The sequence below is a fragment of the Cibotium barometz genome, chromosome 8, assembly GCF_041138505.1.
Source record: "Cibotium barometz isolate CiBa-2024 chromosome 8, ASM4113850v1, whole genome shotgun sequence".
Classification (NCBI taxonomy): domain Eukaryota; kingdom Viridiplantae; phylum Streptophyta; class Polypodiopsida; order Cyatheales; family Cibotiaceae; genus Cibotium; species Cibotium barometz.
The window spans coordinates 6,858,777-6,930,865 of NC_141053.1; the positions used below are offsets into that span (position 1 = coordinate 6,858,777).

General features: G+C 42.8%; 1 protein-coding gene across 1 annotated transcript; it reads left to right on the forward strand.

Moving 5' to 3' along the window:
• The first annotated feature begins 10,398 nt into the window (after positions 1–10,398).
• Positions 10,399–45,977, forward strand: LOC147635860 (tyrosine--tRNA ligase 1, cytoplasmic-like). The gene is made up of 10 exons (XM_086801217.1): positions 10,399–10,585; positions 10,665–10,812; positions 11,360–11,643; positions 44,286–44,382; positions 44,472–44,577; positions 44,667–44,746; positions 44,884–45,029; positions 45,336–45,441; positions 45,522–45,581; positions 45,699–45,977. The coding sequence occupies exons 1-10, from the start codon at positions 10,482–10,484 to the stop codon at positions 45,717–45,719; spliced, it is 1,152 nt and encodes a 383-aa protein (XP_086657343.1). The 5' UTR covers positions 10,399–10,481; the 3' UTR covers positions 45,720–45,977.
• Positions 45,978–72,089: the final 26,112 nt, after the last annotated feature.

Below are 72,089 nucleotides of genomic sequence, written 5' to 3' on the forward strand. Positions count from 1 at the left end.
ATTCTGGGGATCCTTATAGTCTGGTAAACCCAACAGAATCCTGGGAAAAAGATACCTTATATAGAACTCATCATCAGAAAACACATCACTTAGATCATATCATTCAAATCCTTATCACAATAATGGTCCATTAGAGGGAAATTTCCATCTGAACAGTCCTTCATGGGAATTTTCAATTATACAGATTTTTAATTTGACATCCCTTAACTTGATCCCTTGGGTTAAGTGTTAACAGTAGCAATCTGTCAGCACAATCCACTAATCTCATAGTGATTTTCTGAAGTCATTATCGTCATTCCAGTTATGAACATCATCACAGGGACTCGTTCCATTCACCCTCATTGTGGTTTTGTTTAGTTTATCACTTTTCAACCAAAACTCAAGAATCATCATTTTTCAATCAGAATCCAAATCAACTCATCAGTTCTCAACCAGTGGGCCAATATCTACTAATAATACAAGCCTTATGCATTGGTAATTGTTGCATCAATTAGGCACATGGCCATACATAATGTGAATTGCTCCTAGGCTAGAGGTGGGGATTTCCAATGTACAAAAAGTGTGATGAAGCCCAGTCCTGCTTGGGTCCTCGGAAGCTATGAGGAACAATCTTCGTCAATGGTAGCATCTTTAGCTTTTATCTTCATGAGCAATGACCTCTATATTTGAAATTGTTGCACCATCTTTGAATGTTGAAGTGGCTTGTCATTGTTGTGGGTGAACTAAAAGTACAAAAAGTGTGATGAAGCCTAGTCCTGCTCGGGTCCTCAAAAGCTGTGAGAGGAATAGTCTTCTCATCAATGGTAGCATCTTTAGCTTTTATCTTCGCGAGCGATAACCTCTATATTTGAAAGTGTTGCACCACCTTTGAATGTTGAAGTAGCTTGTCATTGTTCTGGGTGAACTCAAAGTTGAAGCCAGATAGGATGAACTCAAAGGAGAACATCTCTTCAATGATTCACATCCTCTACGTTCCAGGAATTGGACATGTACAAATAGCCCATAAATCGAACAAAGAGTGGGCCTGATGTTGAGCTAAAAGGCAAGGCCTTGCACATGAGTTTCATTGTATTTGTGCCACTACACATGTGGGCCTTCTCCTATATTTGAAATCCTAGAGGCATATACAAATGGTGTCTAATAACTTGATGGATGCTTGGATGGTGATGTCGGGAACTCTTGATAAGAAGTGATAAATTTCATAATCAACTCGCACATCCAATTTTCACTTGGGATCATGCCGATGAATAATCATTGGTAATGCTCACCAAATATCCCTAGTCATTTATGTATGTAAGGTTCATATAGTCTAAGGTCAAAATTCTATGTAACATTGAGCATTTAAATCTTTATTGGTGTATGACTTCATTAATGATGTATTTTTTATACTTGTATTCAGCCTATATAAGAGGCATTCTCTAATGAAATACACTTAATAATACTCATTTTATTAAGCTCCTCAATCACTTCTCTAATCGTTATATCTGTGCTAATCATATCTCTAATCAAGCTTATGTGTCTCCTTATCCACCATGATTATGTTGCTCTTTCTCATGCTTTAGCCCTCAAATTCCTTTTAGGGGACATGGTATCCAATTCCCAATCATTTAATCAATTATTAACACTAATCTTATCTTTACTATTTTCTTCCTCTCATCAAATCAGCTCAAATCTATAGTTAATAGAGCAATCTACTTAGGGCAAAGGCTTTGCACACCTTCTACTCACTCTAAGCAACAAGACAAAGCTAACTCAAAAACACATGTAGTTTCATAAATTTCAGGTGATAAATTCTATGATAATCTCGTAATGTTGTGCAACAATTCTGAACGACTAGTAAAATTAGTGATAAAGTATTTTAATTCATGCTTTTAGCTACCATGGTTCAAATCTGAGAACATTTCATCAAGTAAAACAATCGATTTCATCAAATTTGCACTTTCTCCTAAACTGTGGCATGTGAACACTTTCATTATTCTGCCACCACCACGATTGTCCAATCACTGGCTTGAAGCCACCTTCTTTGATTGACCCTCCTCGAATCGTCACCTTGTTTGATCCTCCCTCCTCCAATTGTCTGATTGCATCCTTTGATCATCCGCGATTTTTGCTGGCTCCAATTATCGGTGCCAACTTTGATCAGCACCTTCGATCGGTGCTTATACCTGTCGATCCGATTGCACACTTAAAAAATGAGTACCCCCCACACCCCCCCCATCTATGACCCTAGTAGAGGTGTTGCTCCTTTACACATGATGGTGGCTGGGCTGTGGGATTGAGCATACGATTGCAATTTCCCTAGTAAGCCTATGACATCAAGAGGGGATAATAGCCATATCATTGCACCTCTCAACATAATGAGCGACTTACCTAGAAGCACCACACCTGCTATCCTCGAGAGACAACAAATATCTTTGGCTATGATAAGTGCCTAAACAAAAGCACCACACCTGCTATCCTCGAGAGACAACAGATGTCTTTGGCTTTGATAAGTGCCCAAACAAAAGCTATAAAAAGACCACAATCCCAAGTATAAGGCATCATCACAAGCTTCTACAAAATGATCCAAGGAACTGAAGAAAAAAGTAAGGAAGCTCAAGAAGAAAATAAAATCCTCTATAAATGAACGAGAGTGCATCAAGGAAGATGGCAGAGTAATCATTGAGTCTAGATTTAACTCATTTTCTTCCTCAAAAGGTGAATCACTTAAAGATGAGATCCTAGTGGTGGGTCGGCCCAATTGAGACGCAATCAAGCCTTTGCCAAAGAAACTTAATACCCCAAACCCCTTATCAGAGATTGAGAAACAAAAGGCTGCTCAGAAGCTCGTGCAAAAGACCCAACAAGAGCTAGAAAGACCCATTGTACCTATGGACCTACCCAATAAGCCGCTTACTAATGAAGCCTTACACATAGAGACTCTTAATAATGTAAAGAAAAGTGATGTCTAGTCTCAAAATGAGCTTAATCTCCATCTACGTAGGTCATTAAAGAAGTCCTCGAGTGTCCTTTTGAACCCATGTTGGAATTCAAAGCATAGGGAGTACGATTCACAACTGCAAATTTATCCCACAAGGCTAACCCTTTGTCTTTCAATGTTGGCTCAAAACCAAGTTTAAAAAAGTCCCTGAGCCTCCTTTTGTGAGAATTCAAAGCATAAGGAGTAAGATTCACAATGGCAGATTTATCCCACAAGGCCAACCCTTTGTCTTTCAATGTTGGCTTGGAAACCAAGTTTAAAGCCATGACCACTATAAGAGTGCTTGTGTTTAGGACACAAAGGGCCAGAAGGATTCTATAGGGATACAAGTAATCTTTTCAGCTCCCAGACTGGCTAGACTCTAAATATGACCTAGATTTTGAGGACAAGTCTTATTCAAGCTCTCATAAGAGGAAGAGGCAGCTAAGATTCTGAGGACAAGTCTGATTCAAGCTCTCAGAAGAGGAAGAGGCAGCTAAGATTCTGAGGACAAGTCTGATTCAAGCTCTCAGAAGAGGAAGAGGCAGTTAAGATGAACCTCGAAACGTTCCATAAGGGTGTACTTGTCAACAAACTCTAAATATGACCTAGATTTTGAGGACGAGTCTTATTCAAGCTCTCATAAGAGGAAGAGGCAGCTAAGATTCTGAGGACAAGTCTGATTCAAGCTCTCAGAAGAGGAAGAGGGAGTTAAGATGAACCTCGGAACGTTCCATAAGGGTGTACTTGTCAACAAACTCTAAATATGACCTAGATTTTGAGGACAAGTCTCATTCAAGCTCTCATAAGAGGAAGAGGCAGCTAAGATTCTGAGGACAAGTCTGATTCAAGCTCTCAGAAGAGGAAGAGGCAGTTAAGATGAACCTCGGAACGTTTCATAAGGGTGTACTTGTCAACAAACTTAGCAAGTACTTTAAGGGAGAGGAGCTCAATGCGACTCTATAAGAAATCATGCATGACCATCCTTGATAGTGGCACTAGAGGACCATCCTTGATAGTGGCACTAGAGTGAGCATCACAACTAGAGAGTCGCAAATTAGAGATTAATGGGAACGATGTGGCTGCCTAAAGCTATGTGATACAAATTTTAAGATTAAATTAGCGAATGACACTGCCCTTGGGGGTGGTATAGATCAACAAGCTCTTGTCATGTAGGTTAACTTTTAATCATGTATATGTGGTTGTTGATTTCAAGGAGTCGACAACAGATGGCATAATCCTAGGTTAACCGTTCATGAGGTAAATTAAAATGGTCCATGACTAGGGAAACAACCACGTGTACCTTTGGAAGAAGGATACAATTATGTGAGTCAATTTAAAAACTTTGAGTCATCACCATGTGTCAACACATCCTATTGATGATGATGAAGAGTTTGACACTATGAAGTGTAGCACTAAGCCTAATCCTCACAGTGTCTGCTTAGTAGAAGGCATGAAATCTGAGACTTCTTTCATCAAATTGACATTTGATGACAAGAATCTGCTTGTAGAAGCCTTGATGAAAATTGTTACACTTGCTTCATCATAGATATCATACCCAAGATGAGTGGAAGTCGCTTCTATGAGATGAAGACAAAAACTCGATTGCACCGATATGTGTTTGGAAGCTTAGACTGAGAACACGTTAAAAACAGAGAAAGAGACTCTATCTTGACTCATTTTTTAGCTTAATGAAATTCCCCTTGCAAGAGCAAGTAGAATCTTAGCTGAGTTGGAACCTGGGTACAACTGAATGAAGTCCCAACTCCAGCTCTTAAACCCGGTCCGAGTGAAATAAACTCCTATAGTCGAGGATGCCCGAGATTGGTTATGTTAACTAGGTGCATGCCAATCTCGGGATGACTTTTGTTGTGGCGAGTGGGAACCCTCTAGGGAGGGGGGAGACAAGCCTAACCCAATTTTACTAGCTAATATTAAGGCACCACTTCTTCTATGGATAACCCTAAGTCTGACAAAATAAGTATTCTACACAAAGATGACACAACAAAGAGTTACCTGAAAGGAAAAGTAAAGAAAAAGCCAGATACAAGGCTCTTACGAAGGAAGACAACAATAATGATGATCCTCGCCAGGTGCCTAACAATTTTAGAAACTATTGGACAGGCAAATGAGTCATTAAGCTTGAAAAGGTAAAACGATCTTATCGAGAGGAGTGATCCAGACCAAATTTTTGACAAACCTATAGAGACTAAGGAGATAGATCTTGCTAAACCAAGAGAGGACCGTAAACTGGTGAGAACATTGCAGTATACATCTCTAAGGATGAGGATCATGAATTGATAGCACTCCTCAAGGAATATAAATATGTGTTCTCTTGGACCTACGAAAACATGACATGCGTAAGTCCTTTCGTGGTGGTAATGCACACCATCCCATTGTAGCACGAGCCCGATTAATCTGATAAAGGCTAAGAGAAATGAATCCCAAGTATGCCAAACTTGTGAGGAAAGAGATTGAGATTGAAAAGCTCTTAAGGGCTGGATTATTCATTCACAAAATCAAACACGTAGAATGGGTTTCATCCATCATAGTGGTCCCCAAGAAGAACAAGAAGTTGTGGGTTTACATTGATCTCAAAATGATCAATGCATGACTCTAAACAACCACTACCCTCTTAGGGGTCGACCCACTACCCATTGTAGTGGTCCCCAAGGAGAATGGGAAGTTGTGGGTCTGCATCGATCTCAAAAAGGTCAATGTGTGACTTTGAACGACCACTACCCTCTACCATTCAGTGAACATGTCGAAAGAGTTGCTGGAAACGAAGCCTATAATTTCTTAGAAGATTCTCGTTACAATCAGATCTTGATAGATCCCAAGGACTAACACAAGACTGCCTTCGCTATGTAGTGGGGTACTTTTTCTTATAAGTTCATGCCATTTTAGCTTGTCAAATGCACCACCCACCTTCTAGAGGCTTATAAGGTCATGGCATTTGGCTTGTCAAATGCACAACTTTTAAGGACTTACTACGCAAGTTCCTTGAAGTTTACATGGATGATCTAGGTGTAAATTCCTCAAGGAAAGAGCACATAGATTGATTATGGCAAGTCAAATATCTCTAAGCCCTGAGAAGTGTATCTTTATGGTTTTCTATGAAGTAATTCTAGAGCATATAGTCTCAGCTAATGGCATCTCTATTGACAAAAGCAAGATCAAGGTCATCCTTGAACTACTAAGACCTATAAATTTCAAGGGAGTCCAAAGATTCATGGGGCATTTATGGCTATTACTGACGGTTCGTGTTCATGTATACCTTGATCTAGCCCGGCCCTTATATGATCTTTTGATTGTCTTTATGGAGAATGAGGAATGTGAACAATCATTTCAAAAATTGTAACAAGCCTTAGCCTCTACACCTATCCTTAGACCCCCAAATTGGGAATTGACTTTCCATGTGCACATAGATGCCTCAACATTTACTTTTGGATGTGTCTTGACCCAACTAGGGGAAGACAACATTTCAAAAAATGTTGTGTTCCCCTAGTTGTAGAATGAGGAATCTGAAAAGTCATTTAAAAATTTGTAATAAGCCTTAGCCTCTACACCTATCCTTAGACCCCCAAATTGGGAATTGACTTTCCATGCGCACATAGATGCCTCAAAATTTGCTATTGGATGTGTCTTGACCCAAGTAGGGGGACACAACATTGAGTTTCAAATCTGCTATGCTAGCCGATAGCTAAACGATGCTAAGAAGAATTATACAACCATGGAACAAGAGGGACTAGCCATAGTTTATGTTGTAAAGAAATATAGTCATTATCTCCTGGCCAACAAGTTCGTGTTCTTTGTTGATCATCAAGCTTTGTTGTACTTGTCTCAAAACCTTATGCGCAATGGGTCAAATCACGAGACGGTTGTTGAGCATTATGGAGTTTGACTTCACTGTTTTATAGTTCAAAAAGGATCTCAGCACATTTTAGCTAATCTTTTGTCAAGAATTCCAAATGGGGAATCATCTACAAGTATGGATGACGATTTATTAGATGCCTATTTATTCTAATTAAGTGTACTTCCCAACTAGAGCACAAAAGCTTTTAGATGACAAAGTTACTATTGATAGAGCTCCAAAGTTGTTGAGAGTGTCAGCTCTTTATCAGATCATTTATGGAGAATTATCTCAGTTTGGAAAAGAAAGGATCTTACGATTGTGCATCCATGAAGACTATTACCTCAAAGCTTTAGAAGAAGCCCATGCAGGGGTAGTAGGTGGCCATTTTGCTATAGATATCACCACCTATAGAATATTGCAATGGGAATATGGTGGCCTCCACCTTATTTGGAGATGATGCTAAATTTGTCAATGATGTGATGCTTGTCAAAGATTTGCACTAACCTAGAATAGAGATTGAATGGCCCTGACTCTAGTTATTTCTCTTCAACCTTTCATGAAATGGGGCACGATTTTTTTTGTCCGGTTAGTCCAGTTGCATGGTGGTACAGTCAATACATCATTGTTAGTTGGACTATTACATGAAGTGGGCCGAAGCCAAGGCTATGGTCAAGTTTGATGCTTACACGATGGCCAAATTTCTCATTTGTCGATTTGGCTACCCTCTTGAGATTGTGAGTGATAGAGGCATGCACTTTATCAATAAAATGATTGAGTTTTGGCTTCAAGAATTCATGATTAGTTGCATAAAGTCTTCTCCTTATTATCCCCAAAAGCAAATGGACAAGCTGAAAGCACTAATAAAGTGATGTGCACTATCCTCACTAAGATGGTACATGCCACTCAAATGGACTGGGAGTTTAAGCTTTCAACAACTAAAATACCAAGACGCAGCTAAAGCTTCGAGGTACCAGGACCTATCGTATTATGGAATTTTCCAAGAGTGGAGGAATACATATCAAGACCTTGGATGTCTACAAATGTCTACATTTGTAAACGGGAGTGAACTACATAAGTATTATGGACCTCTAATGGAAGGGCAACTCTAAATATTCCACGACACCCAAGCAAAGCATGAGGCCGATAAGGAACATATCCACTTAGATATCCCAGTGGGGAAAGCGTGTGAAGAAACTTAAGAAGCTTAAAATGGCATTGATTTTATAACATGGCCAAGGTAATTCAGGCAAATGAAGATGATTTGGAGATTGAACTAGCCAGACTCTGGCTTTAATTCCACTCCAAAAATGAATTTAAGAAAAAATTAAGATTTATTGATAGTGGCACATGTTATGATCTAATATCATATGAGACACTCGGACCTCATTAGGTAGGCTTGCGCAAGTGCTTGGTTTTGACAAGACGACAACTTCTTGTATGGGTACTTGTAAACTAACCTTCAATTTCAAGACTTCCTATTTCTTTGTTCTCCCTGAACTATGAAATCCTCTTGAGAAGAAGTTGGATAAACTGTAGCAATTGCCACATTCATTGGGAGGCTTGCATGGCTGCATTGGGCAGCAGGGATCCCAAGTCATCATGTCTCTCATAGAACACAAGCATATCAACCTTCTTAATGAAGATTCACTATTGACAGTGCATCTTTCACCATAGTGTTGACCCTCTCCATCCCCAGAGTCCAATAAAAAGAACACACATCCTAAACATTTCACCAAAGACCATGACGATCGAAGACTTGTAGACAACCTTAGGCTTTCACCTCCCAAAGGTGGGTACCTAAAGAAAGCCATACATTGCGATTGGAAGGCTCTAAAAAAGCTCTCCACATGAAACAGTCTTGAGATATGAACCTCAATAGCCACCAAGCTAGCTAAGAGTGGCCTAAGTTTGGTGACCAAAGCTTCACACTTCTTCATGCTCTACATTTAAGAAATTATCGACAACAACCAAAGGCCCATACTTAAGGTAAGAAATGGACATACCTGTAAGACTCTCATACCTAAAACTTTGTTGACAGCTCAAGGGTATTACAATGGTATAAACACCTTAGATGAATTAAGAAAATAGATGTTGAGGGAATATAACAGGTCAACCCAAGCCCATTCCTACCACTTATGTTCCTACCAGCTCCCATGATCAAGCAATCCTCACCAATGGTTGGTAAAGTACAATCTAAACGAAAATTGGTACTTTGCTCTTCAAGCCTTGTCAACATTGGCACCTTATCTACCTCACTTGCTTACTAATCACAATGCTACTCATTAAATATTATCAATAATTATTTGATTATTGTTGGCAAAATGACGACAAGAATGGGCCTAGAGAAGGATACAAGAATCCTTGTGGACCAAGATACATGCCCAATGGATATCAATCCTTGACCCAAACCGAGTTCTTGGGAAGACTGAAGTTTACATTACAATACTACTTGCTAGAATGTTTCATAGTCTGCATAAGGTTTTGGGTTTGTGAGCAATTTGCTTGCCTCTAGCTCCAAGGTTTAGCAAAATGCATGGGGGAGGATTTTTGTTGAGGAGCTTTTGTTACGATTCTTAGTAGAGGGATGAATATTTCCACTTTTAAGTCACAGATACAATGGGGAGATCAAGAATATCTCCTATACTTCACGAAGGAGTTCATCTGCTCTATAGAACATTTGAACTACCCTATATGGCTCTTCCACTGATGGTTCCCAAACCCATTCCTATTGAGCAGTTCACCACTCTACCTCAGCATCATAAGAAACATGTGCTAAACAAAACCATTCAGGGAATTTTGATGGAGGGCATTCTGGATGCGGATCTCAGGAGCACCTGTAAAGCAATTACCATGATCTTGTAATAAGTGAAGAGTGTTTTACATTAGTCGTTCCAGGTTCTGACACATCGGATCAGGTGTCGAGATGGGGGCTTGTATTTTGCTGAAGGATTTACAAGATTATTGCAAGAAACACATGTTTACTATTTTCAATCCATATGAGTAAGTTGCTTTTGAATGTTGTGGCTACTATCATTGATGATGCACAAGACAATGGGTTACCTGTGTAAGGAGCACTTCATGAATGGCCCACCACCCCCAACAACCTCTTCATCCTCTCCTTCCTCTAGTGCACTTGCTAGTACTACTACATAATCGACCACCACTATCGCATTATGTTTTAGCACTAGCACGCCAATCTCTGACAACAATAACCTCTACACTTCCAATATGGTCGTCTCTACAAATTCCACATTGATTGGATCCTTAAGTTCACCCATGGTGTTAGGGGTCTCTACTTCATTGACAACTCCTATCATGACTATAGACACACCAAGTTCTAAGATTCCATCCTCTTTATTCACAGAGCAAAAACACCTTCAATTTCACAACCACGCCTCTTGAAATAGTCATATAGATGCCAACTCTGAGGTTCACGTGAGTATAGAGTGGAATTTTTCGCATGAGTTTTAAAAAATATATATGGATGCATATATATATATATATATATATGTATATATATATATATATATATTGGGAGAGATGAATTTATAAAATATAAACAAGCTTACACAAAGTAATTAAAAAAGGGCATGAACTAAGTTCCATGAAGCTCGCAGAACAAATTATCTCAAGAGCCAAAACCCTCATTTTTTAAGGTGCGCAGTTATGGCGGAGACGCCCGAGCAGAAACAACAGGACTTCGTTGAAGAGCAGGGAAAAGTAGAGGAGGATCAGAAGCCCGACATCGAGAACGACGCGCCTTCTCGCGAGTAAGCTTATCTCTTCTTGTATGCTGAAAAAATCATCCTTTTTTCGGGGCCTATTGCTTACCCTACCTCCAAACGCAAGGTTAACTCTGGATGAGAGATTCGATCTAGTCCGGAGCGTAGGGGAGGAATGCATACAAGACGATGAGCTTCGGAACCTTCTCGCTTTCAAGAAAGATCCAGTCTGCTACGATGGATTCGAGCCTTCTGGAAGGATGCACATTGCTCAGGTATCCGTACACAAGCTTTCTTTTATCCATGGTTTCTGCTGCTCTATGATGATGCATGTAGGCTGTGTTTTGCCAAGTAGAGTTTCTTGAATAAGGTTTAGATTTTAATATGCTGTAGATAGCAGTGACGAGAAAGGCTCGTACATGGCATAGTGTTTATGCCTGGTTACACAAACAGCCGTTTTGTGTATGAAACTGCTATAGGTGGCATGATCTGTATGCCTGGCTACACAATCATCCTCACTCTGTACGTCTAGACAGCTGTGATGGGAAGGTTTTGTGTTTGGGACTGGGCAGAGGTGCCATGATCTGAGTGTATAGGGTGAGGCCACCCAACAAAGATTGCTCATCCATCTCTCCACTTGACATCGCAATGTTGTGTAACCATTACATATGTAGGCAGATCCACCAAGCGAATCGGGCCTTTCAGATGTCATATACATAATGAAGCTTTTATTATTGAAAGGTTCAAAAAGTGATTATCAAGCATTCACATTTCTGTATATGATGCAAAGTTTGTGAGGTAGTGCATCTCTGATATGTGCAGGGGGTCATGAAAGCATTGAACGTCAACAAGCTCACTGGGGCAGGGTGTATTGTGAAGATATGGGTGGCTGACTGGTTTGCTCAGCTCAACAACAAAATGGATGGAAATTTGGAGAAAATCCAAAACGTAGGGCGCTACATGATTGAAGTCTGGAAGGCTGTAGGCATGCGCCATGATCGAGTGGAGTTCTTATGGTCTTCTAAAGAGATTAATTCCCAGGCTCATGTGTACTGGCCGCTTGTCATGGACATAGCTCGCAGGAACAACCTTAAAAGAATAATAAGGTGGGTTATCTTCAGTGTGTGGCTTTTCATTGGAATTTTGAAGCTTTTAAATTTATTGAGTTGATTGTCTAGCCATGCCATGACTGTTTCACCTATCATTTACCTCTTTGCTTGTCTCGACGGTCCATGGGCTGTCCACCTTGTCTGGTTGCCCAACAGCTACTGTTTGGATGAGATTTCAATTGCTGTCTTGGCTTTGTTTAGAGCTGGATCTTCTCTTTCTCAATGTGCTAGGGGTTGTGTGTGATGTCTGGGATTGTTTCGTCTTGTTGCACAAAAGATGGTGGAGAAAAAGGGGGGAGGGGCCACGTAGTGGTAGGCCTACTTTTGTTTGTTTGTGTAATTTGCACTTGCAAACTGCAGCCTAAGTTGGATGCATTGCTTACCTATGGCTGTTCCACCATCGGATGGGCCTTGCTTGCTTGGAAATTGCCGAATCTTGATATGGGACTTGATTGAGCTGTGCCCCTCTCAAGAATGGCAGATTTCATGTATAAAAGTTAAACTTGTGCATAAAAACTAAAGAGTGGACAATTTGAAGCTTATGGCTATCATAGTTTTTAAGCCCAGGAATGACAGATTTCATGTATAAAAGTTAAAGTTGTGTATAAAAACTAAAGAGTGAACAATTTGAAGCCTATGGCTATCATAATTCATTAAATCATAATAATAATACATTCACATACTCCCAGACCCATGGGGGTCTGGTGGCAGCAATGCCATTCAACATTAACTTTAATATTGATTTATGGATGACCATTGAACATTAACCATTCAGGTAAAAAAAAATGCGTCCTGCTATATTGAGAGGAGCTGAGAGTCTCTTGCATAGTTTCGACCAGCCATCTAGGGACTGATCTGGCCCCATATAGAGTTGTGCGCTTTTCTCACCTCTTCTACATCATCATGCATAGCAGGCTGTTCATTTTGTTGATCTTCACTATCCACATGATGTCTATATGGCTGCAACACATGTTCCACTGCGGGTTGTAGTGTTGTACCATCAATTGCAAGTGGAAGTAGCCCTTCAAACATGTCTTGTTGACCCCCGTACAAGTGTCTACCAAATTTAGCCATAGGCCGATTTACATTTTCAGTAAATACCACATCTCTACTCTCAAAAATTCTCTGGCTGGGTGGATTATAAAGAGAGTAGTCTTTGCTACCACTACTCTACCCTAGAAAAATACATTTTGTTGCCTTGTCATTAAGCTTGCTTCTCATCTGTTGAGGCACATGGGCATATGCAAGACAACCAATACCCTGAAGTGATCAACTTTAGGCTTTTATCATACCACGTCTCATATGGAGTGATAGTTTTTAATGCTTTTGTAGGGCATCTGTTCAAAACATGCTTAGCACACATGATTGCCTCCGTCTAGAATTTATGAGGCAAACCTATGTCCTTGACCATACATCCGGCCATCTCTATCAAGGGCTTGTTTCTTTCTTTTTGCAACACTGTTGTGTTGTGGTGTGTATGGCATGAGAGAGAAAAGTCCTGTATAGAGAGAAAATTAACAGTTGAAAGCAGAATTGAGGAGAAATTATGTTACGTTGAAGGTTGAATGTCCCAATTTGTGTTGTAATTGTAGAAAGTCCTAAATTTTGAGATTTGCAGGTACAAATGCAAGTAGATATTGATGGTACAAACAGTACGGATTGCAAGTACGACAGAGTATGGGCATCGCGCGAGGATATACAAACAGTTTCGTGACTACACGAGGATGTACGATTGGGTATGGGCTCGTGCAAGCGTACGGATAGGTACAAGGCAACATGAGGACGTTGAGTTGGGTACGAGGCAACGCGGTTGCACAGACGGCAAAAAAATTTGGGCCCATGTGTGGGGTGCTAACGCGTGAGGCGGAATCAACCTAGAATTGTGATACCACTGTTGTGATTTGACAAAACCTAATGTTCAATAGAGATGCACAGAAAAACAACAAGAACACAAATTTGTCAGTAATAGAGAGCTTGGAAGTGTGGATATACTAGGATGAAGTGATAAGATGTACACAACCACAAGTACCCTAAGTACAAACCCGAAATGTAAAAGTATAGGTGTGTAGACAACACACCAAATGTCCAAGGGGAAAAAAACCTCTATAATGTGTAATGTCAATTATGTTTTTGACGATAATCTTGGTCCATCATAGACTACAAAGTGAGTAACTCTCTGTGAACAATAATAACCTAAGTCTCACTTATATAGTGGCTATTGTGCTATAAATAACTATCCGGTCATAAATAGCAAGTATACTAGGTATCATTAACCAAGAGTCTTAGCCCCTGTATCAGCTTGCTTCCTCTAATCCAGGGCTCCCCTAAACCTACTAGATTAGACCACTTATCGTAAAGATTAGTACTAGGTACGTACGGTTCTCCTTGTGCTATGCTACACTTGTGCCTTCCATCCATAGGTCCATGTCAAAGTCTTACCACAGTTGCTCTCTAAGCTTGACACCTCCCACTCTCAAAGATACCTACAGTAGCTTTCCCTCGAGGCCATGATTCCTAGCCTTTGAGCTACCTCTATTTCAACATCATGGTATTATCACTCGCAACAATCGACAGATTTTTTGGTGTCAGGTTTCCTACCTCACAAAAAGAGGGTGATATTTCGAGGCCATAAACTGTCCCAGAGCCTCTTCCAAAAATCTGAGAGAAAACACGGTGAGAGGCCTTGAGACTGCCAATGTCGTGCTGCTACCGGGGTATCCTCGACCTTGGGCATCTAGATCTTACGGCCTAGCCATGCGGTGTATGCGAAGAAAGGGGTACCCAAAGTCTCCTCCCTGTCTCCAAGATCGCGCCAAGTCCACTCCCTCGGGTCCCACTGGAGGCGCGTGAGGGGCCAACTCTCCCAGACCCATAAATGCCAACGTCTCTCCCAGGCCACCTTGGCCGAAGGGGGTTCAATGTGCCACTCTGCATGAAATCCAATCACCCTCACCCTCTGCAAGGTGCATCCATTGAAGTCATCTGTGGGGGGCTCTGATCTCTCTAATCTGTCATGAGGCCCAACCGAAAAAGTGAGCAAAGGGAAACTCTCATCCACGCCATGAATTGCCAAGAGAATATCATGCCTGGTAAACACACCGAGCCACTGTCGCTAGGGGGGGGGGGGTTGGGGGGGGTGTCAGGGATTGACATAGTTGTTCGCGTCGTATGGTCGTACGATACGATATCGTACATGAATTTACCATACCGTGTGTAATTTTAGAATACGATACGGAAAAGTACGGTTAAAAAAAACACTTATAAATTTATGGATTATCAATTTGAAAGGATAGAGAGCTCAAACGTTGTTACAAAGCTTGAGAGTAATGGGAGCTTGAGATTGAGAGGCTAGGGCTATGAGAGCTTGAGCTTGAGAGCTTGAAACTTGTGATGGAGAGAAGGTTGGAGAAGAGCTTTTTAAAGAGAGGACAAAGAGTCCAAGGCACCCACCTAATGCCAAGGGCCAAGGCCCAATTGTTGGAAGACAGTCTATGAAGACACAGAGAGGGAGAGGTAGTTGAGGTGAAGCCTTTGCTTCTGGTCGCTCTAAATAAGGAAGGTGCCTTGAACCCTCCAAATACGGAGCAGTGATCACAAGGATAGAGAGAACAAATCCTTTGCATCCACAACAAAAGTCAACATCCACAGATCCTTGGCCGTTGAGCCTAAAAGGACACCAAAAGCAAGCAAGCCCCATAATAGTCAAAAGCAGCCATAAACAATCATTTAAAAAAAAAGGGTCAAAACAACAACAGTCAAAAACGGGGGAGGGGGGGCGGGAGCGGGGTGGAAAAACGGTATGTATTGTACACATTGTCGTATGATGTAGGAGAGCAACTATGGTGATAGGGATCAAGCACTCTTGAGAAATAGCAAAGTCGATCTCGAAGTTGAGTCAGTCTTTGCCTCGGATCCCAACTAGGCCTCTCTTGAGCCTCTGGGGGAAGTTGTGTGAATGCCAACCAATCTCCAAGGGATCTAGCCGGTCCTGTGCTCATCACTCCCCAGGAAACATGAGGACGGCCCCCAACATGTGGCCACTAGGTAAATGGATTAGGGGGTTCTAGATCAAGGGCTGCCGAAGACGCTCCTCAAGAGGCTACCAGATATGACTGCTGGAGGACCGGCCGAAGGTGATCCCAAGCTTGTAGTAGGCTGGTAGCAAATATGTCCTCAAAAGCAGGGCTAAAGCTGCGGGTACGCATCTGTACGAAGACCCATTTGGTGCTCTGTGGCCAAAGGCTCCTTAGGCTCGTAGTACGAGCTCAAATCTTGGCCAAGAGGAAGTTCTTCCAAGGCTGACCGCCTAGAAGAAGTCCTCTAACAATCAACTTCCCCATTAGGGCACGACTCTGGATGGCGGGGTCGATGATGCCTAGGCCTCTTGTGTGCCGTGCTAGATGCTCACTCTCTAGGCCACCTTGGCCCGAGCAGGCTTCCCATTGTTGCCGGTCCACAAAAAGTTGCAGGTCAACCGTTGTACCTGTCCAATGCACGCCCGAGAGAAGGAAGGCCCATGGTGGCAAGGACCTGGTTCACCACCACCGCTTGGCCGGCTAAGGAAAGCCTCAGAGAACTTCAATACAAAAGCCTTCCGAATGCTCAAAAGAAGAAGGGCTAGCTTACTAGTTTCTGCTTTGGGGAGATATCGATGCCCACTTGCCCTTGTAAAGCCTCAACTGGACGCCAAGTCGGGGCGGTGGAGAGCCTATCCAAAAACCCCACGACTTGTGCCAATTGATGTGTGCTACTGATGCGCGACATAAGATCTCTATTGCCTCTACAAATCTCTGAAGATTTCCCACATCTACGGATAAGTATGCTAAGTATGCTGTTGTGTCATCTGCAAACCCTGAGTCTAGCAGCTCCTCGTGAGTATGGATGGGGAGTTGCAATCCCTGAAGCCCAGTCTCGTAAGCTAAGAGAAAACTGCTCATGGCCTTGGTGACAAATAGAAAGAGGTAGGGTGCAAGTGGGCAGCCCTGCTAGACCGAGCAAGAGGGGGGAAATCTGTCACCTCTGGCTCCTTGAATGAGAGCCTGATTGTGAGAGGCCGAGTAGTGTCCAGAAACACCATGGATCAACTCCTTTAGCAAACCCATCCGGTACATCGTGCCCTCCAATAAGCCCCAGTCAACTCTATCATAGGCTTCCTCGAAATCGAGGAGCACAATGAGATTCTATTGCCGCATCCTAGTCGAAGCTTGCTCTGATTGTGAGCAAACCCGTCTGAGTGTCATGAATCAAGTTTGGGAGGAAGGGCTAAAGTCTCCGGTTGATGGCCTTGGCTAAAATCTTGTAGGAGGTCCCAAGGAGATTTGACAGTAGAGGGTCTTCATTGTCGAATCTCCAATCTATCACCACCCTCCTTAGGAATCAAGTGAATCAGACCCTTTGAGAGCTTGTGAAACCGGCCTCTGGTAGAAACCAAAGTGCGGTAGACTAGCAGTCACCCTTCCAATTGTAGTCCAAATAAATAACAAATTAACAGGAGCTAGAATGCTCCAGAACTGAAAGGAAAACGATACCTATTGGCCCCAAAGCTTGGTGCCCCTTTCGGTATTTCTTTATTCAAATTCAATGGAATGTATAACTGAGTACAACAAAGCCAGTCAAGGAAAGTAAACCTGCATGTCCAATCTGGCAGCCCTCAAGACCTCTTAGCATAGAGGATTCACATACAGATCTGTGTCCCACAAAAGCGACACACTGAGTTTCCCTCTAATCAACCAAGACAAATCAACAGGGCAGCCTTGAGCATACATCTGGCTGTTCCATGTTCATGGCTTCAAACTCAGCCTAAATACCAATCCACTGTCCAGTCTCTGTTTCCACCCTTCAAACTGCTATACCCTTCCTCTCACAAAGGGCCAGATGAAACAACTCTGCAGCAGATATAAGCCAGTGGAAAGAAAGAAAGAAAGATATGTTCAGAGCTTACCAGTTTTTATACACAGTTTTGCACCAGAGGGATTGACGGTACCAGTCTGTACTTGCAGCTGCCTGCATCAGCAACTCTGCATCACACGTGTGCACTTGTCTGTACGGATCTGTACTTGCAGCACATGTGTGTACTTGTTTGTACTTTTCCCCCTTGCAGCCACCTCAAAACAGTACTTGCAACTGTTCTCTTTATGCACCGACTGTACTCTGAGGATGCGTTGCCTGCAGCTGTACAGGACTAGACTGTACCTGCTGGACAGAGCTGTCAGTACTCGCATGTACGTGTCCGTACAGGTCAGCTTCTGCAGCCGCTGCTTGTTTGATACACCGCCGCATGTACCAGCTATACGGGTCTGCACTGTACCCGCCTGTACCAGATGGACAGAGTTGTCCTTGTCAGCCTGCACCTGTCCGTACACGTCTGCGTTGTCCTTGTCAGCCTGCACCTGTCCGTACACGTCTACGCCTGCAGCTACTGCCTGTACCAGCCGCCAGTAAACCTGCATAGTAGTCGCCTGAACCTGCAACACCCGTACCCTGGTCGCCAGCACCGCCTGTACCAGCTGCCAGTAAACCTGCAGCCGCTTGTTTTGTACGGCCTGCAGCCGCCTGTTCTGTACGACCTGCAGTTCTGTACGGCTACTCTCCACGCAGCTGTGTTTCCCTTCTCCTCCACGCAGCCAGCTTACACGACTTCTCTCCAAAAGCAAGAGAGAGAGAGAAGAGAGAGGCGTGTACCTCCAAAAGTGGAGTTGCCCCCTTCCATAAATATCTTAGGCTCCTTTTTTTTTAATGTTCATTAAAGTTCCTAAGGGCCACTTATGCCTAGGGGCCACCCAAGATTAAAACATTATAAGTAATAAATCCCTTGGTCCCCCTTCACACTTGGGGATGTCCACACACAACTATTTGTCCGGGCACCCAAATATGAATCATTAAATATTTATCTTGCTCACCAACCACCATGCTGACACTCATGCTGTTCCACTTTCACAGGGTCATGACAGCTTGTCTAGCATGGTGCTTGTGATCATAATCTCATTGAAGACTGCGCGAAGGCCATCTTTCATGAGATCACAATGGCGAAGAAAAAAGGAAATTGGAAGCCCATCCACTATCGGGCATTTGCCCATAGGAAAAGCTGTCAAGGCCTCCGCCAGCTCCATTGTTGTGAAGGGAGTCAATAAGAAGGTCCGAAGAGCGAGGAGAACCACCTCTCTTGTGTGCCGCCAGACCCTCTCTCGCGCATCCACCACCTGTGAGGATAATGGGGCACATGTGAGGAGGGATTTGAAAAAATCCGTGGCAATGACTCTCACATGACCTTGCTGAATGCTCCTCTCTTGCTCACGGAATCCCGCCAGTTTGCTCTGTGCGGCCTCTTGCAGTAAACTACTGATCTCGCCAAGGCCGGTATCCAAGATGCTTGTGGCAGAACTTGAGTGAAAATCGAGTGTAACCACTCCCTATGGGAGGCCTACAAATTGGAAGATAAAATACACATTATTAGATCACTTAACCAATACAAACAATGGAACAATACTGGTGTCAAATCCCCATGGATCCCCTCGTGATCGATCTTGGTTCGAGACTCGAATCCTGCAAACAAACGAATAAACAAACAAGGGGGTGCAGGCTTGACTCACCTCCCAACCATGACAGCCGTGGGCGAGTCCACAGTCTTGGCTGTCCCCACCGAGCCACGAGCTGAGCTACCGACCAATCTCCTCCTCGCGACGTCCCATACCGCCACGAAGTTGTCCTCGCGGGCCTCGAGACTGCTGTCGGCCTCGGTTGCGTAAAGCAGGTGCACGCCTGCACTAGATCGAGGCTCCAAGACCATAGAGCTCTCACAAACTCGCGAGACTCTCTATATCCCAATAACTAACCTTGGCCACCCTTTTATAGGCTCTTGGCCGGTCATCGCGGGCGTCCACACTTGGGCGCCCGCCCGTTCATACTTGGGTGCCCGCCCGTTAGTATATCCCTAACTCAGCTCGTCAATCAGCCTGCCTAGTTCCAAGCTTCCCCAAGCCTCGAAACTAGTCTTGCATGCGTGTAGCACATGGTAGATACACACTGTGCACATGACATACTCCCCTTCCTCTAAGAGCTCACTCCTGAGCTCACTAAAAAGCCAGGGTAATCTCTCTGAAGAGTAGTCAATGTCTCCCATGTAGCGTCCTCCTCAACACGATCCTTCCACTTGATCTTGTATTCCGTGATAAGCGTATTACGCAATCTTCGTTCACGAAATCCAAGAATCTTTTCAGGTTCGTGCGGAACAAATGTCATGTCCTCGATATCTATAATTTCTTGAGGAGTAACTAACTGATTTGCTTCACCCAGTACTTCCTTAAGTCTACTGACATGAAATACAGGATGAACTTTCACATGAGAAGGCAAATCCAATTCATATGCAACTGAACCAATTCGTCGTGTAACACGAAATGGTCCACAGTATCTAGGGGATGATTTCGGAGATCGACCTGTCCGTAAAGTCTCGGAATCTTTCAGAACTCGCAAATGCACCATCGTTCCTTCAGAGAACTCTCTCGGTGAACGATGTCTATTAGAATAAAACCTGTCTCGGTCTTGAGCACTTCTAATAGATTCCTTTGCAACTTGTAACATTTCTTGCATATCTTGTAAAAAATTACGTGCTGCATCATGCTGAAGTCCTGAGAATCCTACTGTAACAGGTGATCTAGGTTTGAAAACCATACATAAGCATGAAAGGACTAAACCCTGTACTCGTATGCTTAGTACTGTTATATGCAAATTCTAACATAGGAAGATAATCCTCCCATGAACTCTGTCTTTTGGATACATATGCTCGAAGCATATCCTCCAAAATCTGATTCACTCTTTCAGTCTGGCCATCAGATTGAGGATACTCAGAGGAACTCAAATTCAAAGTTGTTTCCAACTTCTCAAAAACAAGTTTCCAAAAATCACTGGTAAACTTAGAGTCCCTATCACTGACTATGTCCTGCGGTAACCCGTACAGTCTAAACAATTGCTCGATAAACTGCTGAGCTAATTGCGTAGCTGTAATAGTCTTCCGGGTCGGTAAAAATCTAGCCATTTTTGTCAAGCGATCTACCACAACCCAAATAGAATCGTGGCCTTGATGTGTTCTTGGCAATCCGGTAATAAAATCCATGGAAATACTTTCCCATTTATTACCTGGGATTTGCAAAGGATGCAATAACCCAGCTTGTCTAAAGCGTTCAGCTTTATTTGCGTGACAAATCTGACACTTGAGAACATAATCTTCTACATATCCTTTCATCTTCGGCCAATAAAAAGTGTGTTTCACTAATGATAGTGTCCTGTGTACCCCAGGGTGTCGAGCAGAAGGGGCGTCGTGACACTCCTTAAGAATCTTGGACCTAATGTCCGGGATATGTGGTACACAAATTTTGTCATTACGGAATAGCAAACCATTCCGAATCATCCACTGGCCTCCTGCAAAGCCCTCTCAATGACTAAAATAAGTCAGTAGAAATCTCGGTGAACGACAAAGTATTCACCTCTCTAATCCGACTAAGCGCATCTACAATACTATTCATGGACCCTTTCCGATAACGGATCTCAAAATCAAAATCTTGCATTAACTCCACCCAACGAGCTTTCCTGCCTCTCAAATCATCCGCATCACACACATACTTGATTGACTGATGATCAGTCAATACCACAAACTTGGAGCCATATAAATAATGTCTCCAAACCTTGAGAGCATAAATCACAGCATAAAGCTCCTTCTCAAGGGTTGGCCAACGAGATTGAGTGTCGTCTAGCTTTTTACTTTCAAAAGCAACCGGTCTACCATCTTGAAATAAAGCAGTCCCGATAGCATAGTCACTGGCATCAGTTTCAAGAACATAAGGCCGACTAGGATCAGGTAATGCTAGGATAGGTGCTTCCTTGACTTTATCTTTCAAAAGTCTGAAGGCCATATCCAAATCGTTATTCCAAGTGATAGGCTGATTTGACTTACGTCCACGACCTTTCAATAAAGTCGGTCTCATCGGTAGTGTGAGCTGAGAGTACTCCCGTACAGATTTCCGAAGAAAAATAACAAAAACGAGAAAAGAACGAAGTTATTTCACTGTTCGTGGTATAGGCCAGTCCAGAACCTTCTGAACTCGGTCATAGTCAATGCTCAATCCATCTCTAGTGATCTTGTGTCCCAAGTAAATGATGTCGGTCATAAAGAACTCACATTTACTTAACTTAGCATATAGTCGATTCTGTCTTAAAATAGATAAGACAATCGTGAGGTGTCTGACATGATCCTCAAGAGTACGGCTATATATCAAAATATCATCCAGGAACACCACCACAAATTTTCCCAAATGTTCACGAAAAAGATCGTTCATCATTTGCTGGAAAGTGGCTGGAGCATTGGTTAACCCAAAAGGTAATACGAGAAACTCGTAATGGCCATACCTAGTCCGAAAGGCAGTTCTTTCGACATGCCTTTCATGAATACGTATCTGGTGATAGCCAGTACGTAAATCTATCTTCGTGAAATATTTCGCTCTTGCTAACCGGTCAATCAGGTCATCTGATCTAGGGAGAGGACAACGGTTCTTAATGGTCAGCTTGTTCAATCTCTTGTAATCTATACACATTCTCCAAGTGTTGTCCTTCTTTCTCCTAAGCAACACAGGTGTACCCCAAGGTGATTTACTTGGACGGATCTGGCCCATCCTCAAATAATGTTCGAGTTGTTTAGCCAACTCATCTTCCTCAGCTTGGCTCATCCTGTAAGGTGGAATACTGACAGGATGAACACCAGGGATCAAGTCAATACGATGATCTACTGCCCGTTCAGGTGGTAAATCCGATGGCAGTTCCTTAGGAAATACATCTTGAAACGAATCAAGTATCTTCTGTAACTCTTTGCTTTCAAACACACTTAATTCATTTACATCCATGGAAGGGATGAGAAAAGAAGAAAGTGGAATCAATACACAATGGAAAGCGGTATACAAAGAAGAATCCATTATATTTCCAAAATCAAGTGTATTTACAAGAGGTCCTTGAGAGGGATGAATACAATCACCTAAAATACTATACTTAGTGTCCTTATGCTGAAAAGAGAAAATATGACTAGACCAATCTATCTGGACTTCAAGAGTCTTAAACCACTCAATCCCTAATAACAAGTCTACATTCTCTAGATGCATTACATAGCATTCCAGAGTATCTTTGTAGTCGTGAATCTGGATTGGAAGCGTCTCCACCTTGCAATCCCAAACTTGCCTTCCCGCAGGTAGGCATACCTCATAGGTATGGTCGCTGAGTGTCGTATCAAGACTCAATTTTTGCACAAGTTTGTAGTTAACAAAGTTATGCGAACTGCCAGGGTCTAAAAGAATGTGAATTTTATGGCCATTTACTTCTCCATAAACTCGGAGAAGATCATGCAAGCCAAAGACTTTAGAATTGAACAGAGAATCAGAACAAGTACTAGGGCGAGAAAGTACAGTAATTGACGTACCTGTCAAAGACAACTGGTTAGCTGCCTTTGGCTTGGGTCCTGCGTTTGTCTTGGTACCCTTTTGCTTTGGGCACTCGTTACGCATGTGTGCTTTTTCTTCGTAGATAAAACAACGTCCTTCCTTCTTGAGCTTTAAAGTCCTAAGGAGTCGTTTCTTCTTCACTGGTGTCGAACTGGAACTCTTCGAAGGTTGGTCCGAAGACTTTCTTTCTGTCATGTTAGCCATAGGTGCGAAGAACTTTCTTTTATGCTTGTTCCCCTGCTCGGTAACGGGTTTCGACTTGGAAAAGACCATTGTATCATCATAGATACGAGCTGAATGAATGGCCTCGTCCAATGTTTTACATTTGTTATTTTTAACCTGTAATCGGTACGAGTGTGGTAAACCAGCTACGAAAAACCCCAAAAGAGTAGTGGGATCCATCTTTGTAGCTTTCATCTGCAAGTCACGAAACTCTGGAGGTAGACCTCATAAGTGAGGTACTGCGAGGTCATGGTCAAAGCTGAAAACCGGGCAACAACATCATAATCATCCTCTTTCTTGAGGAATTCTTTCTTGAAAACGTCTTCGAATTGTGCCCAAGTCGTTGGCTTAGGGTTGAGTTCCTTCCACCAAAGCAAAGCTTTGCCGGACAAGAAACCTGCTGCTAATTGGATCTTCTTTCCATCATAATATGGATGAAACTGAAAGTGAACTTTCCACTTGTGTAGCCACGTGTCCATGATCTCCTTGGTGCGCTGCTTTTGCTCGCCCCCGAACGGTTCCGGAGTAATGTTGGGACCTAAAGCTGAAGCCAAGGTATCCATACCCGAGAAAGTAGAGAGGGTAGTGGTCAATAGAGCGATGGAGTTCTGCAAAGCTTGCATCTGGGCTGTGATTTGTGCCTGACGTTCCGTCGAAGAAGCTTCGAGAGCTACTTTGAACTCTTGGAAATCTGATTTTGACACAAAATCGTCAAAAAGATCGGCATCGGTACCTTCCGTAGCGGGCAAGTCTTCGCGTTCCACAAGGGGCTCCAACTCCGATTCTTGGGTTGACGTCGTGAAGAAGGTACGTGGAGAAAATTCGATCTTTGCACAACAAGAGTGCGAATGAACTTGAGAGCTTGAGAGCTTGAAACTTGAGAGATGTGTGGCAAGAAGCCCACTTGAGGAGGTTTATAAAGGTTTCCCAAAAGCTAAAAATCTCTAAAAGCTAGGCTTAGCTTTTGCTTTGCTTTTGTGTTTTTTTTTTCTTGAATAAATATATATATATATTCTATAATCTTAAAAAAAATAAACACGTTCAAACCTTGGAGGAGGGGTCTTTTAAAACTAAAAAAAAAATTTTAAACTCAAAAAAGCGAAAGCCCATAAAAAAAACGTGCTTTCCTTGCTTTTTTTTTTCCTCCTGGATTAGGCGGCGGCCTGCTACGTTGCTAACGTCGAGTGCTGCCGGTGCTTGCTCGCCAACCGACGGCTGCCGACATCCTGCGCCTCCTCGCCATCCTGCGCTTGTACGTATAGGCGTGGCCATCAGTCCACGTGGGCCTGGGCGCTGCCCGGATTGGCTACGCAGCTTGGCTTGGGCACCTCGCTTGGCAGGCCTGGCCGCTTGGTCATGCAGGCCTGGCCGCCTGATTCCCTGCCTGCGTACAAGTCCGCCTGCGCACAAGCGCTTGGACACGTGCACCAGTGCATACTAAACAGCCTGCAAGCGACTGCATAATAATACCCGCCCTGGCTGCACATACCAGTGTTAAACAACACAGCCGTCGACCTTCTCTCTATCTCTCTCTCTCGTTCACGTTCAACCAAAAGCAACGAACATGCTTTCTTTGTGTTTTTTGTTTCTCTCACAGCTGAAACTGTTTCTCTCACAGCTGAAACTGTTTATACAGTTCAAAGCCATCTTCCTCTTTGTTGCAAAGAAAACGACCCTTCTAAGACTACCATCTCCCATCAACATGGGTCTCTTTGATGAAGAAAAAACACATGCTATTCTGAAAACAGCAGTATGCACAGAAAAAACAGCAAGCTTTTTAACACAGACCTTTCTTCGACCTCTTCTTCTCTACCTACTGACTTGCTCGTTCACGAGGTATGCTCTGATACCACTGTCAAATCCCCACGGATCCCCTCGTGATCGATCTTGGTTCGAGACTCGAATCCTGCAAACAAACGAATAAACAAACAAGGGGGTGCAGGCCTGACTCACCTCCCAACCATGACAGCCGTGGGCGAGCCCACAGTCTTGGCTGTCCCCAATGAGCCACGAGCTGAGCTAACTAGGTTGACGTACCGACCAATCTCCTCCTCGCGACGTCCCATACTGCCACGAAGTTGCCCTTGCGGGCCTCGAGACTGCTGTCGGCCTCGGCTGCGTAAAGCAGGTGCACGTCTGCACTAGATCCAGGCTCCAAGACCATAGAGCTCCCACAAACTCGCGAGACTCTCTATATCCCAATAACTAACCTTGGCCACCCTTTTATAGGCTCTTGGCCGGTCATCGGGTGTCAACACTTGGGCGCCCGCCCGTCCATACTTGGGTGCCCGCCCGTTAGTATATCCCTAACTCAGCTTGTCAATCAGCCTACCTAGTTCCAAGCTTCCCCAAGCCTCGAAACTAGTCTTGCATGCGTGTAGCACACGGTAGATACACACTGTGCACATGACAACTGGCAACATTAAAATTGGAAAGGTACTATTGCAGCCAGCTACAGGTACTGTAGGCAGATACAGGGCAGCAGTCGGCAGGTGCTGTAGGCGGATACAAGGCAGCAGGTACTGTAGGCGGGTACAAGGGCTGCATCAAGCGGGTACATATACAGCAGCCAATCGAGGGGTACAGAGCTGGAGGCGGGTACAGGGCAGCAATCGATGGGTGTGTGAAAAACCTTTCCCACCTCTCCATACAGTAGTCGCCTTCTTTTCCATCAACCACCTCCACATACTATCCACATGTGGAGAGGATTCTTCCCATGCAATCCTTAATCTTAAATATGATTAGGCCTTAATTAAAGGTTAATTCTTGGGCACCCACATTGAAAGGTGTCCGGCCATTATTTAAATATGTGTGAACACCCAACCTTATAAATATTAAGGTTTAGACTACTTTATAGATTTTACATTTGAGAAAGGCCAAAAAGGCAATACTTACCACTTGTTCACACGCCACACCAACTCGTCAACAAACAACACACCTATGGTACACTGGGGGTGTCCCTGTCCAGTGTACTCGCACGTCATAGCAAGCAAACACACGAAAACAAGTCATGCGAAAACAAGTTTATGCATGCAAACATGAATGTATGTGCACATGTAATAGACGAAATCTCCCTTTCATGAAACTTGTACAATGGCGCTGAAGAGGAGTTGTTGGAAATTATTTCATCCCCAGATGGACTTTCCCATGCATATTCATGCTTGTATCTGGCTCCATATGAAGCCTTGCATTAGCATAAGCATTTTTTCTACCATTTTTTGGTATTTTTTAGGCATTTTTTAGCATTTCTTTGCTACAGCTAGTCGACTAGCTCCTCTCCCACATATATATAGGTGGCTTGGCTTAGCATCATTATCATCTCATTTTTCATCGTCTGCAGTGATAAGCAGCATCTACGGGACCTCCCTCATGCTGGTCCACATGATGTAGTAACCTTTTCTGGTGATATGCAGCAGTGATCTTCTTTTCTCCTTTATGCTTGCTGTCCATATACAGTGTTGTACAATTCTTGCAGCATTTCTGAGTGGGTATCTCAGCAGAGTACCCATTCTTTCATACACCCATCCATTTGCCTAACCGAGCATATATGAGATCCTTATTAGAAGGGCACCTTGCTATACCTCTATGCGTGTGTTTTCTGGCTACTTCATAAGGGTCAAATCCTTCGAATTGATTTAGGGTTGTTTCGGGCACCTATAGTGCCTGTTTGTGTGTGTGGGCGGTCCTGTGACCAATCCATTGATGTTTACGGGATAGAAAACGACTCCGTTGCTCCTTGGTTTTGTGCTTAGGAGTGACCTCCGGTGCTTGTTCTTCATTTTCAGCATTCCTAGCACCATGAGGCTGCAATCCAGGCACGAGTATGGCACACCAGTGACGCATGTGGACCTAGAACATAAGTTTCGAGACTTGCTTCACTACAGTGAGAGGTGGGGAGTTGGGAGCGCTCTACATCGACTTAAATCATCAGTGAAAATATTATTTGGTACTTGTTTTCATTTCTTTGTTCATGGCAAATTTGGCTTGAGAGCCATATTCTTGATATTGAGGGGGGGTCGGCCTGGCTCTCGACCCAATGTGTGGTCATTGTGCAAAGTTTCATTTTCAGCATTTTCTTTGTCTTGTGCTGTCCAAACTTTGGTAGCTTTAAAACAAGATTTGTCACTAGTGCACCTTTTAATTTATGAAAGGACCTTTGGCACATAGGAATCCATCAAAACGAAGCATCCTTCTTGAGAAGCGTGGTTAAGGGAGAAGCGGTCTTGGCATATCGTGAGATGAAGATTTGATATGATCCGGTTTAGCCTAAGAATTGTTGGAGAATGTACAAGCGGAAGCATAAATAGAACAAGTGAGAGAGAGAGAGAGAGAGAGAGAGAGAGAGAGCAAAGGAGATGGAGAGAGTGGACAAGATCACCTTTTATAATGCAATCAGCTTAACAATGGTAATAGCCAGCAAAAGTGATGAACAATGGTAATAGCTAGCAGAAGTGTTGAACAATGTGCAAGGGATTGGATGGTAAAGTGAGCAATGAGGAGCTGCCTTATATATTAGAGATGTGAACTAGCCGACGGCCTCAGGGAATAGGCTGACTTGCTCACGACTCACTACACAAGGGAAAAATACATAAATGCTGTATTTTTTCTATCATTTTTTGGTATTTTAAAGGCATTTTATAGCATTTTTTTTTCTACAGCTATGCTGTCGGCCTGTTACAGCTGGCCGATCAGCATACTGAGGTAGTATAAAAGGGCTGGCTCCCGTTTCCCTCAGATTCTCTCTCTTTTCAGCTTCTGCAGTGATAGGCAGCATCTACGGGACCTCCCTCATGCTGCTCCACATGATGTACTACCTTTTTTGGTGACATTCAGCAGTGATCTTCTTTTCTCCTTTATGCTTGCTGTCCATATACAGTGTTGTACAGTTCTAGCAGCATTTCTTTGTGGGTATCACAGCATAGTATCCATTCTTTCATGGTATCAGAGCGGGTAATATCTACAGGGACCTGCGTTTTCTATTCCCATGCTGCTGTTGACTGTTTTCAGCATATATGAGTTGTTCACTTGCTGCGTTTTCTTCATGAGTAACTTGCGTTTTTCTTTTCCTGTGGAGCTGCATTTTCACTCGGGACTGCCTCAAGTGCTGCAATCTCTTTCTACAAAGCTGCTTTACAGCCTTTACCACTGGAGAGTCATTCTATTCTCTTCTCTTTCTGGTTCCTTCTCACCCACCCTCTCTTCTAGTCTTTCTCAAGGAGGCTTGGACTCTTGGAGGTGATGGCTTCTGGAGATCACCATTCTCTCCTCTTGGGGATTCTCTTCTCTTCCCCTCTCATCCCTTTGGATGAGTATCTTCCTTCCTTTGTGCTGTTCCATGTTGACGCGATTATTGCAGATTTTCTCTCCTCTCTTTTAGAGGAGGATAATGGTTCTTCTACAGAGCAGGTGGATGATTTTGTTGAGATATCCTCACATATTCTGGAGCTTCCTACTTTGGCGGCTTCTCTCCTGGCTTCTCCTTCTTATGTTTCTAAGGAGGCATCTATGATCTTCCACTATCTTGGAGCTTGTTCCTACTTCAAACTTAGCAAATTCAACTATCACTGATGATCAGTTTGTTCCAGTGGTTGTTTCATTTCCTTCTTCTTCAGAGGAGGATGCTACTTCGGTCCCGATATTTGTTGCAGATGCAGAGGAGGTATCACATTTTTCAGAGCCATCTATGGTTCCATCTCCTGAGGGCTTCTCTCTCCAGATTGATCTTGGTGTTTCGTTTTCGATATCTTCTCGATCTTCTCGTGGCTTCTTTCGGAGGCCTTCTCGGTATTCAGATGTACCTTATCTTCGCAAGCTTTGTGCCTTTTAGCGGAGATGAAGACAAGATTTGAAAAACTAGAGCAAGTGCACTGCAGAAAAACACAGCTAAATCGGGCGGGCACACCCACAATAGAGGCCCTGGCGCTAACACCCCCTCTCAGCTCTTGGATGTGGAACCAACCCCAATGAGCTGGAGTGCCGCCGGAGCATAGCCTGAGATAGAGACTTCCTGAAGAGGTCCACCGCACTGTCCTCCGTCGAACAGAACTCTAGCAAGATGTCATCAGCAACAATCTTTTCACGAACAAAATGCCTTTGGATGACCGCGGGTTCCACCAGTGGAAACCCAATCCCGCCAAGTAACCTCTACCACCTCGCAAGCAGAACCACAAGCAACCCGATACTCTGCCTCTGTCGATGACAAGGCAATAGTTGGCTGCCTCTTACTGCTCCATGAAACCGCTCCTGAGCCAAGGGAAAAATTGTAGCCTGATGTCAAGGTCCTCGTGTCTGGCTCTCCTCCCTAATCTGAGTCACTCCAACCGTGGAGTCCGACTCCATCCATCAATCCCCCTCCTATGTAAAAGAGTCCAAGATCCTTCGCATGCTGCAGAAACCACAAGATACGCAATCCTACCTCCCAAAGAGTCCTCTGCAAACATGAGCTCAATAGCCTCATTAGGAAGTTCCCGTCCAATCTGGTATTCAGCAAGTAGATCAATGAACCATTCTGCTTCCGAGTCAAGGAGGCACCATACTGCTCACAAGGATCAACAACTGTTACAGTAGGATGCCAAGTCTTGGAAACCTGCTGAAGACCACTCAAGGCCTTCGAAAACCTGTAAACCACCCCCTCTGAGTCCGGAATCACAAAGCCTCGAGAATGTGCAACATCCATCTCCTCTTGCAAGTAATCAACTACGACTTGCCTGGCTTTCCGATAGGTCCCCGTGGAAAGAGTTTCCTAAACTACAGGAATTTCTCTGTCCCGAATGCTACGAGACATCAGAGCATAGGTTACCTGTAAAGTTTCCTCTGACTGACGAACACAAGAACTACCAACATCTGTACTGGAAAGTTCCTGCCAACTACTGTCATCATCTGGCAAGCCATCCACCATCCGGTCCGGGAAAGCCTGCACCTGCAGGGTATCCACACTTGAGTGGCCATTATGAGACTGCCACTCATCACAAAACTAAGGACTTGGGAGAGAGAGTGCTGAAAATTTGTAAACTCCATTCTCCACTCCGCCTTGCTAAACTATGTGGCCTGTTGCTTTGTCCCGGAGAGCAACGAAATGCTAATCAAACTCCACCCGTATGCCAATCTTGCAAACCTAATGCAATGACAACAGATTAAAACCAAGTGATGGAACATACAACACTTGGGAGGAATGCTTCCTCCCTCTGCCATCGGGAACTTTCTCCATCTTGCCCAGAATACCTGCACGGATCCTGTAAGGCCAAACGGGAAGGAGTCATGTGCCTGGAAGCACCACTATCTAGAATCCACTCCCGAGTATCCATAGTGGAGAGTCCTCCAACCTCCTCCTCGCACAAAGAAGATGAAACACCAGTGTCCATAATCTCTAGGTGCACAAAAGCTGGAGTCTTCACGGTTGGACCGAGGATTCTGCACCCTTCTCGGTGCTTCGCTTGGGACATTAGTGGCCTTTCTCGCCACAATCATTATGTGTCCTCTCTGCCTTCAATTTCTCGCAGTCTGAGTCGGGCTTCTTCTCAGAAGCCTTCCCTTTGCCCTTGTTATTATGGCCTTTCGACCGTTGGCCAATTAAGGCCTCCGAACCTCCACCCTGTGGAGGGTTTGTGAATCTTTCCTCCTGGTCCAAGACCATGGGTACAAGCTCCTCCCATGTGATGGTGCTGAGCTTGCCACTAGTAATCAACAAAGAGTAAAATGCTGAGTACTGAGAGGGCAAATGTGACAGCAACGTTATGGCCATATTCTTCGATGATGTCTCTTTCCCAGCCTAGAGAACTTCTTGCTGAAGAGCCTGCAGCTTGTTGATGTGCTCCCGCATCGTCGACGACTTTGCAAGATTCATCACCTGCATCTAAACTTCCAAGGAGATGCTCTTCATGGGCGATACCTTGTTGTAGAGAGAAGCCAAATGTTGCCAAATACCTCTGGCCAGCTTCATATGCTTGATATGATTGATTACTTGTGGTGTGCAATTGAGGAAAATGAAAGAACGGACTCTAGCATTGACACGATCCCATAACTATGCTTGTGCCTCACGTTTCTTCCGAATCGAGGGTAACTCCCCTTCCGCTAACTCCGGCCGTGGAACCCCAAGAACAATGAAATCAGCAAGGTCGTAAGACTCCAAAACAAATTCCATCATTACCTTCCATATGCCGTAGTTGTTCCCGTCCAACTGACGGTCCACTGGGAACGTGGGGAGTGTCGGGATCTTCACGTGCTTCTCAGCCATCTCAAGTAAATTTGCCATTGCAGGGGTGTAACTGAAAAGGAGGGGTGGGTGGGAAAAAATGAGAACCTAAACTTGCAAGTGGCTGTCCACCAAATCAGCCCGCCTTCTGCTTGCTTCTTCTCTTTTCGTACAGCCCAAAATAGTCCTCCAATCAGCAACAAAACAGCCCCCCTCTTGCTCACATAGCTCCCAACATCTTCCGAGAGCGTAGAGCTCTAATACCATGTTAGAATATGCAGTGGAGATGAAGACAAGATCTGAAAAACTAGAGCAAGTGCATTGCAGAAACACACAGCAATAGAGAGGGAGAGGGAGAGAGAAGCGTATGACTCTGCTATATACACAAGAGAAAATCCCGAAAACTGGATACAAAGTGTGGGGGGGCAAGGGGCCATATCAGCCAGTCGGCTAGTAGGAAAAGAAAGCCGACTGCAACAAAAGACCCACAACCTGCTCCCACCTCCAGTCAGCCAGCATATCTCAGTCGGCCAGCACACAGGGAAGGTCGGGGAGTAGCAGGGACAGTGGGCCATCATTTGGATGAGCCAACAACCACAAGATAGCCTCCCACACCTAGAAAAATAGGGAAAAATATGGAGAGTGGGGAAAAATGAGAAAACACCTAAATCGGGCGGGCACACCCACAACAGAGGCCCTGGTGTAAATATACAGACAAGAGATGATTGCTAACAGTTGTTCCTTCAAACTCTTTGGAGGATTTTTTTCAGCGTACCGGACTTGGTCCACCCATCTGGTGCTGAAGAGGAGGTGTTGGAAATTATTTCATCCCCAGATGGACTTTCCCATGCATATTCATGCTTGTATCTGGCTCCATATGAAGCCTTGCATTGGCATATCAAAGGGTTGGCTCCCTTTTCCCTGAGATTATCTCTTTTCAGCTTCTGCAGTGATAGGTAGCATCTATGGGACCTCCCTCATGCTGCTCCACATGATGTACTACCTTTTCTGGTGATATTCAGCAGTGATCTTCTTTTCTCCTTTATGCTTGTTGTCCATATACAGTGTTGTACAGTTCTAGGAGCATTTCTTTGTGGGTATCACAGCATAGTATCTATTCTTTCAAATGCCCATAAAATAGGATTTGCCGAAATACATTGAGATGCACAAATTCTAACACCCCCTCTGCAGCTCATAGTGTGCAAGAGTCTGAAGAAGATAAGTTGATGAAGATGCAACCATGGACCCTCCAGCACTGCGAATACTAGAATCACCTCGAAGAGAGCACCCGCTAACCTGTTTCCTCGAAATAAAATGCCACCACGAACATCAAGGAACTTTGCATGGCTACGAATTCCCACACAAGTGTGGAGTGAACTCCAAGAATAGATGATGAGCTGCTGGACACACCGCGCCCATAATCTCCAACAGTGGACAGAAAACACATCACGTCCAAAAATCCTCGAACAATGAACTCGGAACAGATCCTGTTCGTAATTTCTGCTACACCAAAGATAACCATGTCTTGCTAGATGTCTAATGCTAACTCCGAATCATGGTTCCCATGCACCAGTAAGTGGAGCTACAATCAGCCCCTCCCGCCCACAAGCCTCCTTTGGGTGGAGGCACATGGAGGGAACTGCATGTATACTAGAGAAGTACACTATCTTGGTCCTCCCGAGCCGAAAGTGTTCCTGGAGCCCTAGATGTGTTACTAGAGGAATTTGTATCACTGTCGTTTGTGGTGTCTTTGCCTTTTTTTTGAGATGAAGACTTGCCCTTGGTCTTGTCCTTCTTCTTGGACAAACAATCCTTGGACAGATGCCCTCTCTTCCCACAAGAGAAGCAGCGACTCCGACTTTTCTTCTGAACTGTGGAAAGTGTGCCTGGTCAGAACTGTTGAGAGACACCTTCATCTTACTCTGTGAGACTAGGACGGACTCTTCCTCCAAGAGTAGGGAGCTAAGATCATGAAAATCCAACTGAGTGGTTGTGACCTGGCATCTCAAAGATCGAGAAATCACATCATACTCTGGGGGAAGCTTGGTGAGGATAAGTGCAGCCAGTTGAGCAAAGGACAAAGTAGCACCCATTGCCAGTAACTGGTCATGGATAACCTTGGCCTTCATGAGGAATGACTTCATAGAACTGCCTGTAGGAAATAACAAACCATAGAGTTGCCCTTGCAAAGTAACTGCCCTCATCAACGAATCTTGAGCAAAGAGATCCTCCAATTTAAAAATACCTGATGAGCATTGGTGTAAGCCCAACGGAGCGTGCAGTGACATATGCAACCACGTGTACGAGAGATAAAAATAGAGAGAGAGAGGGGGGACAAGAAGATGGGGATAGGGGTTTTCACACGATACACCACGCTGAGCGGGGAACAGGCCCCAGCCTCTCTTTAGGAATTTATTTCAAGAACAATCCACGGGCTTTTCCAAGCCAGGACCAATACAACAAATTAATACAATATCAAGCAAAGGTATCGATGTTGTGATCGGGCCGAGGTCGATGTCGAGGCACAAGATAACTGATGCCGAGCTCACCATGAGGTTGACCCACAAGAGTCTTACACTGGGCTAGTACCAATATCTAGTGCCTAAACCAAATTCTGAGGCTTTCGAAACTCTCACAAGAACTCTGTGCCCAATATGGAAAGGAATCCAAAAAGGGCACACATCAAGATAGTGACTATTGGGCAGGACATGAGGCTGTTCAAGATGGAGGTTGACTGTTTGTACTGTTGTCGGGGACTAAGTAACAAGAGGTGGCAGCACAGTAGAGTGCAAGACGATGCTTCAGGACTGTGCAGATGGATTAGGGCAGAGTTGCTATCGCAAGGTGGTGGTTTTCATGGGCAATAGTAACAAGTGGAGTTGCGTTGTCGCACAGGGTGGCGCAGGCATGGCTAGAGTCTCAACACAGGGGCAGCATGTGGAGATGGCGATGTTGGAGGCTGTACAGACTCCTGGCCGGCGATTGAAAGCAGTAACAGAACCAGCTACAGGTGGCACAAAGGTGGCGCAGCCAGAGGGTGGAGGCGGCGCAGGCAGGAGTATTGGCGGTGTATGGTTGTAGGAGCAGTGCACAAGAAGGTTGATGGTGTTCTTACTTTTCTCAAGGGAGTTCTCCATGTACTTCTTCTATGAGACTCCAAGAGTTCTTCTATGATCCACCAGGAGGTTGCATGCTCCTTTAAATACTTGAGGGGATGCCTACTTTTAACCACGCTTTGCTTTTGCCTTTATCCCCTAGCTTATCTTGCTTTTGCTCTGCCTCCTTGCTTTTGCTTTGATAATAGTCAAAGTTCTTGATTCATGCTTTAAGAATCTTCAGGGCCTTGCTTTTTGGCATTGGAGCAGCTTTTTGCAAAAGTGGCTTTTAGCTTTTTGATTTAGTTCGATGCCCTCTTTCCAACGGTGCCCTCAACTTTTTGGTCAACAAAGTTTGACTTTTACTTTTTCTTGCTTTTTGACCTAGACGAGTGCTTTTTCCAATTCCAACTTTAGGAACCATGTTTCCATGTGTCCATCATCCTGTCCATGTTGTTGGGGTAAAGGCATTATGCCCACCCTTATAGTGTGTACAAGCCCATAAGTTATAGTACATAGTACACTTAGTACTTTTAATGTACTAAGTGCACTATGTGTACTAGTGCAATATACATGTGTGATAGGGGAGTCACACACTCACACTTGGTGAGTTGACTTATCCCCACAACTCTCTCTCTCTCTCCCTTGCTTCTCTGTGTATGTCTCCCACATGAAAACCTAACCCTAATTCTTCCTTCTCCCATTCAACTGGTATCAGAGCTAGCAGCAAGTGCCACTGGTTTCATCTCTGTAGCCTTCGCTTCACACACCTTCAGTGCAGGGCAGCAAAATTGACGGCTCTATATGCTGTATTTGTAGGCTCCCATTACAAGCTGAAGCAGGTCGATTAAGTTGACGTGGCAGAGCTACGTGTAGCATTAGCCACAAGGCAGCAGTCGCGAGAGGTGGCAGCTCGAGCACGTAGAAGGGCAGGCGCAGGTGGAGAAGAAGGCGAAGTGGCAGTCCTTGCGGTGGGTGGCTTCGCTTGTTTACAGAATCAGCGCAGGCAGCCCAGCAGGCAGTAGCCACGCTACCCAGCCAGGCGCCTACAGCAGCCAGGCGAGTGTGGTAGCGGGACACCCAAGAGCACGCACGTTCTTTGAACGTGTAGCGAAAACACGTGTAGCTCTACACGGCGAAGGCAGCATGGCGAAAGCGTTCTCTTTTTTTTAAAGGCGTCGACTTTCCAGCTGCATGTGCTCTGGAGTATTCTGATTCAGAGGCGTTTATTGTATCTCAATGGGGAAAAACAGGCATTTCCCAGCTTGCTGGGGTTTTCCTGGCAGTGTTGCATAAGACTTCTCGGAAGAAGACAAGCACCTGGATCAAAATTGCCCACCTGCACAGCAGCAAATACGAAGCCCTCCTTCCTTTCCTGCAACAAAAAATCAGAAAATTACTTGAGGTATTTGCTTCAATCTTTTGGAATTTGCATGTCCAATTTGCAATTGAGCAGGTACAATCATCAATTGAGCAGGTCAGGTGCCGAATTGCTCAATTTTTGAGCAAAATTGGCAAAATTGGGTGACATTGGTTACAATCAGGATCAATTTGCAAGAAATTGGATGTCGAAATTTGGGGCTTTTGATGTAATTGTGCAATTAAGCAGTCATACATGCTGTATGATGTGAGAAATCGCACATTTGGGCAAAATTGCAGTGCAAATCAAGGGGCTTTTGTGCCGATTGTATTGATTTGCAAAATTTGCAGCAAATTGCAGTGCAAATCAAGGGGCTTTTGTGCCGATTGGATTGATTTGCATGCAGGCAATCGCATTTGATGCTGTGGATAATGTGTTGATGCCTTACACGCACTCAATGTGCCTGTAAATCAAGGGGCTTTCATGTATTGGATGTATATGTGGCTTGGGGGAAGCATCGCGAAGACTTTGGATGCCTTCATGTGCGTCAATGTACCATGTATGATCAGAAATTGATCTTAAATCAAGGGGCTTTTCAAGTTCGTATGCTTGTTGAGCTTGGCAAAGCAGCAGGCAAGACTTTTATGCCTTGAATCCTCAGAAATCAGCTTGCAGTCAAGGGGCTTTTGCCCAATTTCTGTTCGGGACTGTTTTATGCAGTGTTCGGGACTGTAAAAGTCTAATTTTTACTCATTTGGACAGCCAGGAGAGCATTTATTGCTATTGTACCTGTTGGTACAGATTTGGCACAGCTTTGTGCAAGTTTTGGCATGGCTGTACACTGATTTGAGTGAGGAAAAGGTTCAATTTCAGCTGCTGTACTTGCCGGTACAGGTTTGGTACATTATTGGTGAGCACTTAGTACTGCTGTACAGTACTTTGGAAGGGCAACAAAGCACATTTAAGGTGCTGTCCTAAATCTGCAGCAACCAGATTTTGGTGTTTTCATCACATACAGTGGGAGAAAAGTTGCATTTGTGCTTCCGCAGTGGGAGATAAAACTTGGGAGAACAACTGTGAGCACTTTGTGTGCTTTTGGTGCAGTGTTTGCACATTTTGCAGGGAGTCAGGCATTGACAGGTTGCATTTTGCTATGGCAACCACAGGTGAGAGCTCTTCATTGCTTCACATCAAGAAGCTTGAAGGCTCACATAACTATGATATTTGGCAAACTCAGTGCTATAATGTGTTGCTCCAGAAGAAGCAGCACAAGCCTATCAAAGAAAGGGGTGTAATGCCTGCTTCTCTTACTGCTGAAGAGTGGGAAGATATGGATGAGCTGGCAAGATCCACCATCATGTTGTCTGTGTCAGACTCTTTACTTTTCAGCATTCGTGAAGAGAAGACAGCTTGGGGAATGTGGCAGAGATTGCAGGACTTGTATGCCGAGCAAAGTGCCTCAAGCAAAGTGTATTTGTTGAAGAAACTCATAGGTCTTCAGATGAAGGAAGGGGCGTCTATGACAGCCCATCTAAATGAGTTTAATGGTATTGTCAGCCAGGTCATTAATCAAAAGTTGGCAATGGACGATGAGTTCAAAGCCACTTTTCTGTTATGCACTTTGCCAGAGAGTTGGGACACATTCAGGACAGCCACTAGCAATTCGCATGCTATGCTGTCATATGCAGATGTTGAGGGTGCTCTTCTTCAAGAAGAGATGAACAGGAAAAACAACTCTGTTGGAAAGTCTAATGCAATGAATGCACGTGGGAGATCCCAACAAAGGGGAAAAAGCCGAGAACGGGGAAGGAGCAAGTCTCGCTCCCAAAAGGATTTGGAATGCCATTATTGTGGCAAGAAGGGACACATTAAAAAGCAATGCTACAAATGGAAAAATGATCAAAAGGAAAAGGGAAAAGGCAAAGACAAAGAGAAAGATGAAGCCAAAGATGTAAAGCCAAAGAGCAAAAGTGGAGTCAAGATTGAAGAAATCAATGTGTCACATGCAGGTGGCAGTGAGGATGAGGTCCTATTTACGTCTTCACTTGATGCCCATTCACTTCTTACAGGTGGTCATGGTATGCACTCATGGATCATTGATTCAGGTGCCTCCTTTCATGTCACAGGTTGCAGAGACTTGTTTGTCAGGTATACTGCTGGCAATGAAGGAGTGGTTTATTTGGGTGATAACCATGCATGCAAGATTCTTGGCAGAGGTGATGTGAGGCTTGTGTTTTCAGATGGCTCACAGCTTATGCTCCATGATGTTAGGCATGTGCCTGAGATCAAGAAGAATCTGCTTTCTACTGGACAGCTTGATGATGCTGATTATGTTACCACATTTGGTCGTGGAAAGTGGAAAATTAGTAAGGGCTCACTGGTTGTTGCCAGAGGCTCTAAGGTGGACACTCTTTACTTCATGCATGCAGGTGTTTGTCACCATGCTAATGTAAATGCAACCGAGCTGCCGAAAATCTCTATGTGGCATAGCCGGTTGGGACACATGAGTGTCAAGGGAATGGAGCAATTGTCTCGTTTGGGTTACTTGCCTTCTCTAAAGTTTTCAAGTTTTCAGTTTTGTGAGCATTGTATATATGGCAGGCAACTGCAGTGCCCCCACAAGAAAGCTCTTGGACAGAAAGATGCTCAGTTAGAGCTTGTGCATACAGATGTATGTGAGATGTCTCAGCTTTCTTTGGGAGGGGCAAAATACTTTGTCTTTTATTGATGATGCCACACGCAAGGTGTGGGTCTATCCTCTTCGTTTGAAGAGTGATACATTCTCAGTGTTTCAGAAGTTTGTTGCTCATGTTGAGAGCAAAACACTGAAGGCTTTGCGTTCCGACAATGGTGGAGAGTATATGTCCAAACAGTTTCAGGACTTTTGTGATGCTAAAGGCATCAAGAGGGAGCTCTCTACTCCTTATGATCCTCCACAAAACAGGACAGCAGAGAGGATGAACAGGACCATTCAGGAGAAGGTCCGTTCTATGTTGTCACATGCTGCGTTACCTCATGGTTTTTGGGCTGAAGCTGTTATGACAGCCGTTCACCTTATAAATAGGTCACCTAACACGAGGCTTGGTGGGAAAGTGCCAGAAGAAGTATGGACAGAAAAGCCTCCGTCATACAAGCACTTGAGAGTGTTTGGTTGCGTTGCGTACGTGCACATACGCAGGGAAATGCGCACCAAACTTGATCCTAAGTCTCACAAATGCATATTCCTAGGATATGGTGACAGAGGTGAAATGGGGTATAGACTTTGGGATCCCGTGAATAGAAAGATTATACGCAGCAATGATGTCATTTTTGATGAAACATGCATGTATAAGGAGCCTGTAAGGCAACAGGAGCCTGGCAGAGTCATCTTTGATGATGATGGACATCATGGACAACAACCAAGGGCTGTAAATCAGCCATTACAGCAGGAAAACCAGCCCTTAAATGGTGCTGAAAATGGTCCAAATGGACAGCCAGAGATGGCAGAAGATATCCCTATGGATATACCACAGTTAGAAGAAATACCGGGCATGATATTTCAGCCTTATGGCATGGAACAGGAGCCACCAATGGGTGATATGCAGGCTGGACAGCAACCTGTAAATGATGGTCATTGGGTACGGAGGTCCACTAGACCCTCCAGAGCCCCTAACAGGTTTGTTCCAAGGGTTGACCACTTGATGCTCACTGACTGTCGGGAGCCCTCATGTTATAAGGAGGCTTTACAGAGGGCAGACAAGGCTCTTTGGGAGCGTGCCATGAAGTCAGAGATGGATTCTCTGCACAAAAATGGAACATGGAAGTTGGTGCATTTACCTGCAGGCAAGAAGGTTTTGCCATGCAAGTGGGTTTACAGGCTCAAAGTTGCACCTGATGCAAAGCCAAGATACAAAGCCAGGTTAGTGGCTAAGGGCTTCAAGCAGGAATATGGTGTGGACTTTGAGGAGATCTTCTCTCCAGTGGTCAAAATGACCACACTTAGAGCTGTGTTAGCTTTGGTTGCACATGATGATCTGGATTTGATTCAGATGGATGTGAAGACTGCTTTTCTTCACGGTGATCTCCATGAGGAGATATATATGCAGCAGCCGGAGGGTTATGCAGTGAGTGGAAAGGAGAAGCTTGTATGCAAGCTGAAAAAGAGTCTTTATGGGCTCAAACAGGCACCAAGGGAAGAAAGCTTTGGATGGCAGTCTATTCATCCTCATCTTGTATGTTGATGATATGTTGATTGCCGGGAAATCTCGTAAAGAGATGGATGCCTTGAAGCAGAGGCTGCATCAAACCTTTGATATGAAGGATTTGGGTGATGCAAATCACATTTTGGGTATGCGGATACTTCGGGACAGAAATCAGCATGTGTTGTATTTGTCTCAGAAGGAATACATTGGCAAAGTCTTGCAGAGGTTCAATATGGACGGGGGGCTCCTTTGCCTCCATATGTGAAACTCAGTGCTATGGACAGCCCATAGTCGGATAGAGACAGGGCTGATATGGCCAAGGTTCCGTATGCTTCAGCTTGTGGCAGTCTCATGTATGCCATGGTTGCTACTAGGCCGGACATTGCATTTGCAGTGGGAGTAGTTTCTAGATACATGGCTAAACCTGGCAAGAAGCATTGGGAAGCAGTGAAAGGTGTCATGAGATACCTGAAGGGCACACAGGATATGTGCATATGCTTTGGCAAACAGGATGCATTAGTGCATGGTTACACGGATTCGGATTATGCCGGTCATCCAGATAACCGGAAGTCTACCACCGGTTATGTGTTTACATTCACAGGAGGTGCTGTGTCATGGATATCCAGGATGCAGAAGTGCACTGCCTTATCTACTACAGAGGCCGAGTATATTGCAGCCACAGAGGCTTGCAAGGAGGCATTATGGCTATCTCGGTTAGTGGTTGATTTGGGCTATACAGGGGATATTCCATTGTTGCATTGTGACAGTCAGAGTGCCATTCAGTTGGCAAAGAACCCTGTTTTTCATGCAAAGACGAAGCATGTGGATGTGAAGTATCACTTCATCAGAGAGGTGATAGAGAACAAGCAAATTCAGCTTGTTAAGATTCACACGGATGACAACCCGGCTGATGTGTTGACAAAGAGTTTGCCTCCGGAGCGGTTTGCTCATTGCAGACACTTGATGGGCATTGGATGAGGCCAGTTTCAGCCTTGATATGGCCTTGTATATTATCATGTACATGCTGATTTTTCTTTTCCTTCATTTAAGGGCACTTTGCCTTTAAGTGGGAGGTTGTTGGGGTAAAGGCATTATGCCCACCCTTATAGTGTGTACAAGCCCATAAGTTATAGTACATAGTACACTTAGTACTTTTAATGTACTAAGTGCACTATGTGTACTAGTGCAATATACATGTGTGATAGGGGAGTCACACACTCACACTTGGTGAGTTGACTTATCCCCACAACTCTCTCTCTCTCTCCCTTGCTTCTCTGTGTATGTCTTCCACATGAAAACCTAACCCTAATTCTTCCTTCTCCCATTCACATGTGTCTAGGCATGAGTTCTATCATGTGAAAAGAGCATGGAGGACCAAATGGTTACAACTGGTGAGAGTTTGCACGGCCGGTGAGACCTTGTGTGATGGTCTGCACAAGCACTGAATGTGCTTTTGAATCGCGATTCCCCCGGTCTAGTAATTCCACAGGGAATTTATCCCCTTGATCTTGAGTCCACCTCCTAGAGTTCTGAGGACGCTCGGGCTTCTTCTCACTGCCCTAAACAATCTCCCACAAACCGTTGTGAATGAACCTGATCCGCATTTGCAGCTTCCAATGGGCATAGTTGGGTCCGTTCAACTTGTCATCCTTGTTCCTACAAGAGGGAGCCATATCCAAGGCAACAAAGAACACAAATCTCAACACTCCAAGACTCCTCTCGAGTGCTTTCTCAAATCTGAGAGAGAAAGAGGCTGGACAGCAGCAAAACATTTCTAGAACCACCGGGAACCTCCTACCTAAAGGGCAGGGACTCGTGGAGGAAGAAGAAAACATAGTGCCACTTGTCTGGAAACACCACATGCAAGAAAACTCACCAGCAACTGATGCCGAAGCAGAATTTGCAGCCACAACTCCACAACTTGCTTCTGTAGAACAAAACGCAGCCTTGAGGGCTGGCCGACAGCAAGAAGATGGCTGGACCAGAAAATGCAGCAAGGTACACAGAAACGCAGCAACTGTTGATGCTGATTTGCAGCCAGGAGGAGCGATGGAGGCATACGCAAGGCACAGATGAAGAAGACGGCGAGCAGATCGCAGTATGATGGAGCAGCCTGAACCTAAGCGAGTGATACCATGTTGAAGAATGCACAGGCGGAAGCATAAACATAACATGTGTGAGAGAGAGAGAGAGAGAGAGAGCAAAGGAGATGGAGAGAGTGGACAAGATCACCTTTTATAATAGCAATCAGCTTTACAATGACAATAGCCAGCAGAAGTGTTGAACAATGTGCAAGGGATTGGATGGTAAAGTGAGCGATGAGGAGCTGCCTTATATAGTAGAGATGTGAACTTCGACTGCCTCAGGGAACATGCTGACCTGCTCACGACTCACTACACAAGGGAAAAATACATAAATTCCCATAAAATATGCTTTGCCCAAATACATTGAGATGCACAAATTCTAACAAGAATCATGCGACTTGTCTTACCATCTTTGGTTATGTCCAGCTGATATTCCATCCTTATCCTTGATTTTGCATAGATTAGACTTGTTGGAAGTTGTGAGCATGGTCACCATGAAACTCGTTTCAGTGGCTTTGAAACTCGTTTCACGTTTCAGTGTTGAAACGTTTCATGTGCACATTGAAACCATATCGTTTCATGTGGGGAAAAAGGTTGTGATTTTGTGTGCTTTTTAGCTTTTATAATTCTCTCTCTTTCCTTCTTTCATCCTCTATTTGTTCTTTTCTCTTCTCTTTTGTATGTCTTATTTGTTTACTGATGATAAATTTGCTAATATCATCTTATAACTATTGGCCAATACCTTCACATTTTATGTATATGATTGTTTCGGTCCAACATTTCATTGTCCACCTACCTTGTGTCGAAACGTTTTGTTCCAAAATAAATTGTTTCAGCTTCATTTCGTTTCGATAGTGAAACGTTTCATGGTGACCTTGGTTGTGAGCAAGATGACGATGGGAGAGAGGAAGACGATTAGCATATGATCAACATAAGATTAACACATGATTAAGATAAATTGCTCTAATGGACACGCGTATCATGAAGGACTACATCTTACTCGATTATATTAATCTTCATTAGTATAGGGCTTTAAAATAGCCTTAGAAGTACAATAGAAAGATCATGCATGTGTTGCCATGTGTCCACATAGGTGGCCTCATTCTATAAACACCTAAGGTGTATTCACACTTGTATACAAGATGACCATCCCCTAACAGGAGGAGGTTCCCACGTACACACCCAAAACACACTTTCTCTTTTCTATCTATTTCTCGTAGAAAAAGGGAAGTGAGTTTGAAAGGAAAGTGACCAAGACTCGAACGCATGATCCTCCAAGTACAAGATCTTGACCATGTTATCTTCAGGTTATTCGAGGACAAATGACACATGGAAAGTTGGATGGGGAAATTTTCACTTGGCCAAAGGTAGGCTAACAGTCAAAACTTTTTAGTTTTGTTAGTTAGTCATTCAAAATATTTTGTCCTTTTAAACACTGAGGCTCAAAATCGGTTAAATCTTGGAGGGTACTAGTGAGAGAACTGGGTGATAGGACCTCGCTTGTTTTGGACACTATAAAAATTGGCCTAGAGGATCTCCTTGGATGGTTGAGATTGTAGGTATATTTAGTAGCCTTTTGGAAAAGCTGACCTTAAGTGCATGCCCAATTTGGTGGGGTGAAAGGGAGCTTAAACCAAACTTGTGGTGGTTCCTGGTTCATGATAGGCTACGGATTTTCAGAGAGCATCTGGGAGTGCTTAATGCCTTCCCAGTGGATAAGTTCCTTCAGTTGGAAATCTTCTACAGGCAAGCTCTTGAAAATTGGGTAGAGGATTTCTCCCTTCTAGTGGTTTAGGCAACCTTTCTATCTTAGTTATTGACCTCCATAAGAGACTCCTAGGAAGTCAAGATTCTGCAAGAAAATAGGTTTTGATGGAAGTGTGGGTGCTTGCTTAGACAGGTTTGATTGTAGGATTTTTCTTGCATGAGCCTATTGATTGATCCAGTTAAGATAGAGTAGAGGGATGGACTTTATGCCTTCTTGGAAACAAACCCTATACTTAATGGTATTGTTTGATGTGATATGCAGGTGCTGCCAAATCATGGGACGCAGCGAGACAGACGAACTTACTGCTGCACAAATACTCTACCCATGCATGCAATGTGCAGACATATTCTTCCTGAAGGTCGGTGCTGCAGGTACCCTTTATTGATGCAAACAACACACATACCATCACTAGAATACTGACATTTCTTTTTTGAAAATTGTGAGAAGGCCGATATCTGTCAGCTGGGTTTGGACCAACGTAAAGTAAACATGCTTGCTCGTGAATACTGTGAAGACCTAAAGAAGAAACATAAACCCATAATCCTTTCGCATCGTATCCTTTTTTAGCTGATTTCTTTCCTATCACGTGCTTGCAAGTGGGGTCATAGATTTCCTCTTTGGTTGCTTCTTGACACACAAAAGACATGCTCTCTGGACTTACTGGACAAGGGAAGATGTCAAAGAGTGACCCGAACTCAGCCATCTACATGGAAGATGAAGAGGTTAGTAGCTAGTTTAGCAAAGCCTCTTAAGGTGGCCATTACAGTTTAATCAATGGGGGTTTCTGGGCTGAAAATTATGATTTTTGTACTGAAGTTTATGTGGATTCTCTCTCTCTCTCACTCTCTCTTTGTCAAAGGCGGATGTCAACCTGAAAATCAAGAAGGCGTTTTGCCCTCCTAAAGTTGTGAATGAGAATCCCTGTATAGAGTATGTCCAGTACATCATTCTCCCATGGTTTGGTAGCTTTGAGGTGATACGAAGAGAGCAGGATGGTGGCAACAAGTAAGCATCAGCATCTACTGTTAGCTTTTCTATAATTTACATTGATAAATCAGGAATACAAACAGATGTTATGTATGGATGTGTGGCTATATGGATGTCTGTATGTTTATGTATGTGATGTATGAATGCAGCATTGTCTGTTTGTATGCTTATTCGTGCGTGTATACACATGCATGCATGTAGAAGAAGTAAATTCTTTTCAAATAAAGTTCCTTGGTTACATCATTGATTTGCACATTTCATAAGTAATTTATGACATTTGTGTTTGGTGTACACTGCTGGACTGGATTGGATGCTTGTTTGCAGGGTGTACCAAAATATGGAAGAACTAATCAAAGACTATGAGTTGGAGGCATTACACCCGTCTGACTTGAAAAGTGCTATTAGTAGAGCACTAAATAAGATTCTGCAGGTAATTGTATTAATTTGACAGGCTGTCTTTCCAGTAATGACTGCAATTCCTTTTCTAAACATTACTATTCTCTCCTGCAGCCAGTACGGGACCATTTTAAGAACAATGCTGATGCTATGAAACTTTTGAAGAAAGTAAAGGTAAAACCAATTGCGTGCTGTATAAATAGTATGTTTTGGGTTCCCAGGAAAAAAAAATAGTATGTATTCGGATGCGTTGCAGCCTTGCTCACTTCATTCCATTTCCTATGTATGCAGGCATACAAGGTAACACGATGACGATTGCAGTAGTCAAGCTTCATAATTTTTTTTAAAACCACTTGTAGTTTGATCACCTCACCTTGGGACACACATTTTCTTTATATAGCACGAACTTATCTTAGCTTAAAAGGAACATGTAAATACAAGGAAGATGTAACTAACATTCAATTGCAAAATCAATGTATCAAATCGTTATGATCTCACTTTTGGCTTGCCATGGGTAGGCCTTGGCTATAAGAGAGTATTTATACATGAAAAGAAATGGCTTACAACGTATTTCATGTCTGTTTGGTGATATCGCATCATTTTTTAAAGAATTTGTAAGTCTTGGCTCCCTTTTATTTCTTCTTGGTTAGTGATATACCCATGATCATGTATATGAGAGCTCAACATATGTTTATGTTATACATTAGCTTGGCCTCTACATGCTATCTAATATTCCTCTTATCATGCCTTGTTTCTGTTTTCACAACGAAGCTTCTTATGGACGTACGCATAGCAAAACAAGGCACAAGGCATGGGCGAAGCTAACGAAAAAAACGCAACCCCTACAAACTGGACACTGTTACCTTGAGTCGGCACCATGTGGTTCTATACATATGTACATAAAAACATGCATGCTAAAGTAGCGGGTGGCTCGAATAGGGGCGCACAATGAGCGATTAATTAAATTCATTAATTAATTGAAACGAGAAACCTAAGGTTGATAAAACCTTTCGTTTTAAATAACTTTTTTAGATAACGTTTTTAGCCTTAATAGCGGCGCACAATGAGTGGGTGGCGGTTGTGGGTTGGTTCGGCGGAAGCTTTCGTGATCTTTCATCAAATGCATGGCCCAGCCTTCGAAAGCAGGCTTCAACCTCTGCACGACGACAACTCAGAGAGAACAATGTGCGAAGACGTTCAAGAAATTAGGTTGTTTGTTATCAAAAAACTTACATGAAATTGGACGTCGTATATGACAGAACCTTGTGCTAGCAAGAAGAATTGAAACAAAGACGCAGAATCTTAATCTGTTGTAAGCAAATTATTTATTAATCAATTTCATTATTTAAAAATTATCTGGTCCTTTATTTCAAATTATTTTAAATAAATTAAATATATAAACCTTAGCTAACGTTTTCTGCTTATGCCATCGCCATCGCCTCAAGTAGCGGATCCAGCACGCCTCAAGTAAAAGCTTGGATGGATTATTTTAAAGATTGATACACACCGCCCAACCACAAGTAAAATGTCCTCTTCAGCTAAAGTTAAAATTAAGATAATTAGCTTCCGGCGCATGAGGACGCCCATGCAGCAACAAATTGCCCATATCAATCAATCAATTAATTTCTGAACAGTAACAAACTACCTTACAGTTCAATGCCAATGCCGTTCCTTTTACTACTAATCCATGAAAAAAAACCTTCTTAAGCCACCCTTAGAAACCAACGTCTAAAACCCATCATTGAAATGGGTAATCACCTACCTCTGAGAATACTCTTTTTAGTCTCCCGACGTGCGAATGTGGACACTCACGTAGTCATCGGCTGCTGCTGCTGAAGTGATCGAGAAAGGATGCCTGGCATGCAAATAAAACCATGAATTATCACGTCATTCCTTAAAATAAAACATGGGAAAACTCCATGCGCAGCAGCGGCTACCATTCGAAAGGAGAAATGTCGTATCCTGTTTTCGTAAAGGCATCACGCATGCATTATATCCTCCCGAACCATTGCATGCATGCATCCTCCCTTCTAAAAGGCATTGCCACTCACAGCCTTAATTTTCTTGAACGTCTTCGCACATTGTTCTCTCTGAGTTGTCGTCGTGCAGAGGCATTTTTAAAACTGAGGCTAATTAATTAATCGCTCATTGTGCGAAGCCTCCTGAAAAATCATCGATAGGGAAGCTTCGCGACATTAAAATAATTATAAACTTGACTAAAGTTTCGAACACGAATAAATTACCCAGCGCACAGCGATCAATTTAAAAAAAAACGAATAAAATACCCAGCGACAGCGAGATGACGAACGCAGCAGCTTTTTAATTTATTCATTTATTTTTGTTTTATCACTAATTTGACTATATGTATTCTGAATTATTAACCTATTTTTTCTTATTTTTTATGTAGTGAAATGTCAAAAATGAAAAAAAGAGCAAGAGAATCAACAACTGGAAAATTTATAAATTCAACTCATGAAGGCCATGAAGTTTCAAGCATAGAACCTAAGAAAAATCGTGGAAGACCAAAGAAGTTATCTAATGAAGATGCAATGTTAGATCAATCCAATGTCAACTTGAAAGTGCTTGAGCTAAGTGTGACAATATCATTAGGTGGTAGTGACATTGATGAAGCATTACTAAATAATCTTCATGAATTTATCACTAAGGAATGCCTTGCTGGTAGTTTTCCATTTACATTATCAAATGGTCATTAGAATTCATGCAAAGTCAATAATTGCAGTTAATAAGCTCATAAAAAAGTATCTTGGTTGGGATAAGAATAATCCCATTGGTGGCATTGTAATGTGTAGAGCATTAAGGCAGAAGAACATGCACACATTTCATGGTATGATAGGCTATTGTATGAAAGATATTGATAAGCCTCATTACAAAAATGTGTCGCATAATATTAGTGCTGAAGATATTTCAAAGGGAATAGAAATTTACATGCAATATGGTGCAGATGATTTGAAGAACAAAGTTTGTCTTACTCCAACAAACATTTTTGATAGAGCATTGATGTTTTGGAAGTTCTATTTAAAGCATCCTTTAGGCAATAATTTCTGCTCCACCATTCATAAAATGATCAAGACAGGAAAGTACTACCCGTCTTCTAATTGGATAACACCATATCAAGGAAGAGGAATGGAGCTTCAAAAAGTTGATGCTTTATGGAGGACAATGGTATACCCATCCAACACAACAATGAAAGATATCTATGATATTTTTATTAATAAACAAAATTTTGATGCTTCACATCCAAGATTAGATTGGTTTATGAACAGATGGAAAAGAAATGAGAATGAAGTTGACGATTTGAGGTATGCCTTTAATGAAGATGAAATAGTAGAGAATTCTTATAAGACAAATAAGCAAACAATTGAAATAATGGAGGAAGAGCAAACACATAGACCGGGTAAAGAAATTGAAAAAGATAAAGACATTCCAATTGATATCGAAGTTGATGATAGTGACAATGAGGAGAACATCCACAAGCTAGAATATATTCCTTTATTACAGAAAAAAAATATTGGTATTGTAATCACTTGAAATATCAATAAATGACATTTTTATTATGTTTTTCTCAAATGTGAATCCATAGGAATTTTTGTCTTTAAAAATAAAAAATATCTATGGTTTTCTTTTTGTCGTCCTCTTTTTGAATCGAGAGTTATGATTTTTTTCGAGTAGGTGAGGTTTTAGATTTTGAGTATTTTTGATTCATTAAACGGTCGTTTAATGAGTACAAAATTAAACCTTATTGCTCCCAAGCTTCCAAAATGTTGCCTTCAGTTGGCACCAGGTTACATATGTACATAAAAACATGCATGCTAAAGTTGCGGGTGGCTTGAGTAGGTGAGGTTTTAGATTTTGAGTGTTTCTGATTCATTAAACGGTCGTTTAATAAGTACAGAATTAAACCTTATTGCTCCCAAGCCTCCAAAACCTTCGCCATTTGCACCCGTGCTTGGTTGGTCAGCCCATGCCCTTCGTCGTTGAGCATTGCTGGACTCCTTGCTTGGTGCAACACCAACCTTACAGAGACGGGAGATAAAGGTGCCATCACCGAAACTATATATTGCACGTGAGAGAGGGGGGGCTATGCCTTGCTTCTACACTTTGCATGAGGGGCGCAACTTTATAAGAAGGGGGAGATTCTTCAATAAGAAACACAAGATGAGTGAGCTATATGGTTGATACAGTTGCCCGAGGATTGAAATTAACCGTTGTTATTAAGACAACACACAACCCATTTCTCATAAAATGCATCATGGCACGGGGGACTCACATGTGAGCACAATTTTGTAATATCCTACTTGGCATTTCAGTGGGCTTGATAGTATGCATGTGTTCCTTTGCAACATGTTGTGAAGTAAACTCATGAAGGTCTCATGAGTTAATTCTCTTTTCAAACTTCCACCACCTTGCCATGCTATATTTTTTACAATAGGAAGCTTCTCGCTCGTTCTTTTTTATTATAGCAAAGCTGTAATGATATTTTAATCTTTTTTAATAGCAAAGTTGTAACGATATTTTTCATAATTTGAACTTTATGAACAGTCTATTGTTGGAGTGGAGATCAAGGTAGCAACACACATAGAAGCAGCAAGCAAGGAGAGAGATAGAAACACAACATTGAAAATAGATTTAATGAGAATGAGTTAAGAAATACAAGTGAAGGGACGTAGTCAGGTCACTTACACAGTTGTGAGTGTACATATGCTTGGAAAAAAAAACCTCCTAAAGAGGGAAAAAGTACCCCGACCCAATATTAGCCTATGTCCACACGTCACCACCATATAAATGGTTGCAAATTCTCCTTGTAGAGATGATGTGAATATTTACAAGGATCATGTGGTTAATCAATCTCCAAATGAGAAGAAGAAGCTCAAACCTTTGTGAAAAGCTTCGAACTTCTCTCTTTAGAGAGTCTTTGTGAACATATCTGCCACTATAAAAGTTTGAATATTCGCTTGGCAGCTTGCCAGGTGACCAATGCTTAATTTTGGCATTGTGCATAAATTTGCTCAATTGGGAGATCCCAAACTAAATGTCTAGTTTCATATTACACTCAATAGCTTGCTAATAAAGTGATGCATCAAATGGTTTACTTGCATCTTGGAGACTAAACTACCACTCGTCTCTAGTGGTGTAGCACATATCTCTATTGGTTCAAGACCAAACCATGTAAAATAGTCTATGCATATACTTTGACTACAACATCATAATACCATCATTACACTCCATAAACTATATGCCCAAATAATAATGCAATGAGCCCAAATTAATCATCTCAAATTACACATATAATCTAGCCTTGAAGGTTGAAATATTCTCCTCATTAGGGTCTGTGAGCAATATGTCATCAACATATAAAACGATGATCAAAAAATAATCTTTACTCTTTACATAGAGGGTTGGAGAGCTGCAAAAATCATTTGCAACTAAGTATGTGTTTATCTTCTGATACCATGCTCTGGGAGCCTACTTAAGGCCATTTAAAGCTTTTCTTAACCTTCATACTTTAGATTCTTGTCCCTTCTCAACAAAGCCATGAGGCTGAGATACATAAATCTCCTCATGCAAGTCACCATTTAAGAACGGAGTCTTGATATCAAACTAATTTCCAACCGACGTGCTGTCAATGCAATAATACACGTGATGTCATCATACGAGACGTGGGTGCAAAGGTCTCATCATATTCTATGTCCTTCTCCTGAGCATAATTCTTTGCAACAAGCCATGCCTTGTAGTGATCATGCTACCATCAACTTTACGCTTAAACTTAAAAACGCCCTTTTTACTATATGCTGAGTGTTATTTTTTAGGATTGAGTCGTACTTATCTTGCATGGCCTACATAATCCAATGATCATTTTCGTGTGCTTCCTCAAAGGAAACAAGTTCATTTCATTGTATACACTAGTTTTTTTTAAAAAAAGATGCATACTGAGAACGTACACATGTCCTTCTAGGTAAAGGAGTAGCTAATTTGTTGTTCCTCAATGTCTACACTAGCCATTTTGGCTTACTCTTGGTTGTGTCCTTTCCTCATCCAATGCATCATCAACAATTGCCTCATCAATGGAGGTTGATCTCTGTGAGTTGAAATTCGAGGTGATTTTCAGCTCATTTACAACAATTTTGTTGGTTTTTTTTTTGCATAAAAGCTAATATAGACTAATAATTTGGAGCATCTTTTTGAGCATTCATTTACTCCACATATGGCTACCTGGCATCATACAAACATAGGAGTGTATTAAAGATATCCTATGAGCATACATATTGTCAATTTTTTTTGCATAAAAGCATGGGCTGAACTGAGTTCTCAACAAAGATAACATCTCTTCTTACCAAAATCCGCTTTGTGGCCGGATGGTAGAGTCTACACCCTTTGCTTTTTGACTTTATCCCATAAAAATATTTTTTATTACCTTGTCATTTAGCTTATTGCCTTGTTACTCAGGCACAAGAGCATAAGTAAGACAACCCAAAAAAAAAGAGAGCCACATAGGGCTTCTTACCATTTCAAGCTCCATAAGGGGTATTTGCTTGCAAGGCATTGGTGGGGCATCTGCTTAGCACATAAGTGGCACACATAACTGCCTCTAACAAAAAAAAAACATGAGAAAAATCTTGGACTTTAACCATGCAAACATGCCATCTTCACATGAGAGATATGTTCTTCCTCTCAGTCCCACCATTTTGCTGAGGTGTGTAAGGCACTACGTATGGATGTTTTTAACTTCTTTCGGCTATATATACATTAAAATTTTAATACCTGGCACAAATAAGACTTCTGAGAGAGTGATTATCCCACTATTTGTAGCAGTGAGAACAACCTTACCAACTCCTTTCACTAGATATGAGGAGTTGTTTGCACGTGATTGTGCCTCCTTAAGGAGCAAACTCAAGGGAGGAAATGCACTTGCTAGCGCCACTATCAAATTACCATACATGCTGATATCATTGACATACATATATCATGGGGGAAAGAAGGATCATAAGTGCAATGCACAATGAATGCCCAATCATCCTGTGCATAGTCGATAACTCCTTCTTTTCAACACTTGGTGCTAATTCATTAGCCACATCCATGCCTGTGACTCGTCTTCTCCTTCTCCAGTCTTTTTCTACATTCATTGATATAATAGCCTAGCTTCTGACAGTAGTTGTATTTGCCTTTATTATTAGGTTTATCACCCCCCTTCTTGTTGACATCCTTGCTAGAAGACTAGGTTGATTCTACCTTTGGATTATAGCTACCCTGAGTAAAGACTTTGCCTTTATCTTTTTGACTAACAGCGATGCCTAATCTCCCCAACGCATATTAGTTTGGTTTTACCGAGATTTCTCTTCTTGTAAGAGCACTGTAACCAACTCATCAAACGTAAGGGGATTGGGGTTACCCTACATCATGAGCCGAAGTGTGGATGCAAAACCCTAGTATGAATCTAGTAAAGCTGTGACAATAGTAGACAACAATGAACTGTCCGGGTAGGCCTCATTCAATACATGCAAGCTACTCCCTGAGATCTTTAATCCTTGTGATGAGGAACTCATCTATCAAATCTCCCTCATTCATATGCTTGAAGTCTAACTGCTTTTGCGCAAGTACGCCACTCGTGTCTCATTATGCACTTGGTAAAGCGCAATAAGTGCATCTTAAGCCTACTTAGTAGTCTTACTTGAGCAAATATGAGGAATAATGTCCCTTTTCATGGAAAGTGCCACTAATGCATGTGCATGTGCATCCTTGCTATCCCACCTGACTTGTTCCACTATGGGAGGTGTAGAAGTAGGTGCCCTAGTTATATCTGAACTAGTGTGACCATCATCAAGAGTACCTATAACTATGGTCATGAGATAGGGCATGCCTCAATGCCAATCATGACATTCCAAAGCCCTTTGGAATGAATACATGATGCCTCAATGCCAATCATGACATTCCAAAGCCCTTTGGGAATGAATACATGATGCACTATATATGACCATGATGGGTAGTTGGTCCCGTCAAGCTTATTCTCAACAAATGCTTACTATTTTATTATGTAAATAACTAATTTCTAATACAAAATAAAATTATCCCAACTATCTGCAAGTACGTCAATGCCCACTAAATGTAACCGAGATAGATACCAGTAGATCACTGATGATAAACGAAACATGTCAGTAAATCATTGATGGTGATGGAAACCTACAAAGTGTATGAAAAATGAATGAGTGTAGAGTGTGGAAATGTTACTTGGTAGGAATGTAGAAATCGATGATAATATTGACAATGCTGAAGCTGTTGTGATGAGCTCAAAGACGTGATGTGTCGAAGATGATGAACAATCCTGTCTCCAGCACAGCAAGTGCTGTTGTGTGCAGTGCAGAAAACACAAAATAGAAAAAGAAGTTTAAACTAATACTTCAGTGAGATGTCTGCTAAAACCTTACAATATATGAAAGAGTCCCAAAATGTATCCAAAACACGTAAAATATTTATTAACATAGTTAACGATACATTACATGGTATACCTTCTCCACCTACTAAGATGATAGCTCAATTTGAGATGATCAAAAGAGCAGCTCTAGGAGAAGATGAGAAGGGGGTGAGAGCCAAGAGAACCTACTCTAGTAGCATTTATTGGAGTGGAGATCAACGTAACAATGCACACATAGATGCAACAAGCAAGGAGAGACAGATAAAAGGACAACACACAAAATAGATTTTGAAGTACAAGTGAAGTGACATGATAAGGTCACTTACGTACACACATCACTACCATATAAATGGCTATAACTATTGATATAAAATCTTGTGGTTCTTTTAGGCAAACACGAACATATTAGAATTCAAGGTTATTACCATTAAGGCATATATGATAATACAAGTTATATCTGCCTCTTTAAGAGTCCAAGAAAGATCAACATGGGAAAAATATGGAGAAGTTTTAGAGAAACGTGTTTTTTCTATGTCATGTAATTTTTCAAATATGTTCTTTTTTGAAAACATTTGTATACTTTTCCCACGATTTTTGATGTAATTATATTGTGTGCACAAAGACATGAATCTTTGTGCAAGTGGGTGCAACATTAAAGAACATCAAAGTATGTTTACTCTAACCTTGTTTGAGGGGGCAAGCTTAGAGTTTATGTTCAAGTGGCAATGTCGATTGAAATGTGGGAGAGATAGAGAGTGTTTTAATAACACGTACAAAATGCCAAAAGGACCTATTAGACCAAATACATAAATGAAGACTATGGAGATCTTATGCTGCCAAATCTATAGTCCAGATAAAGAAACATAAAAACAATCTAAAAAAACTAAAAAGTCATAGTCTCCATCTACTATTACACGAGGAGAGACAACGTTTACAATAGTAAGAGATTGGGGGTGTGGTCAGATGTTTGTGATTGACAAAAGAATTCACTTGAGAAGTAGCAGGTTCTCTGCTATAAACTTTTCCATCCTCCGAAAGACGTTATCTCATTAAACGTAACATCCTTGCTCACTCGTATCTCATGTGTAGATGGGTTATGGCATCTATAACCTTTATGCTCAAGGGGATATCTGATAAAGACACATTTTACTGCCTTGGGATCCAGTTTGCTTCTTACCTCATATCTAGTACATGTACATATGCAATGCATCGAAACAGTTTCAAGTGTGTCAAATCTGGCTTTCTACTAATAAATTTTTATTTAGACATCATTCGATTTTGATTTGAAGTTCACTAGCATTAGAGCATTCTATTTTCATCTCTTGGAAGGGTAAACTCTTGGTTCCTCATTGGTTGTTTACACGAAGTTGGAGCCCAAGAGACTTAAATTTCATTGCTTTGAGCCAAGGATTAGCTTAGCAATTTTGATTAGGAGAGGAACCCATTACAAAAACATGAGCATTGAGCTCCATTAGAGTGAATTAGAGGATAGTCAATTTTATTTTTGTTCATGTATCTCATAATTTTTCATGTATTGTTTGAATTGGTAGCTTTGAAAATATGCAAACCTATCAAAAAGAATTCAAGTACTTACATAACAACCATTCACTAGGATTAGTATCATTAATCACATCCCATAGAGTCCAAAAAATCACAAAAACCATGAAGAACTAGGCCAAACTAGCTCTCGGGTAGGGGACATGCTTTCACAATCTCGTGAAAAAGATGAGAGTCTCGACACATGTGAGCCTAAGAACATGAGCTGTGAGTCTAGACATATGATTTTAAACGAGATGTGAGCCTGGAGACGTGAGTCTAAAGGTAGGTATACATAACATTGTTATACGAACTAATTACTACTGCCATAAAGACTCATGCGAACTAATTACTACTACCAATAAAGACTCATATGGACATACCTAATCATATCCTTGAAAGAATTTTCTATCTACAGTCTATACCAACTAAATTATAAGGAAAATTTGTGTCCTTTGCAAAGTATAATTATTATCCACCAACCCTATCATAGGCCTAATTTTTAGATTTTGTGCCGCAACAAGGAGACTTATTTCATACAAAGAAAGTACATGAGCCGAATTCATACATAAAACATGTGAGCTTGTGATGTGAACCTAGGGACGTAAGTTTAGAGACATGAACTTGGACACATGAGCCTACGAACATGAACCTAGACATGTGAGCGTATAGAGTAAGCTTAGAGGCATGAGCTTAGATGTGTAAGCCTACATATATGAGCCTGTAGGCATGATCTGGGCATGAACCTAGACACGTAAGCCTACAGACATAAACCTACGAATGTGTGCCTAGCAAAAAATAAAATAAAATTATATCTAAAATCATTTCAAGACTTGATCTAGAAGCACCAAGGATCTTTGATGTGAACCTAATCTGGACTAATGTTGGAAACAACAATACAATCGACTAGAATGCATCAAATCATCCCACTTCCTCAAATGCACCAAGCCTTCGATCCTAGCAAAAACGACTAGCACTCAGCAAAGGAGATTAGGGAAGAAATGACCTAGCAAAAACGACTAGCACTCAGCAAAGGAGATTAGGGAAGAAATGACCTAGCAAAACACTGGTAGCCTCAAGGCCAAGTTAGCGGAGGACAAGTGCCATTGAAAACCATATAACAACCCAACCTATAGGGCAAGCTCCCGTACCATGAAGCAAATAGTTTCATGTAACCACCTCCTAATATTCCACCACTATGTGAATATGCAAAAGATAAGATTAGGAGAGCTTTTAAAATGGGAAGGCTAACATAGCACTTAGAGGCTCATATTTGGAAAAAACCAAGCCAATCCACATCTCGAGGCTAAGGATGATATCTAAATTTAATGAAACTAGAGATCATATTTAGTACTTGGAGAAGTTAGATTAAATTTATGAGGCTATAGGATGGATTGATGGTTCCACCAAGATCTATTTTATTTGGAATTTGCCTTGAAGGCAAAGCAAGCCTGTGGTTTAGATCTCTAAACCCACTTGAAAAGTCCAGCTACTACTGCGAGGTCTTGGGACACACTTTCATCATAGGATTTTATCTTGAATGCAAAGCAAGACAATGGTTTAGATATCTAAACCCACTTGAAAAGGCTGGCCTACGAGGTCTTGAGACACACTTTCATTGTAAGATTCTCACCCAATTGAGCTAGATGGAGCTCCATTGCATAGATCTACAAATTGGTAAAACCAAGTATCTCCATCTGAGATACACCACCCACAAAATATTGGATGATCTATCACTCATCGATTTTATGATCACTCTTGAGAGTAAGAGGATTCATGACTATCTCTACCGATCTAGGCACTACATCTTTGACCAGTGATTCCACGAGGCAATAGAATTAGTAGATAATCTGTAAGACAAGGATGTAGAATTCATCCACCCAAACCGCATCATCCAAAGCCTCATCGGCCAAGGGTGCCCAACTAGTACCCTTGGCCGGTGAGGTCTTGAGACACACTTTCATTTAAGGATTTTGCCTTGAGGGTGAAGTAAAGCAAGTGGTTTAGGTCTCTAAACCCACTTGAAAAGGCTAGCTATGAGGTATTGAGACACACTTTCATTGTAGGATTCTCACCCGGTGGAGCTACATGGAGCTCCATTACATAGATTGATAACCTTAAGTAAGAGGAGAGAGAAATAATGCAAGATTACATTGCTAGAACCAAGTATCTCCATATCAGATACACCACTCCCACAAAAGATTGGATAATCTATCACTAATCCATCAATTCATGATAAGAGTAAGAGGATTCATGACTATCTCTACCAGTCTAGGTCCTACATCTTTGATGACTGTTTCCACGAGGCAATAGACTTAGTAGATAATCTTCAAGAAAGGAATGTAGAAATCATCCACCCAAACCTCATCATCCAAAGCCTCACAAGCCAAGCAACACTAACTAGAGTTATAATTAAGTACATGAGAATGGAGAAGTTTGCAGACAATTTGTTAAACCACTTAGGCTAGCTTTGGCAAGGATAGCCCCAACGACAACCTCAAGGCCAGCCCCACCTCAAGCATGACACTGACACCTATTCCCATGAAGAGATATGGTTTGGTGCACAATGTGACATCAAAACCATACAAGCATGAAGTGTTTGATGTTGAGGCCTAAATAACAACATTATTATGCTCATTGCCAACACCATGGAAACCACAATACAACCCATTGTTGATATACCAAGGAAACCTAGCACCACAACCCATGCTCCTAGTGCCAAAGAAACCACTAGCTCTATTACCCACACCAAATGCTTCTTAAACAACATATAATCCAGTGCCCATTTATCAAAACCCTATACCAAGAAAGGTACAAAGCACCACCAATGCCATTCCCGCCTCCAGTATTACCACCCACCTAAATATGGAAGATGTATGCATTGAATTATTGTTAAAAAGTTTATCCCATGAAGACTATGGCAACATAAACAGTACCCTCACCAACTTGCCTTCTCTAGCACTAGCTGACATCACTGCAGCTCTTTTGGAAGAGGAAAAGAAGATTGAAAGGTAAAACACCACTAGCACCACTTGCCTACATTCCAAGATGAAGCCTACTTTAGTGGTTCATTAAAAAAAATTTGTTCTTTCAAAGGACCCACTAACAAGCAGTTTCCAAAGAAATCATGTGATTTCTATGGAAAACCTAATCATGTTGAGAAAGATTGTTTTTACAGCTCTCCGTCTAGGTCTCTCTGGCCTAAACCTCCAAGCTCCATCCTAGCCAAGGGCGAGAGGTGGGTGAGCACATCGGTGATGCGTAAATCATGAAGATGGTGTGAGAGCTCTATTGCCTGCCCCTCGATGGTGGAAGTACTAACTCCAAATCCCACTCTATCCTTGGGGCTGCACCCAAGAGAAAGGAGAAAGTGCAACATCCCTTTTGGGAGATAATAACAACTACAAGCCATGAATAGCTACTAGCAACTCATCTCGAGAGCACTCCTCCATAGAAGGATCACATTTTCATTGCCCACAGCCACCAAAAAAAGAAGAAGACCCAAAGAGGGTACCCCCAAGCATATAGATCTTTATAAATGCAACCAATCTCCATGATGCAACCGAAATAGAAATACCCATGGAACCCACTTGCCCTAAGTTGGAGCTCCCCCAGGAAGACCATCGCGGTGTGGCGCTAGCCATAACATTTTGGCTTGGGAGACATGGATCTCACACCATCCATACAGAAAACATTACCGTGATAAATAATTCCCAATCCATGTCTGTCAGTTGTTTTAAAGATGAATTTTGTATTAGAACTAAACACGGATCGTGTAAGTTTTATGTGACCCCTGCAAGTACAATGAGAGATAGCATCATCTCAGAAGAGGATAGATTGCTGGCATAGATTGCATCGTCAAGCTGGCAAAGAAGAACCATGATGTTGCTCCCCTATGGAATAGTTACCGTACCCTTGGTGTATGAGAACACCTTGAATATATCAACATCCCAAACCTCATCCTCTACTTACAAGCCCCCACCTGCGATATATTCGCTAACACTACACACTCCTCTCACCTCACTGCATTGGTGGCCACCCCCTCAAACCATTATGAAGACCCAACAAAGATGAAGACCACAACAACCCTTCAAGGAGATCACTAAGAAAGAGTGGGTTCCCAAGAGTACCTTGGATAGACAAGGCAGATGGGATGCCTATGTAAAGACCTTGCAACCCCACCCCATTACGCAGAGATCTATTGAGTGGGAGCCCCCTGCAACAAAGTCCTATCCAAACCATGAGCCATGTTAGATCCCCGTCAAGTTGCTAGAAGCTTAGGGCTTCTACGAAGGGAACCCATTTGCTTGGGTCCCAAGAACCTCGCCACACAAACCTTGAAGCCAAAAAATCCAAGTGATGGTCTTAGTACTAAACGAGTACCACCCCAACATTTAACGCTTCGTTGGATCTCCGCAAAGTTTCCAGGAGCCAAGGATTCTACGAATGGACCCCCACATCTGGGTGCCAAGATCAAAGAAACCCTTGCTCCGGAGCCCCTCAAACCCACCCTCGAACAACAAATCCAAGTGGGTGTGGAGACCCAAGGACTTGCCTCTTACGCCACCCTTGAAGTCTAAGTAGGAAGAAGAGTCATATCAATACCCCTGATGTGCATGACAAGCCCACTAATGAAGCGATGGAAGTAGCCTTGGTCGTGCCACTAAGCCTGTGCGTAGTGGTTGTATTGAGACAGTTCCAATTTTTGATGAGCCACCTAGGGTGTCAACTGTTTCATTGTGTCTCACAAGTGCCCCCCAAACCCAGAAGGATCCCTACAGTCCTGAGACACTCCCGTGCGTCACCCCAAAACATCAACTTGCTAGTTGGGAAGGCCAAAATTTAGAGAAGCGCACCAGCAAAGTCAATAGCGTTGGCATCTAAGTTTTTGTCATGGATGAGTAAGCGATTTTCCACCCTCACTTGCAAAGATCATGCACGGTAAGCGCCTCAAACTCTAAGCCTGTGTGTATATATGCAACATAGCCACCTGCTCAAGTGTATATCGGGAATGATAAAAATACAAAACCCCAAAACATAATAAGAAACAACAAAAAATAACTAAAAATATGTGCACGTACCGTACATGTGCACACCTTTACACCTACACATGCATGCACATTCACGTGTGCATGCCCATACATGCACACATGCATGCACATTCATGTGTGCATGCATACACTCACACTTACACATGGTTGTACACACATTCGCACAAACATATTCACTTGTTCAAGCATTCGTGTATACACATTTGCACATGTGTACATGCACAAACATTTACCCATGTATGTGCACACACCTTTACATGCACTTACACCTACATATGTACCCATAGTCATTCGCACACCCATGCACGTGCACACACCTTTGTAGGACTTGTACATGCACATGTACTTACACCTACATGTGTACCCATAGTCATTCGCAATACAGACACACACATTCTTTCATGCATGCATGCACATATATGATTGCACACACATGCACATGTGCACCCACGTTCACACGTGCACACACCTTTGCACATCTTGCACATGCACACTCACCTAGCATTCACGCACATGCACACACCTTTGCACATCTTGTACCTCATGCACGTGGACACTTACCTTGCATTCACACACAAGCATGTCACACCTTCGTCCCTCCCCCACACAAATTCCCATTTGTGCACATTAATACAATGCACACCTATTTATGCACATGCACGTGCACCCATTTACATAGCATGTATGCACACACATTCACTTGCATATTCAAACATGCATGAACCTCATGCATTTTCACATGCACACACCCCCACATCTACGTGCATCCCACACATTCCCATGTGCACACACCCATATGTACCTCGTGCATAGCTCCCCTCCCCCCTCTTGCTTTTATTTTTTTCCTATATATTTATTTAAAAAAAGACCCTCCTTGCTTTTTCCCTCCATTTATTTATTATTATAAAAAAAAGCAACATCTGACCCTCACCTGCATGCCCCACTTTTAAATAATTTAGGAAAAAAACCATTAATCTACCCTCCCCTTGTGCCCCGTCCAGATAGAGAGGCATGTAGAGGGGAGTGCCAAATTTTTTGCGACTCTACTAGAGAGAGAGAGAGAGAGAGAGAGAGAGAGAGAGAGAGAGAGAGTGTTAACCCATTCCTAGGGTTAACAAGATCTACCGCCATTATCTTACATCAGGAGTCACGATAGATACACCAAAGGGTCATATATTCAAGATATGAAGTAATAGTGTCCAAAGCTACAACTTGGACGAGCGCCCGTAATGGTGTGACGGAGTATTTATGGTGATTCCCGTTTCAAGAGCGTGTGGTAGCAAGTTAGGATGAAGTCCTAAAGTGATATACTTCATGGATATATTATGAGAGTAGTAATTGTAATAGCATTAGGCCTCTTATAAGCCTAAAGTGCCCGGCTGGCCATAGTTTAAGTGAATGTGAACACTCATGGCCATGTATATAAGTGAATATCTCTCATAATATAATATACTCTCCCATTGTGCTGCTCTTGCTAATCTCTCTCCTAATGCATGCTAGTGAGTGTGTGTGAGTGAAGTGAGGTGAGAGGAGAGGAGAGACGAGTACCCGTAGTGCAACGCGACCGTGTGACAATGCTCGCGGGAGGCGCTATGGAATTGCTTCTCAAGGAGTTGTAGAGCTTGGAGACCTTGAGGGTTACGAGCTCAGGCATTGGAAAGATTCTCACTTATGACAGTGGCGATTCACCAAGTAATCTCTTTTTGGATGTGTTTCAAGGAGGGTTAGGGTGAGCCATAACATTTTTGGCGCCGCTGCCGAAGAGCCATCCCTTGGCTTCTTCCATTGTTTTTCCTCTAATCTATGCATTACCCATTGCCCATTATCTTGATTAATGGTTTCCCATGAAAAAGATGTGGATTTAAAGTTGTAACATTATGAGATATTGGCCACCCAAGGCCTTAGTTAGAAAGTTTTGGGTGTCCAAGTGTGAATAAGGGCCAATTGTATATAAGATATTTTCTCATAAAATGAATGGACACAATCCCCCTTTGTGCTATGAGAGCTCTTGCCTTGTCTTGAGAGAGAGTGTGAGAGTGTACTCTAGTACATGTGACTTCTCTATGCTTGTGTAAAGGAGTGAGAGAGAGAGTGTGAGAGTGTACTCTAGTACATGTGACTTCTCTATGCTTGTGTAAAGGAGTGAGTGAGAGAGAGAGATTGCCTTGTGTGGTGGTGTGAGCGGCTCTACGGTGACAACATGGAGGTGAAGCTTGGAGGATTAGAGCTTCTTGAAGTGAGCTTGGAGACCTCAAGGTACATGAGCTTGAAGCATTGGTAAGTTCCCTATGACGGTTGTGATCTATTGCTTCTTCCAATAATGAATGCTTAGAGTTCCTTCTTGGGAGGTGTGGTAGCCCATAACATTTTTGGTGCAGCTGCCGGGGAAACACCCTTGTTTCTTCTGTCCTCCTTGAGTTTCAGCTCCCACTATACAAGTTTCATCATTGCCTTTGCATTCTGGTAGTGCATTATGTAAGGAATGCATGGATAAGGTTTGAGAGGAAGTGAAGGTTTGTGAGAAATTGGTTGTTTTTGTTGTGTGGGTGAGTGACCCTAGAGGAAAGCTACACCATATTTTCCTTTCAATTTTTATGTTTGTATCACCAAATTTGTGAACGTGAACGAGTAGAGGGTGGTGATACTCTGTGAACATGAACGAGCAGGGTGGTGATACTCTGTTTTTTATTTTAAAAAAAAAAATCCATAAAAAACATAAAAATAAGGAGCCATTGGTTGTGTTTTGAACTTGCATTCCTTAGGACTAGCACAACCATTTTGGAGCATCTAGATAGGTAATTTGCACCCAAACTCCTCTCTGTCTCGACGTAGGAACTTAACACGTGAAAGTGTAGGAAAACGGTTCACGAGACATGAACTATTTCTTGCTATCTCACGACATGAGCTGCTTTCGCTAATTAGCACCAAAAATCACGGGATTATCTTGCTAAAAATAGGTCGCCTTATCCTGACATCTCTGACACAACAGGTCCTACATAATTTTATCCCGAACTAGCAGAGAATACTTCACGACGTGAAACACCATATGTTTCACAGCATGAACCAATTAGATCTCACGACGTGAATCAGTAAATATTTCACGACATGAACTATTTTCTGCATTTTCATGGCATAAACAGATCTAGTTCACAAACCTAGTATTGTCAAATTAAGGTTAGGGAAGTGCCTTAATTGAGCAATTTGAGACCAATCAACTTAGATTAAGGCAACACACACTTGAAAATCAGAAGTAACCCTCGAGCACGTGAGAGTGTAGAAACTAGTTCACGACGTGAACTACTTACCATTTCACGATGTGAACCATTTAGGGTTTTACGATGTGAACGATTTCCTGACATCTCACGGCGTGAACTATTATCTGCAGTCTCAGGGCCAAAAAATTCAGATTGATAGAACCCTAACAAAATTAATTTGGGGTAGTAGATTAGCCTATCAAATCATATTCACATGCACTTGAGGTGGTCTGGAAAACTCATCGGAGAGACGACCTTACTGTACAACGAACCATCCAGGATCTTCCTATCAAAAGAGTGTTGGTTTAGGCCACTCAACAAGCACTTAATTGAGTGTTTTAAGAAATCTGACCACCATTGATATGAAGAATCCATGGAAGAAGGGCTACAGTTCTTTAGGTTTGGAGAGGAGGAAAAACCACCTTCCCCTACACGATCCAATGGTATCATTGATATAGCCTGAGGATTTTTTGGTCTCCAAATCAGCAATGATAAGAAAGCGCAATGTGCGCGGCGGGTACAGGCCCGTCAACCAACGCTAGACTAGGTCCAAGGCAAGAATTACCAGCCCAACCTTCAAGTTCTAGGCTATCTAACATTGGAACTCCCAAGATGAGGAGAGACATGGAAAGTGCAGCCATGATAGGTCAAGTCCTCTTCCCAACCTCAGAGGAAGTTGAATTAGACTTGAAAAGGGTGTTGGAATTAGGGTTGCAGGAATGCACACACAACTTCAAGAAGATGAGGAAGCTTGAGCACAACACAGTAGTGTATTATGAGTGCCAAAAATGAAAGATAACAAGCCCTAGAAGATAATGGGCGTATATACAATGCACGGGGGAAAAAACCTCCTAGTGAGGGAAAAAGTGCCCCGGCGGTCCTAAGTGTGTTCACACACATCACTACTATTGTTGGAATTAGGGTTGCAGGAATGCACACACAACTTCAAGAAGATGAGGAAGCTTGAGCACAACACAGTAGTGTATTATGAGTGCCAAAAATGAAAGATAACAAGCCCTAGAAGATAATGGGCGTATATACAATGCACGGGGGAAAAAACCTCCTAGTGAGGGAAAAAGTGCCCCGGCGGTCCTAAGTGTGTTCACACACATCACTACTATAATATGGTAACAAATCCCCCCTGGAGTGATGCGGTGAACAAGAGCTAGCACTCATGTATAGGGAAGTGTCTAGCTATGTGGACGAATCCACAAAAGGAAGTAAGCCCAAAGCTTTGCGAAAAGCTTCGAACTTCTCACGAGGCAGAGCCTTTGTGAAAAGGTCTGCAAGGTTATCCTGTGTTGGCACATAAGCCAAACTGATCTCTCCTGCAGAGAGTCTCTCCCTGACATAATGGTAGTGCACCTCAATGTGCTTCGTACGAGCATGGAACACTGGGTTCCGCGCAACTGCCAATGCGCTCTGACTGTCAGTGAAGATGGTGGTGGCAGATGGCTGCCCAACACCCAAATCAGCCATAAGGCGTCTGAGCCACACACACTCAACCGTAGCTGTGAAAGCTGCCCTGTACTCAGCTTCACAACTAGAAGTGGCCACAGTAGGCTGCTTCTTGCTCAACCATGATATGCATGAGCTTCCAAGCATGAAGCAAAAACCACTCGTGGACACGCGTGTGTCATAACAACCAGCCCAGTCAGAATCTGAAAAAACATGTAAATCTGGCGGCAATGATCCCCCCTTGGGATAAAACAACCCAAGATGCCGAGTACCACTCAAATAGCGAAAGATACGCTTCACTGCCTACCAATGCTTAATGCCTGGGCTATGCATAAATCTGCTCACCTGTGAGACTGCAAACTGAATGTCTGGCCTCGTAATGCATACATAAATGAGGCAACCAATAGCTGTCTGATAGAGTGTGACATCAAAGTGATCTCCAGCATCATGAAGACTCAACTTCAAACCTGTCTCCATTGGAGTAGCAATAGGCTTGCAGTCTTCAAGGCCAAATCTCCGCAACAATGTTTCAATATACTTTGTCTGACACAAAGCAATACCTCCATCACACTGCTTAAATTGTATCCCCAAATAATGATGCAAATGCCCCAAATCTGACATCTCAAAAGAGGCATTCAAATCAGCCTTAAAATCAGCAATATGACTCTCATTTGGTCCTGTGAGCAGCATGTCATCGACATAGAGAGCAATGATTAGATGTACACCATCCACACGTTTAACATACAAAGTGCTTTCTGTTGGACTATTCTGAAACCCATGTGCAGTCAAATATGCATGTATTTTTTCATACCAAGCTCGTGGAGCTTGCTTTAAACCATATAAAGCCTTTTTTAACCTGCACACTTTGTTTTCCTGCCCTCTTTGAACAAAACCACGAGGCTGCGATACATACACCTCCTCATGCAAATCTCCATTTAAGAACGCAGTCTTTATGTCCAGCTGACGTACATTCCAACCATTATGAGCTGCTAATGCACAGATGCTACGAACAGTGGTCATACGACATGTGGGAGCAAAAGTCTCATCAAAATCAATGCCCTTCTCTTGAGCATAACCTTTTGCAACAAGCCTAGCCTTATGGCGATCCACTGTGCCATCAGGCTTACGCTTCAATTTGTATACCCACTTAGTGCCAATGGCCTTCTTGCCAGGGGGCAAGTCACATAAAGACCATGTACTATTCTTCATAATAGCATCGTATTCTGCTTGCATAGCAGCCATCCAATTTTCTGAACTTTGTGCCTCATCAAATGAAACAGGCTCACTTTCATCGCACATACTAGAAACAGCCAATGCATAACAATCTGACGCATAAGAGGCACCATGAGAGCCAGAACGAGTGCGACTAGACAAAGGGGCATCCAACTTGCTGTCACGCAAAGTCTGCACCAGCCATCTAGGCATGTTCCTAGAGCCCTCAATCTCTTGTCTCTCATCCTCAAGTGCATCATGCACATCTGCATCAGATATAGGCTGATCTGTGCCATCATTTAAAACCTGCATAGGCTGAAAAACTGCCTCATGAGGTATTGCACTTGACTGTGCACCACTGAAAAGAGGCAACAATGTATCATAGACATCACGTGAGCTGATATCTGTCTCCTTAGTACATGAAACCAAGGGCTGAACTGCATCTTCCACAAATACAACATCACGGCTAACCAAAATGCGCTTTGTCTGTGGATGATACAAACGATAGCCTTTGCTCTCAGCACTATATCCAACAAAAATACATTTGACAGCTTTGTCATCCAATTTTCTGCGATGTTGCACAGGCACTAATGCATATGCCAGGCAACCAAAAACACGTAAATGGCCAACAGATGGCTTGCGGCTATGCCAAGCCTCATATGGAGTGACAACCTGTAATGCTTTGGTGGGACACCTGTTTAGTACATAAGTGGCACACATGACAGCCTCAAGCCAAAAACCATGTGGTAGACTTTGACTCTTAACCATACATCTTGCCATTTCCATGAGAGACCTGTTTTTTCTCTCAGCCACACCATTTTGCTGTGGTGTATACGGCACTGTACATTGGTGTTTTATCCCACGCTCAGCCAGAAATGCATTAAATTCTGAAGACATATACTCCCCCCCTCGATCTGAACGGAGGGTGCCCATCTTACTTTCTGACACATTTTCAGCCATAACCAAAAACCGTTTGAAGCACAAAAACACTTCGGACTTTGCCTTCAAAGGATATACCCATGCATGCCTGGTAAAATCATCAATGAAAGTCACAAAGTAAAGGTAGTTTCCAAATGATGGAGTTTGCATGGGACCACAAACATCACTGTGAACAAGCTGCAATCTGCGTTCAGCTCTCACTGATCCATCTTTGGGAAAGGAAGCACGCTGCATTTTACCCAATATGCAGCCCTCACAAACATGCTTGACAGGTGCCTCAAGCTTAGGCAACGAAGACACCATTTCAGATTTCTGCAGGCGCAGCAAACTTGCAAAATTCAGATGACCAAAACGTGCATGCCACAGTTTTGCATTTGAAATAGCCTGCGTATCCATAATAGCACATGCTGAATCCTCTACACATTTGCCATCCATATTGAGCTTATACAGCCCTCGACATAGTGAACCAGATGCTACAATGATGTCACCACAAGAGAGATCATGAACAGTACATCTGTCATCCACAAATTTTACAACCAAACCTGTTTTGGCAAATGCGGAGACTGACAGCAGATTCTTTTTGATCCCTGGCACATACAATGCATCAAAAAGTGTAAAGGTGTTGCCATTTGCAACATTCAGCACAATCTGTCCAACTCCTTCAACGGGATAAGAGGAGTTATTGGCACAAGTGACAGTATTCCCTGTGGGAGCAGACTCAAGGAAAGTGAATAAACTGCGCTGCGAGGTGATATGCTTAGTGGCACCACTGTCAAAGTACCATACATCTGAATCTACTGCAGACATACATGTGTCATGCAAAGATGGGTCATAACTGCACTGCGCATTGAATGCCCATTCTGTATCTAGCACAACATTAGCAGATTCATTGTTAGAAGGAGAGGCATCTGCAACAGCCATACCAGCCTCTTTCTTCTTAGCCTCTTTCGCAGCCAGCTTAGGACACGCTTTGATGACATGATCATTTCCCTTACAGTACTTGCAAAATGTCTTCTGTTTGTCACCCTTCTTCTCATCTTTGTCTTCCTTCTTTGGTTGCGCAGCATTTGCAGATTTCTGCTTACTAGAAGAAAAGCCAGCTTTACCTTTCCCGCTTCTCTGACTAGCAACGAAAGCTTGATCTGCGACACGCATAATATTCCTGTTTTGCCTTGACTGGTCTTCTTGCAGCAAAACAGAAACTAACTCCTCAAATGATAAGGCATTGGGATTGCCTTTCATCATCAAGCGAAGAGTGGAAGCAAAACCCTGATAAGAATCTGGTAGACCATTCAAAACAGTCTGCACAAGTGAACTGTCTGACAGGATTTCATCTGCAGAAATGAGCTGCTCTTTGAAATCCTTGATCTTTGTCAAAAAGCTATCCATAGAATCACCTTCGTTCATATGCTCACTCTCCAACTGTTTTCGGAGATAAGCAACACGAGCCTCATTTCTTGCCTGATACAATGTGGCAAGTACATCCCAAGCATCCTTAGAAGTCCTGCAGGAGCGAATATGTGGGATAATGGTACGTTTGACAGACAGCGCAATCAAGGCATGAGCCTGCGCATCTCTACCATCCCAACGAATCTGCTCTGCTGAAAGTGGTGGTTCTCGAACAGCTGCTACAGCACTTGTGCCTGCACCATCATCAACAGTACCTGTTTCTGATGTATTTGCAGCATTCCCAGCCACAATAGGACGTGCATCAATACCCTGCACAATGTTCCATAACCCCTTTGCTACCAATACATGTCGCATCATATATGCCCACAATGGATAGTTGGTGCCATCCAACTTATCCTCAGCAGCCAACATGCGGAATACATCATTGTTGTCAGCCATGGCCAATGACTGTACTACTAGATGTAAATGCTGTCTGTAAGAGGTGAACCTGTATAAAATCGACCTGTGCTATGTAGCACAGCCCAAAACAGACGAATGGGCACCTGTCCTGCAGATTTTAATCTTGACAGAAAATCTGCACAGTAGGACGATTTTGCCTGCGCAGTACTTGGAATGCAAAAACGGAGGACGAAATGACTTCAGATCAAAATTCTGAAACGACCGAGCCCTACGGGTTCTCCCACGGCATATACTAACCTGCAGACGCTCGTGAAACCTCGTCGCAATCGGAGGAGATGAAGCGGCAAGTGCCGGTGATGCTGCCCGGGAGGAGGAAGCCTGCTCTGATACCAATTGTTGGAATTAGGGTTGCAGGAATGCACACACAACTTCAAGAAGATGAGGAAGCTTGAGCACAACACAGTAGTGTATTATGAGTGCCAAAAATGAAAGATAACAAGCCCTAGAAGATAATGGGCGTATATACAATGCACGGGGGAAAAAACCTCCTAGTGAGGGAAAAAGTGCCCCGGCGGTCCTAAGTGTGTTCACACACATCACTACTATAATATGGTAACAAAGGGTTGAAGTAGAATGACAACTGCGAGAATTGAGCTTAAGAGCTCGATACTCAAAGAGCAAGGGCTGAATAAAAGGAAATGGAAAATGTGAATCCATTTCAATCACGTGGCAAGGAACGAGAAATGGTCATAGGTAGGATTGAAGGAGACATCCAAAATTTAGAGCCCATTAATGAAGAGCCAAGAGTGGAGGAAGGATTTGATACCCACAACGAAGGGTATAACCTACCTAGGAAAACTATGGAAGTAGAGGACTGCCTGGACACAAAGAAAGACAGAGAGAAAATGATCAATAATCCCATGCACTTGTAGGACATGGAGGTCTTAATTCAACAAAGACAGGTAGAAGCTTCTAATAATGAGCCAAGCCATAATGAGGTGGCGGGACCTACCCATAGATCCAAAATGCCTAGAAGAGCCAATGCAAGAAGAGGATGAGGTCTAGGTAGGGGGCGATTAGCTCCTCAAAGACCAATGGTGGATCCAAATATAGATATTAATACGGCCACAAGGACAGATTTGTTGAATATGGCCGTGAAAATGGGCCGAGGAATGGTTAGGGAACTAGGCACTGCTCTAGAATCCAAACCATTTCAAAGCTCATACAAAAGTTCTTAGGGGATGGGGACCCGATCCAACATGTTGAGATCTTTGAGTCCACATGCAAAACCTGTGGCCCAGTAAGTGATGTAACCATGATTCATTCCTTCTCACACTAACCTTAGAAGAAAAGGCTCATCAATGGTTTTGAACCCTCAAGCTAGAAGATAAGATCAATTTCACTTGGCTCAAGAATGTATTCGTGTGCCAACAAGCCTTGCCCGAAGTGGTGACAGATGGAGATCTGTGGCATAGTTGCATAATATCAAACAGAAAGAAAATGAGTCTATGCAAGACTATGTATCCCGTCTAAAGCACTTGAATTCAAGATTTAAACTACGGGAGAGGCTGATTGAGATCAATTTTTGCCCTGCTTCCGGAGAGGAGTCTGAGATCACAAAATGCATGATTATCTAGTATTAGTCCGACCGGCTACTTTGGATGCATGCTGTAAGTTGGCAATCAAATAAGAGGACAATATGCTTGAATTGCCATAGCTTGAAGATGTCAAGACAGCTTCAACAGCAATAACTTCGCGAGTTTCGAGTCACCAAGACATAGGAACTCGGAGTAAGCAAGTTGGGAACATGACTATGGATGAACTCAGTAATGCCATACTGGACAAATTAAAGGTTAAGGATGGAAGAGAAGCATCAGGGCATGGGCATGCTCATCTCTACCCTCATAGAGATCTAGTATGGTGTTCTATGTGTAGGATGAATCACACTATCACTGAATGCCCTCAATTAAGAGTAAGGCCATTACTCTATTGTGCTCATTGTGTAAAATTAGGGAACCATGACTCTTCCATGTGCAGGTATCCGAGATTCCAAACCGTAGCACAATTGCCGACACACCTAGAGCACCACTAGCCTTACCAGCATCACCAGTGCAAATCACTGTGGATGCAAGACAACCAAACCCATCCTATTTACCTAGAGGGATGTTTCGGATACAAGACGCATTGCCTCTACCACCACAACCACTACAAGATAAAATCAACCAAGTGCTGATTGAGGAGCCATCAAATGTGGGTGAAATGGTGTGCGAGGAGGTTAAGAAAGATGTGTCCAATTCATTCATTCCCTAGGGGTGGATATGAGACACACACGTGGAAGGAACCCTCACTTGCCAGAGAACCCAGTGACATAGACAGTCTCGTAGCTGTATTGGTCACTCCCATACAAATGCCATTGGGATAACTACTATGCAGTTCACCAACATTGTGGGTAGACATAACAGAATGGGTAGAGGGAGGACTAAAACCAACGACCACTGCAGAGGAGATCCATCCACCTCTAGTAGAAAGAAACTTAAAATACGCAGGGGAAAGAACACCTCGATTTGTCAAGATACTCGTCAATCAATTGGGGCGGTATTATGAAAGTGATGACACTAATGCTACAATCCCAATTCATCATAATAGATACCAAGCATTGGCCATCCTGGATGGTGGAGTGAGAGTCATCATAAAAAAATGATGTTGGGAGAATTGGAAAAAACCCGATCTAGAAAGAGCAGATCTTATCGTTAAAATGGTAGACAGAACATCTTCAAGACCCATGGGCCTTTTGAAGAATGTACGACTTAAACTCTTTATGTTCTGCTTCCGTCATGCATTTGTTGTAATGGACTTTCTGAGCCAACTAGACTCATATGACATAATCTTGGGGGGGAGACCCTTCACAAGGGAATCCAAATTACTGCACGATTGGACATTAGACCATGTGTATGCTCAAAGGGACTCACAAATCCTAAAGATAGATTTGCGAATG

What these genes read in the sequence shown, in the direction of transcription:
- LOC147635860 (XM_086801217.1), top strand. Translation starts at nt 10,482, where the DNA reads ATGGCGGAGACGCCCGAGCAGAAACAACAGGACTTCGTTGAAGAGCAG. An exon ending in GAAGGATGCACATTGCTCAG is followed by an intron (nt 10,813 to 11,359) that starts GTATCCGTACAC and finishes TGATATGTGCAG; the next exon opens with GGGGTCATGAAAGCATTGAA. An exon ending in AACCTTAAAAGAATAATAAG is followed by an intron (nt 11,644 to 44,285) that starts GTGGGTTATCTT and finishes TGTGATATGCAG; the next exon opens with GTGCTGCCAAATCATGGGAC.